The sequence below is a fragment of the Amblyomma americanum genome, chromosome 5, assembly GCF_052857255.1.
Source record: "Amblyomma americanum isolate KBUSLIRL-KWMA chromosome 5, ASM5285725v1, whole genome shotgun sequence".
In the NCBI taxonomy this organism is placed as follows: domain Eukaryota; kingdom Metazoa; phylum Arthropoda; class Arachnida; order Ixodida; family Ixodidae; genus Amblyomma; species Amblyomma americanum.
In genome coordinates this window covers 64,641,906-64,713,994 of record NC_135501.1, presented here as the reverse complement: position 1 = coordinate 64,713,994, position 72,089 = coordinate 64,641,906, and the positions used below count along the sequence as shown (strand labels likewise).

Below are 72,089 nucleotides of genomic sequence, written 5' to 3'. Positions count from 1 at the left end.
GTGCGAGGCAAGAGGTATCTTGTTGCACTGCCTATCATTGCACTTAAGATTCACATTTATGAGTAATACATTTGCAAGCGATATGTGATGCATTTGTACTTTGTTCAAGATGCAAAAAATTATTTATGAAATCACTTTTCTTATTCAAGGATGGTCTTTCACAAAGTCTGGCGTTGCCAGTACAACCAACGCAACAAAACAGGAACAAGGCGCAACACCAACTGCCCGGCCAAAGTGGACTTTAAGATCAAGAAAGTCAACAGGGACACAAAAAAATGATGAAATCTTGAGCAGGCCAGTCCCCCTGGCAGCTGTGGTTAAGCTTACCGGAAATCGCAATCACAGCATGGAATCTGCTGATGCCCTGCGCATGCTCCGTGCCACCCACGAGACAAAGGACACTTTTCTTCAATTCTTTGAAGCTGGCTTAGCACCTTCCGAAGCAATGCGGCATCATGAAGGGCTGCTCGCCGCTAATCCTGATGGTCCTGTACTACTCGCCAATGGCAGCATTAACCCAATCCAGGGTTGTGTATACCGCTGGAGCCAAGATTGGCGGGCTTCTAAGAACGGTCCATCAGGGAACCTCATATCGAAGCTGCAGGAGAAGGTAGCAGAGTATGCCGCCCAGGGTAAGTCCAGTCATTAAATATAAAGCTAAACACAGTGTCTCAGTATACTGCTGAGCAATACACCCCTATTCACGCAGAAATCTCGCTATGCATTCACCGCTAAGCACAGCTTACCTTAGCTGCCCGAAATAATAAGAATTTTTCATTTTCTAGAAAGCAGCCGCAGTAAAAACTAAAACAGAACTAAACCTCTGCCTAAAGATAGTGTTATAAGTGGAGATGTCTTCGCAAGAAAGGCGAGTAACAATTTGAGGTGGAAAAATTCTAGCGCATAAAGGTCGACAAACACAAGTAAGAGACGCAGGACAAGTGCTGACTTCATCTAACTTTATTTGCTGCCAAGCCAGCGAATATAAAGAAAATCCAAGGCATGCGCAGAAAACAGGGAACACAGGTGTAACTGGATATTGATTGAAGAAACAGGTCTTTGTTCAGAAATTGATGGTGATGGTAAGAACATAAAAGTGAAATTTAGATTTGATTTATTTCTAGCAGATAACAAATCTGTTCTGGGCAAAGTTTTGAATTAGTTACGTTTGAAGAAGTTACATTATATTTGCCATGACTACTGTCATAGAACCATAATCACAGGGCAGCTTGTGCCATTCTGGTCTCAGTGATACTCGGTACGCTATGTGGAAAGCATGCAGATGCGAAAGAAATGATGTGGTCACAGTTTTTAAAGCGCATTTATGAAAAGGTCCACAAATCAACAGATGTCCACAAGAGGTCAATCCTTGACATCTTGATGTGTACACAATAATAGCAGGCATAGAATCTCACTGTGCTAGAGTACTGGTTCACAGTAAAGTGTGTTGCTAGATACATGTTCACATGAAGAAAAATGATGGGTGCCATCTCCTGCTACATATGCAGGCTCCTATCGCATTCATGAGCGAAAATTCCAGATATGAAAAGGTTGCACTGCACGATGTTTGGCCTACCGCCCGCGAACTGCTCTGCCATTTCCACGTGATTCAAGCAGAATGGCGTTGGATAACATCGGCGCGCAACAAAATATCAAAAGACGACAGACGTCAACTAATGTCAGCATTCCAGAAGGTAGGGCGAATTTTAATTGTATTCAACAAAAATTGGCAGTGGCTTAGCTCGGTTATGCGAGGATATACGTAGCGAAAGCTAAGGGATAGGTTGGTTTGACTTGGTTAATCTTGATTGCAAGTCCAGGTTAGTCTGGTTGTCTGGCTAGTGGTAGTCATGTGGTTCATCACGCAGTTGGTCAGGTGGTGCGGTGCGACCACGGTGGGAATGCGAGTATGGCGAAACTGCGAGTTCTTGGACAATGTAGCTTTCGCTACAAAATCAATTTACAAGACAGGCACTGACTAGCTACAGTATTTCGTCTGATTCAAAGATGAGCTTCATAAGCCTAACATCACAAAAAATATCATTCAAGTATCGCTGCAGCGAGGTTACTTGTGTCATGTTGAGTTTATTTTTTCTTTCTCATCTCTAACCAGGTGTTACGCATGTGAAGGGTACTTCTTTGAACAAAAGTCTGTATGATGCACGAGTAGCAGCTAAAGCCAATAGCTGTGTTGTTATTTGGTGGCTTGAGACTGTACACACTTGTGGCAGTGAAAGTTGTACTTGCATGCTATAATGCGTGGTATCAAAATTAAGTGACCACTGGGAGACATGGTTTCTAACGTAACAAGTTTGCTTTTTGCATATTTTGAGGACTTTGATCAGAATAGAAACAAAGTTGAAAACATTACCTGCCATAATTATAAATAAATTGTCTCAGTTAAGCACAGTATGAGCAGTTCACAAATCATTGATACCATCACTAAGTTGCTGTGCAAACGTAATACATTTCGTAGTGGCACAGAAAAATTTCACTATACAGAAACGGAATGCAGTGCAAACAATGGGTATGAAGTACAGAGCATACCACTGGCAATGACATGAAAACAACAACCACAATTTAAGGACGGCTGTTTAGTGAGTAACATTCGATGGCAAGAGGTCACATGAATGAGACATTGCTACTGATTCTTTGAAAAAATAAAATAATTTGCTCTTAACAACTATGCTTACATGCTGTGTGTTGTGAAAATTTTTTCATGGTTACAATCTTTGGAGAATCCCGTCCTTTGTCCACAGAATTTCAAAGGCCTGAAATGATTTCAGGGCGCCTTTATTAAATAGGGGAAGTATACCCTTCTTCTGAATTGTTCAGATCCCACTTCACTGTGATGAGTACACTTCTCAGGCATTACCATGCATGTGTAGAGTTTTGAAATCTGTCTGGGGTTGAACAATGCCATTAGTTAGGCAAAGTTTAGCACAAGGAAACAAACTTACCAATAGAAAAAAGATGTACTGTACAATGACGCATGTGCCCTCTCCTGTATTTTTTGTGTTGCGTACATTTGCTGCACTTCAGTGGCATACACAGCTGAATTTGCAACAAGAAATTGCAGCAACAAGTCACGAACTCATAAAGCCTGAGAGCCGTAATTTTTGGTGAAGTAAATCTTCCTGACTTGATTCATCTCATTTATGGCTGCAACCGGTGTTTTCCTGGAAAATTATATTTGGGCAGTGAACACTTTCCTACATTTGTTTTTACCACAAGTGGCACAAAAGATAACGCTGTGTTCAAGTGCTAATATGTCCACATTACACAGACAGGGGTGGATTTAAGCGCAACTTTTGGAACACTACAGCTTCCACTCAGCCGCTGCCTGTGAGGCCCCTCTGTATATACCAAGTTGTGGACAACCATACCTACGTTCGTCACCTAGGTCGTGTCATCCTGTGACATTATCACAACCTGTCCACCATATTGTGAACAAACTGCTCACCGTAGGAGGTCGCAGTTAATGACCGGTTGCAAGAGGTTGCTCAGGAAGAGAAACCTGGGTCTCACAAGCCACATCATTGCCACTGCAGCACTGCGCCAGGAGCGATATGAGGACTTGCAGCGATCTATGAATGTAAAGTAGAGGATTACTATTTTTGCATTTATGGGCACTAACTCATTATTGCTATCACGTCATGCCCTTAACGCGGAGCTTAAGCATCCCCTCCACTTTTAGTGCGCTGGTACTAAGGGCCCCACTCACCGATTTCACCGATCTTTATCTGAAGCCTGCTTGACCTTGAAAGCCGAGCCATGAACCAAAACCAAACAGAAAACTGAAGTGCTAGCGCATCTAATTTGCATTTGGCTTAGCCACGCTAAATTGTTCATTATTTCTTTCTAGTCAGAGAAGGGGGCCAGCATGCTTTTAGGGTGCTTTCACAGCCATGTGCATTTACATATTGTATCGTTTGCCCTTGACTATAGTTTTAAGAATCGTATATACTCTGTGATGCAATAGATCCCCTCTTTCTAGGTATATCTATTTCTCAACAGTTTAGAGGAAAAAGTTATAAATTTTGCCTCCAGGTCAGGTAATGAAACAAGACAATCCCATCAAACCAAGAAAACACTTTAACAAAATAGGTCCCTTAGGGTTAATACTAATTTGTTACGATGGCTATGCCTTGTTACGATGGCGATGCCAATTAGACCAAAAATTTTGCAGTATGTCTGTGCTTACGAATGTTGCGTAAAACTAATAAACATGAACCACCATGGGAAATTCGCCTACACTCAGTACCCAACTTATAACTGAATTTATTCTTCTATGTTGTGTCGGTTTTAGCTTCAGGCATTGAAATATAGCTGCGACGTCACAATTGAGCACCAGGTCATGTGAGGCACGCAAAACTGCAATATTATAGCTCTTTGTTCACCTCCTGCCATTAAGGCTGCTGGAGCATTTTAGCATAAAAGTTTGAAATAATTAAAATGAGAAAACGATGGTTGCATTGTAGTTCTTCTATGTCTGACGTGATCTCACACTCACTTATGACGCCGCAAACATTGTCTGGCAACTGAGGCTGCAACTGAAGCTACAGTTGAAAGAAAAATTCAATGACAAATTATTTAATGAGCACTGATGGATTCCATGTTCTGGCTTATGTTTGCATGTTTGCTAGTGTTGTACGCATGATTCCAGAACAGAAACATATTGCGAAAAATTTGGTGTCCCCACTCCTTTAAGTGACAGGCATAGTGTTGGCTGTCTTACATAATGAATTTAAACACACTAATTAATTATGAAAGCTTCTAAACAGAACAGTACCAGTTATCTGTTAAAAACAGACACCTCTTTGAAAAGCAATGATGACTTCACTGCAACATCATCATACCTAATTTAACTGGTTATTACCACTCTCAACCATAATTAAGAAAAGAGGAATAGTAGGCATTTTGTTCTGACTGGATTGGATAAGTCACAAGTGTTAAATAAAATAAGAATATCATGTTACAGTTCACTCACCATAGAAGATAAACACAAAACATTTACTTTCACACGTATTAAGATTAAAAGAAACTAGGCATAAGCAAAATCAGATGCATGCCCTAAGAGACAAAGAGGGCAGTGTCATTAGCAATATGGACAAGATTGGTAATGTAGCCGTAAGTTTTCTACGCAGATCTATACAGTAGCTAATCAGAACATTAATGAGAGAGGCAGTAGCGCACAGCAATGGGACATCCCCGAGTAACGAAAGAGGAAGTAAAAAATGCCTCAGGAGCAATCCAAAGGGAGAAAGCAGCTTGTGAGGATCAGGTAAACGCAGATCTCTTGAAGGACGGAGGGGAGATTGTGCTAGAAAAACTAGCCACTCTATATACACAACGCCTTATGACATCGAGTGCACCAGAAGCTTGGAAGAACGCTAACATTATCTTAATCCGTAAGAAAGGGATTGTTAAGAAGTTGGAAAATTAGACCGATCAGTTTACTATCTGTTACCTACAAATTACTTACTAAGGTAATTGCTAATATAGCCGAAACGCCTTTACACTGCAATCAACCAAATGATCAGGCAGGCTTTGGTAAACGCTACTCAAAAATAGAAGACATTCGCACAATAAATCCACCGCGGCGGTGGCTGAGTGGTTATGGCGCTTGGCCACTGACGCGGGTTTGATCCCGGCCGCAGAGGTCGAATTTCAGTGTAGGTGAAATTCTAGAGGCCCGTGTACAGTGCGATGCACGTTAAATAACCCCAAGTGGTCGAAATTTCTGGAGCCCTTCACTACGTCGTCTCTCATAGCCTGAGTCGCTTTGGGACGTTAAACACCCATAAACCAAACCAAACACAATAAATCAGGTAATACAGAAATGGGCAGACTACAACCAACCCCTGTGTATAGCGGACATAGATTACAAGAAAGCATTTGAATCAGTAGAAGCCTCAGTAGTGATGCAGGCATTATGGAATCAGGGTGTAGAAGAGCCTCATGTGAAAGTACTGGAAGATATCTATAATGGCTCCATAGCCACCACTGTCCTCCATAATGTAAGCAGTAAACTTCTCATAAAGAAAGGTGTCAGACAGGGAGACAGGATCTCGTCAATGCTATTCACAGCTTGTTTACAGGAGGTATTCCGAGGCCTGAATTGGGAACAGTTGGGGATAAGAATTATGGAGAGCACCTAAGTAATCTGCGATTCGCTGACGACATTTCCTTGCTAAGTCAATTAGGATGTGAAGCGCAAATCATTATCAATGTGTCAGACAGACAGAGCAGAACGCTGGGTCTAAAAATTAACATGCAGAAAACCAAAGCAATGTTCAACACTCTGGCAAGAGAACAGCAATTCACAATTGGCAGCTAGGTGCTGGAAGTGGTAAAGGAACACGTCTACTTGGGGCAGGTAGTGACAGCTGATCCGGATCCTGAGATGGAAATAACTAGAAGGATAAGAATGTGGTGGAGCACCCATATGGCTGATTCTCTCAGATCCTGAATGGCAATATACCAATAACCCTCAAAAGAAAAGTATACAACAGTTGTATCTTACCGGTACTCACCTACGGGGCAGAAACGTGGAGGCTAACGAAAAGGCCTCAACTTAAATTAAGGGGAACATAGCGAACTATGGAAAGGAAAATGATGTGTAATGTTAGGAGACAGGAAGGGGGCAGAGTGGGTGAGAGAACAAACACGGGTTAATAACATCCCAGTCTAATTCAAGAGGAAAAAATGGGCTTGGGCAGGGCATGTAATGCGAAGGCAAGATAACGGCTGGTCCGGAAAGTAACGGAGTGGATTCCAAGAGAAGGAAAACATAGCAGGGGGTGGCAGAAGGTTAGGTGGGCGAATGATAATAATTAGCTTGCGGGAAAGGCTGGCTGCAGCTGGCCCAGGACACGGCGTAGTAAGGCTGCTGTTGTTCATGATGATGATATTAACATATTTTAAGTTCAGGCAAAGTGATTATTGTGGATTTTTATGGCGCAATGGCATCTATGGCCAAAGAGCGCCATGGCACACGATTTTTTCTTCTACTCACGGTGGGGTCAAAGACCCATTTCCCAAGCATTTCACCCTAAATAAGCCGACCACCAGACCAGGGGAAAGCTTGTACCCATTGTATCACCGGTGGGTGCCCGGCGGCACTGGGGATCGAACTCCGCTCCTCCCACACGCGAGGCGGATGCTGAACCGCTCGGTCACCGCTGCGGTCAAATTCATGCAAAGTGGAGATCATGATAAGATAATTATGGCGCCTACTATTAGCAACATGTAAACAAAGCATAGTAGTAAGCAGGCAAATCAAAATGCAGCATTCAGTTTGAGTTCAGGCTGTATGCAGAGTAATGCTGGCCCTAAATGCCATTTCTTTTATTCTTCTCGAACGGCACCCTTTAATAGTTTTATGTGATGTCATATCTGTGTATGCAGTATGGGAACCTGGAATATAAATACTATACCATAAAAAGTTGTTGAACAGTGACTGATACATGACCGCATATTTATGTGCCTGTTTCAAATCTTATATGCCAAAGAGGAGAACGAATTGGAGGTGGCTATAGTACGCATGCAGTCTGTTAATTATGCGAGCTATGTAAAAACAGTGGAAATGTTCTTGCAGCATAAAAAGGAGTGGGCACTCCTGTATCGTCAAGGTACCAGCACACGCGGAGAGAACACACTCGGAGGCGTCTGTCCGAATACTCAAAGATGTCATTCTTAGCCGCACAAAGGCATACAATCCTGGTGCACTAACAGAATTTATTATGGGAAATTGGGAAGATATTTTCAGACACGACTTCTGCGCCACGCACACAACAGAGAGCCCTCACATAGAATAAGTTTCGAGAATCTTCTGGAAAAAGCCCCATAGCATCAATCAGGGTTTATCACTATACTGGACGAAGCCACGTACAATGTGCCAAACACCAAAGGAACAGAGGTATACGAGGTACAGGCTCACATAGGTGTATGTAGCTGCTGGGCAGAAAGGCAAGGGGCGTTCTGAAAGCATCAGACCCTTGTGCAGGACTTTGGTGGTTCGTTTCCTAATAGCCCTGAACTAACACCCACTGACTGCTCCCAGTTAGGCTATTTGGCACTTGGGGACAGATGCCCGCCACGTGGGTTTTTCATGCCCATGACCGCAGTGGGTGAGGAACCCACTCATTCCAGTGGAGGGAACCTCCTTCCTCCCAGTGAAATGGTTACACAGCCAGAAAACTGCAGCTCCATTGCATCACAAGGACTGTCGTCAACCGACTGCCGTCGAAAAGAAAATGTATGATACTGTTTCATTCCCCTTCCAACAAAGTATCAAAAACAGATTCCAGGACAGCTAAGACAAATATAAGTCAAGAAAAGATGTGAGAGACTCTCATTTTATGTTACTTTGCAGCACGTTACCTGACTTGTCAGAGGCTGTCAGGTGCCGGCACATGCCACCTGCAACTGCAGAACTGGCAGATATTTAGGGGTTTGATTCTTTGGTTGTTATTTTCTTCTGATTTGGCAGACATTTTTGGTGTTTGCTTCAGAACAGCACTTGTGTTTCTTTTTGTTCACCTTCTTTTTTGGTGATATAAGTGCGGTTGCTGGCAGACAAAAGTCACATGTAGTCTATCTTGGATTGCTTGTGAGTGGAAGCAGTTCATGTAGTAATAAGCGCAAAAAAAAGGTTAGGTTTCATGGTGTCAATATTAAATGCTATCGTTGTAGAAAAAAATAACAGTGCCGGAGTTAAGTGATTAGGTCGGTTGGAAAAATCTACTTTGCACAAAAACTGGACAAATGAGAAAAAAAGCAAGAGTAACAGGTCAGCAACACACATATACCTCTCTCACTTAATTAGGCATGCAGAAGAAGGCCTCTCTTTCTAGTCGCCTTCATGCTGCAGTAACTTTACCTGGTTGTAAAAAATGCGAGTATATTTTATGCTTGCAACACAATGCAAGCATGGCACGAACTGTGGCATGAACTCTGACAGCAGCACACACTCCACAAGAGCTAGGCTAAGCTTCGGATTGGAAACAAGGAAAAAGCGACCACTGTAGAAATCCACAAGATGCCAGAAGGCCTCAGTTTACATAGTCTGCATGGTGACGGCAACGATGAAAGTGCTGCTAAACTGTCACAAACGGTAGACCATGACACCTTGTTCAAGACACTTGCATCTGGTTTTGTGATCACACTGTTTTACTATGGTTGCAAACATTGCCCGCACCCTTACAAGCGTTGAACGAACACCTCCTTAACAAACTGACGCCTATAATAAGGTGATAGGAGAAGGCGCTATACTATTAGACTAGGTTAGGCAAGGTGGTGAGGGCTCTAGGTCTGCACCAGACATTTTTAGAGCTGCGAAGAAAGCCTTAAAACATGTAAATGCTCTGCTTAATCTAATGATTTCATTGTTTCGCGTGGTTCCTAGCTTCGGTGCATGGTTAGTTCTCTCTTGTGACTGATTGCAACTGATGCTGAACAGCCAGCACGCTGTGGCACACATCTCAAAAGGATATTGTTCTTTTAATTTAAAACCAAATTTGAAAAAATGAATTCGGCTTCGGATTTATTTCGTTTAATCCAAAAATTCCAACCCTTATATAAATTGTGCTTGTGATTAAACCAAGTACGTCAGTAAACAAGTGACCAAGAAAGTAAACACACGGATAAATGTCTGATGATGGTCACTCATCATAAAAGTGTTGACGAATTCGCACATGATGTATTTGTGTGATGCCAATGAGAGAAGTGCGACAGAAATGCTTTTCCATACAAACTTTTCAGAATCTTGAAAAAACAAATAATGGCTTGATGCAGGAGTTCCAACGACTGGTTGATCTAGCTGATTAATATCCCAGCTACACAGACCTGCTGGATGCTGTGAAAGTACGGTTAAAGAAAGTGGACACAAGCAGTGGTGCACGTGCAATTCTAATGAGACTGAAGAGCTTTGCAGTTGGGAACAGGCACGCCAGAAAAATCAAATTGCAGCCGACAAAACGGCGTGCCGCGGTACATTACATACCATCTTGGCGCAGCTGCTCTGTGGAGGGCGTTTCGCTTGTGTTTTACAATTCGAATACCTGTGCGGCTGCGCTTTACCGCAAGTATTTTCTCTGGAAACTGCTACTTGCTTTAAAATTTTGCAGCTTTTGCACCGCCTTCCACACCTCGAACACTCTGGACCAGCCTGCTCACGTCTGTAAGTACATGAGGAAGGTCCGTTTACGACAAATGGAGCCAGGATAACGTAGACTGGGCCGTTTTGTCGAATTTTTCAACTTGAAGAATTTTAATATGTGTGTAAAGAATAGAGCATACAGACTTTCATTGTTACATAAACGAAAACACAAGAAATTTGGCACCAATAATTTGACCACTCTTTGCAATTCATACATCTTTGTGCTCGGACACATTGCAAACATCACTGCCAACAGTGAGAGCATTGAAATTCTTTTTTGTTGTGAGTCATTGTCCACCATCCTAAGCTTTCTGTTCACAGAACATTTCCCACGTCGCAGATCTATCGGCTGTGAGGCATCAGAAGGGTCACCTAACCGATAAAACTCTTCTTCCTCTGGGATACATTCATCGGCTGTTTCTCCAGTGGGTGCATCACTAGCTGATAGCATTTGATTAAACTGTCTAGAACAGTTACGACAAAGATGGTAATGACAACGGACTGGACCTGTGTCTGGTGGAAAAATATCAATATCAATATCAGTCAGTTCAATAACTTGAACTCGATAATTTCTTTGGAGCAGAAGGCTCACGTGTATCTTAGCATAGTATGTGCAGACAATTCTATCGCCACTACACTGCAAAGCAATGAAACCTATTTACCAGCTGCAGAAAGCTGAAAAAGAGCACTACAGCCACGCATAATGGCTTCACAAAAAACTTGTAGAGAAAGCGGGGCCTGCAGTTCTCACCGCCATCTGTGTCAAGACTGGTTGCGTGCGAATGGCTTAGATGATGTTTAAGCATAAAGCTCACGTCTGCAATGCGGAGATTCGAGTGTGCAGTCTATGACTGAAAAATGCCTAGACGCAACACGTTCCCTCTCTGCAGGCAAATTTTTTTAGGTTCATTTGCTACTGCAGTTGCAACATGGAAATTAGTTTTCTCAAATAGCGGCTGTGTGCACTCATTTATCACACATATCGTTGCTTAGACCAACACTGCGCTAACAAACATAAATAGCGCTCGCCAGAGTAGGCCAGTTATGAGCAGTTGTCGCACGCACGCAGTTGTAATTCCGACAGGGCCTGGACACTCCCGCGCAAACTTGTTCACCCTTTGTTGTATACTTTTGTAAATGTGAATAGTGTATAAACTCCACTCTCTCCTTTCTAGCTATCGCTCCCTCTGTTCTTCTTGCTATCCTATCCCTGCACATCTAATTTCCACTGCTGCTTGGGTGCTCAGCATATCAGGTAGCAATTACCATGACTGACATCTTTTCCTGTCTTTTTGTATTTTTGAAAAGAATAAACCACTGCTACTGCTATGTGGTACTGGGGTATCAGCAATGCCATAATATGCTATGGCGCACGTTTCATTTATTATCCCAATTAAACTGCTTTCCATTCCCACTGTAGGCTATGTAGCGTGCTAATGCGAGCTAATCTAGAGAATATGTCAGCACATCTGACTCCGTGAGAAGCTCCTCCAATTTGCAGCAACACCTAGCTTGTTGACCACCTAAGGCATTGTGCGGTTATGTCTGAAATTGTAATGCATGTTTATTGAGCCATCTTAAATTGAATTTGGCATATTTGTATTTTTTCTACATTAAACCAAAAAGTCTAACCCCTATGCATAAAATAACCAAGGAATTAAAAAAAGTTAAATATTTAGGCTGTTTGATGTATCATAGGATTACCTGACTTTATTTAGACCACAGAATGAAATGGTACAGCCAATGGAAAAAGTTATAACATGGAATCTGAGTGGTTGGGCCATGAGACAAAAGCAGAAAGGGAAGTTCATCCTTAAAAAACCTAGCAGTGCAAAAATCAAATAAGCAAAATGAAATACATTAAAAGCAACCGACTAACCATACCATGGGCATATACACTTTGCATGCTTAGGCAAGTGGAGCGAGTCCTTTCTGTCTAGTGGCCTTCGTGTCTGAATCACTTTATCTGGTTGTGATAAACTGATCCGTATTTTCTGCTTTCAACTTGCTGCTGCACTAACTTAAGCAGCTCTGAAAGCAGCAAGCGCTCCTTAAAAACAGCAAAATGTTACCTCAGCAGATGTCCAGGAGACAGAGGGCCGTACACCACATGGTCTACATCATGACCACAGCGGAAGCCAGTACACTTCTTAATAAGGCTTGATATGGTTGCAAACATTGCCACTGTTCTTACATGCAATTAAATACTGTCTCTGGCAAAGCAACAGCTGTTACAAACTATTCTATATTTGTAGACTAAGCTTGACAAGGAGGTGGAGCCCAAGTCTGCACCACGGTGTCTACAAGGTCATTGAGTATTGCCTAAACATGTACAACAGCACTGCTCAGTCTGACGATGCCACTGCTCTCCATGCTGCAGCACTTTGCTGAGTGAAGCTCGTGCGCAGTAGCCAGCAGGCTATGAAGTACAGCTCTAAAACGCTGAATTTTTTGCTTTAACTGAATTTCACAAAATGATTTTAGTATGCTATCATTGCTTCTATTCGAGGTTTAAATTGAGGAGTGCAACCTCTAAATGCTCAGAAGAGCCATACAGGAGCTACCATACGTTGTGGAAGCGTCTATCATAAAAAAACCTTTCTGCATGCATTCATTTCACATGCCTTGCATGGGACGGCTCTACACAGCAGTACACTACATCATAGCAGTAACCAAAACCCGCACTAAACAAGTTACATGCACCTACAGGGGCACCATGACCAAGTGATCTAATGCGGAAGGAATAAGATCGTGTTCACAAGAGCATTACCAAGAAAAAGGATTCAAGAAATAATCACTTGGCGTGAGACCACATAGACACCGGGAGCATGAGCTGCATCTGAAATGTGTGCTGGCGCTTTACCTTTCAGCATGCCACAGAGGCCAAGAGGAAATGGTAAAGCAATCATAATCAAGAATGCTAGTGTCTGGGCAACCTGTTTTATGGCCTCTTTGAAATATTTCAACATTGAAATTTTTATTGGATTGTTTAGCTTCTTTACCATCCATATAACTGAAAAAGCAAAACGATATCATGTCTATGTATGCGTGCTGAATAATCTTACCAAGTCCTGAAATAAGGATGTCAGGGCTGTGTGATCGCATAAACGTGAAATTTCCAGGCGATATTTTACGCATGCTACAAAAATGACGTCTTGACTGACCTGAGCATAACTGAAGCTTGTGGCAGCGGTTCTGGCAAATGAAAAGCCTCGAAGCAGTTTTTTTTTCTATTCCTCAAGCACATATCTGTATATCATTTTCAACGCATTTACATTGTCCCAGTAGAACAGCTTGCAGTGTTCTAATTGGGAGCAAATGCCAAGCAGTCGGTTGGGTTGTATTAAACATCATCAAGTACTGGTTACCCACAAAAACTTGTCTTTTCGTAGCCACTGTTCTAAACAAGGTTACATTGTGCTCCTGGCAGATAGTACTAACTGTTGGCAATTGTAATTGCCCACGACACTTGTATTGAATCTCAGCAAGCCGTTTTTGCAACTATTTCTTCGTCCCCCTTTATTCCTGCTTCTTGTTTTCTCTGTCTACATTATGTACTAATTCTGCGCATTCTCCAAATTCCACATACAGAAACCCACACCAGAACGGATGAAAATTGCAATTTTAATGCTGAAAATAGAAAGCAGCAACAATTTTATGAACGAATCTTTCATAGTTTCACTTGTGCAGTGCAGTAACCATTAAGCCCAAGACATTTTCATATAAGGACTTGGAAAGGATGTTGCAGTTTATTACTGTTTTCTGAGAAGTAAGATTTGTTAGGTTTTGCTCTTCAGTAAGGTTGAAAAAAGGTACAAAATATGAGCACACACAGAAAAGTAGCTAACAAATAAAATATGACAGAATACGCAATACCATAGCATCTGGGATTTGCGTTATGCACTATTTTCATTGTAGTTTTGAACGACAGCAAAAGCCGCAGCAAAAGTGTGAACAGTGGACCAGAAAGCAATGCGGGGGCCTTTCAGTCTCTATTTCACTATCTTTGTGACTTTTATCAATATAAGAATATACTTTGTTTTCCTACAAAGAAACATTACCTATGCTGTCGTGAGCACAGAAATATAAACAGTAAAGCAGTTCCAAAGTAACATTTTGAGCGTTCACGCCACGGAAAAACAGATGTGTGTCACACTTTCTCGAAAAACACTGTTCTCGCCAAATCAGTATACATGAATTATTTTGGCTGGAATTAGGAGCCTGTTATTCTGGCAGCAACACTTGTACTCCAATAGGACCACTGTGGGAGTACAAATAATAATTGGTGATTAAATTGCCAACTGTGATGAGGCCCAATAGAGTGCCTTTACAATCACATGTACTGCTTTCCAATGTGATTCCAATCCAGTGTACCATTTTGCACTGCTACATTCAAACACTTCAATGTAATGCTCCTCCAGTAGACGTTACATAATGTGTGTACATTAGGTTCTTTGCAATGAAATAATTAGCTGTGCACTTAAAATTTTCTAAATATTTTTTCTGATCATGTCATTACAAGTTCCTTTCGTAGTTTTAAAGTTCATATTACAAAAATAGAATTTTCTATTAAAGCCTATATCTATTTGAAATATATATTTTATAATTGTACATTTGTATAGATTTGTTTTAATGTTTTTTATATATTGTAATTTTTAGCTTGAACAATAACTTGAACTTGCCCAAAACTGAAGTTTTTTCCCTGGCGAGTGGCTTGAGAGCTAATGCTTCACGATCAACAGTTTTCTATGAAAAAAAGCAAAGCAGCAGAAACCTGGCTTCAGAAATAATTTGCTTTATGCATGGCAGTAGTGGAAGTGACATGCATAAAACAAAACGTGTATACTATCACACCGGCTACAATCAGAAACGATTTTTACAATGACTGCTGAATACAAACGTGGTTAACATGCAGGTACGATTTGATGTGCGCACCTTTCTTTCACATATGCAGTCACACACAGCCAGGTTATTGGTTAACTCCTGCCCATGCATGTGTGCCATGTGCATTGCACTTAGTCATGACTTTTGCGCCTCCCTTCGCCCCACACTTCAAAACAAAATTAGGGCCTGCAAAACGTTCTGCTGCTGTATATTGTCCCAAAAGGTTAAAAGTTTCAGAATTGGCCATTTTTTTCTTTTCAGAATCACTAGTGTGTGGTATGGAAAGTGAAGACTGTGTTGCAGGTGTGCTGGACACTAGTGAAGACTTAACCATGTGCTTGTGAGAGGGCAGAGTTCTATGCGTCAAAGCCAAGGCCTGTCGTCATTAGGGTTGTTATTTAGCAGCATTGAAGGCTCATCACAGACCTGACCTTGGTCTGTTTGCGCTGAATGGCAACTGGCCTAAACATAACATTGTGCATTGTTAGGGCATGGTAAAGTTTCAGCAAAAAGATCTGGTGGTAAAGTTTTATGTCAATTTCAGGTCGAATATCAGTGAATTTGGACGAGTGCCCCTCCTCCAGTGGGTATGCGGACTGCTCATGTTTGTGAAGTTCTATTCAGGTCCAAAAACATAACGCAGCTTTCCCTGCTTAGCCAGTTGCCCTATTTTGGTGTAGTTACTGATAGCAAACCCATGGTCCTTTGCCCACATTGCTTCACGTGCTTACTTCTGATTCAACCCCTAGTGCAAATTGTTCATTTTATCGCTTGAGGAGCACCGATATGGGAGGCCAGTTATGTTTTTTAGACTGCTGACCGTTAAGCGGCCTAGCTGGTAAGATTTCTGTCACGTAGCATGCAGTGTACAGCATGCCCAAATAGTTGACGATGACGATGCACAGTGCACCTGTCACGGCATCTATTCGCGGTCGGCTGGACATACTCTGCTAAAACACTCTGCAAGTAAAGATGTTTTGTTTTATACTGTGTTTTGACCAGTATTTGCTTGCACAGGTGAGAAATCATGAAAGTCCGCATTATATGCGGCACTGTCAGACCAAGAAAGATGGTTTCACAACAGCGACGTCTGAAGTGCTATCCCTTCTCCAAGAGGTTGGAGAGCGCATCTTGTTTTGCATGTCACGTTCATGTACTGTTGTCTCTCGTTTTTCGAACAACTGGCCCTGCCAGCAAAGCTGTCTGCATCGCTACATATGATGCAAACTTTCATTCTCATAAAATCAGGCAAGTACATGTCTTGAATGTAGCATACAACAAAAATTGTCGCCAAATGCCTCCTCTCTGCGAAATTTGAGCGTGAACAAAACAACAGTCTGGCCGAGAGAACTCTCCTTTGATTTTCTCTGAACAGTGTGATGCTTGATATTAGCTAAATCCACCTTTGGCCATCTGCTAGGTGTCACTCTGAAGCGGCACGCATAGGGAGCTTGACCTAAAGGCGCCATGATGCTTATGGTTATCTTTTCTCTGTCTCTTCTAGAAAAATGACAAGCTGCATACGACTTGCAAACAGGTGACCAGACATGTTGCACGACTGACACAACGCATGTTGGTGCACGTTGTTCTACATGCTCATCCATTCGAGGCCAGTCTTTCAGCTGAATCGATATTAACGTTCATGTGCAAGTTATTAATTTCAAGAACAATAATTCGATCATCTCGGTAAAGCTTTCCAAACGATGGAGAGTTTTAATCACAGGCATATACTCTTGTGAAACACAATTTTTTGTTTCGGATTGATGCTCAGAGGAAGTGGACTGACGCCATGATGGCTGGTAGTTCAGTGCCAAGCCACAGCATGTTGCAGGAACAAAAGAAGCATTGCTCTTGAGAGAGGGCTTGCAGTATATTTACAGAACCTAAATATCGCCCAAGGCAGCTACTACTCTTCCAGAGTAAAGATCACAGACATCAGAGCTCACATGTAGCGAGCCCTGTCTGCTCTATGTGAGGTAGCGCCAAGCTCAGCTGTTTACTCGCTGATTGGACCACAATTAGTGCCAAGCCTAGAACGCCCAGTGACTGTTATCCATATCTTAACTAGGCTCTCAGTAATTTTCCTTTTGAGACAGCATGCAATGAAATCTCTCCCGACACAAACTTTGCATGTTGGGTTATGTGTTCCAGTGTTTGGGTCGGTGACTTAAAAAGGCTCCATGGGAAATGGGGGAAGAAAAATACAGGAGAGGCAAACATGCATGCACTTGTGGTACAATGCTTCTGAACAGGCTCTTCCCAATGCAAACAGTTGTTGTTTTGTGAAACTTGATCAATTTTACAAAAACAACTACTGACGGCTGATCAAATACGTCGATGTGGTTCTATGTCTTCATGGGTTACAGGTGCATTATTTGGAGCCTGACTGTGAACACAGCAGGGATGGCGTCGGCAACTGTTTCCTTATTAGACATACTGCTACTGATGGATGAAGTGACAAACTTAGCCCGGTTTTAATGGGGAAGCATTACTAGTCTCATTACAAGAGAAGCTGGCGGCGGCTGTGTGTATACTCACAAATACTACAGGAAATACCAGCAATGACAAGAAAAATACACAAAAATAGGGTAACGTCATCAAATGGCCTTATGACGCACAGATCAAGGCGAGAACCGCCACTTCAGACAATCCTATACCTGCCATTCTTCTACATATACTCGCCACTTGCCGACCTTCATGCGGCACCAGTTTCCTCGATATTTATACCAAAATTGTCATGCAACCATTCGTCACACAGGATGGTGTGGTACGTGCCTGTGTGTGCGGCCTGTGTCATACTCCAAAGAAAAAAAGGGGAAAATGTCACCTGAAATAAACTCAGCTCCCAAAGCGGAAACCAAACGTATACATCTTGCGTCCACGACATGCTTTCGCATTCTCGCACATGAGCAGTCTTAAAGGGACACTGAGGAGAACCCTATAAAATTTTTTTGTTAGCAATATCTGATAGTTCGGCATTTCATGGCTTTGTTGACGCTTGTCCGGGAGCGAAGGATGCATTTATTTCAAAGAAATTTGGATGCGAAGTTGAAAAATTTTTTCCCGCCGCTCCGATTCAAACTCGAGAACTCTTGTGACGACACGGAGAACTCTTATGACGACACAGAACGAAGTGACGTGAAACGTGACGTAAACGGAGACTCCGTGATTTCTGGCGGCTAGCGGTGCGGTCTAGCAGCTGCCGAAATGAAAGCTACCGCCGCCGCACGTTGAAGGCATCTATCGGGGGTCGCCACCGTCGCTTCGTTTACATTTGCACCGGCGTCTTGCCAGCGTTACGATGGATCCCGTTCCCGAACCCGACGACGTAGTTCTCGCAAAAACTCTGGCCTGCATTTCAGCGGCCTCAGCCCCACAGAGCGTGCGATGCTTTTGAGGGGGCACGGTTAGGTTAGGCGCCGACGGGTAGTTTCTCCCTTCCTCAGAGAACAGCCGTTGCAAACTAAATATCCTAACCCCAGTGCGGGGAGTCGCGAGGGGTGCGTTGCGCCCATCGGAGGCTGGTCGGGGCTTTGGGGCCAACGGATTGTGATTCCTTGAACGGAGCGGTTGCACGGCGCAGCAGGCAGCGTCGAGGTCTCCCACGGTTGCAAGGGCCAAGTTATTTATTTGTTTTCTGCCACAAAAAACAAATGGGTGCTCGACGGTGGTCGCGTTTAAAGTCGGCGGCTTGAAACCAAAGCCGGCGCACGACGCTTCAACGGCTTCCGCTAGATCCAACGGGTCCACTGGATCTGGCTCTCTCGCCAACTTGCATGTACCTTCAGATATGTACTGTGAATGGATTAAAATAGCCGAGCTCGAAAAGAACAGCTCCGCCGAACTGCCGGCAGCTATTGAATATAACGCGCACCTCGCCGCGGAGCCAAATCAGTCTGGCCGGGCCGGCGGCGGCTGGCGCACTCGGCGCGAAATAGATACGTGCTCCAATCTCCCCGCCAATGCGGTCATAGTGCGCCGAAGCCGCCGAACGCGCCGGCGGTCAAACGCAGTTGGAGTATAGAGGGTCTCGCTTTGACCGAAGTAACTTCGCCGTGCATGGCGCGCGCGCGCGCGCCTCGCCGCAGCATAAACGCGTCTTAACTAGAGCCTGCGCTTAACCTCTAACCAACGTATTCAGCGGCGGCATCCATGGGAGCCACTGAAACCCCCCGCCCACTCACTGAATAAAAGAAAAGAAGTCCGGTGCCGAGGTTAGGAATCGAACCAGGGCCTTCGGCGTTTGAGGCGGATACGCTGCCGCTCCGCCACGACGGCTCAAGTTATATTACAGCCGTCAATAAAGGCGCATCTAGTGAATGCACTCTTCTGATGCAGAAATATCCGCGCTTTCGCTGCGTATATCCTGGCCTAACAGAGCTAGGCCATCAACAATTTTTCTGAACTGCCTTGTACCTTGTCTCCCGTCCCTAATAAACGATTTCCGTTAAGTAGTTTGAAGTTGACTGGCACAGCCGGGAATGTTCCGCCGGGCAAGCGTGCGAATACACAAGTGCTACCTTGTACGATCACCGACCATCGTGTCATCATAGCTTTTCATCGACCGTGGCGATCATCTGACAAGCCTTAACAGGCTCCTTCAAAGGTTAACTAGCACTTGAAGCGGGACTTGGAGTTCCTCTGCTGTTCGGCGCTTGTAAATCGAAGCGCGTCAAAAACAAAACCACGGGGCACGCAAAGCTCATCATAAACGCGAAGCGCCATAACAAATCGAAACTCTCCTGGCCGCTTGTGGCGCCGCCAAGCATCCGTTTTCTTTGCTTCCAACACTCAGGTTGTCTTTTGCCTACCTTCCTAGTGTGATAAAAGTGCACTATTGGTTTTAAAACAAAACTTACTTTAATATTGAACCGTGCAACCTACCTTTGTCAGCCTCAGAGATTCGCGAAACCAAGTAGGATGGAAAATTCCTCCAAGGTGGCGTCTCTCGTCCTATGGCGTCACCACGCTTGTACTTGCGAGTTTCGCCTGTGGTGGCGATACCTGTATTTTGGTTCTTGCTATTTTCTTCCTTACAAGAGCTTTGTTTTCAGTAAGAGCAGCGTTTTTGTGAGCAGGAGCTGGTATTCTATCGATACAAGCCAACTTCAATTTCTCCTCAGTGTCCCTTTAAGAGTCTCTGCCGAAGTTTGCAAATGGTCACCATTTTCTGGTCTGATGAGCATTCTTGTGGAAATGTGCTTCTGTGCAACAGCGCTGCTGCCTAATTGCATGAAATTAATTACAGAAATGCTAATTATGCCATTCACATTATTAACACTGTGGATGTCATTCTACTCTTTATATAATATTGTTAAAGTGGGATATCTAAACTAGTGATGTGATGCCAAATTCCTGCAACTTCCGCAATAGAACAGCGTAATAACCACAGTTCTCACACTGAATTTGTTGCATGTGTCCCTATTGGTGATGCCGTCATAGCAGTGTATGATTACTCCTAACCGAGGGCCTTGTAGTGTTGCTTCGGTGCCAACTGAGCCGAGAAAATGTGCAGAGTAGCCAGACACTGCAAACAACATTTAATTTGCGATGGTCTCTTACATGTGTACAATTAGGGCAATTAAATAGCATGTTCTTCAACAAAAAAATTCTGCTTCTGCTCTAATTTCATAGGGCAGATCGATAGGCTAAGATGACACTGCAATAGGAACAGACTTGACATGTATTTGTGATGTGTTATTCACCTTATGCCAAGCCATTGGTGTGCTGCATGCCTGCAACCTGCCGGAGTTGCTATGCCATTCGGCTGCTTATCCCAAGGTCACAGGTTCAGTTCCGGCCATGGTGGCCGAATTTTGATGGAGGTGAAAGATAAAAATGCTGGTTTGTTAAGTGTTGTCAGTTCACATTAAAAACCCCAGACAGACTGACTTATTCCACACTAGAACTGTTCCTCTCACTAGAATGCCCCTTACAGTTCGTTTTGCTTCAGGCTATTAAAACACACAAATTACAAATTACAAATGTGCCCGCTAGCAACACCATCTTTCTATTTCCAAAGTGCAGTGCTGTAAGCTGTGCTTGCAGCACCTATTTATTGCTGATGTTCACCAACTTTGCCAGTTACCTCTGCCATTACAACCGCCCCTAAAGAATTCTTTCACACAAACTTCCTGTTTGTTTCCATAGAGACCAATGCCCAATGTCCTCACAGTGTGATAAAGTAAAAAGCAGAATGTCATCTTTTCTTTCTATATCCTCAGATTGGTCTTGACCAGCAGTACACAAGATTTGCTTATATAAAGAAAAAGTTTGGAAAACCTCTTTTCTCATGTTATTTAAAACTTCTATTGCATTCCTTTTCTCTGACTGGTTTCTCTTGTACGGTCCCCAGTCTGTCTTAGTTTGATGTGCTCATTTCTCTGAAACGCATCGCACCCATGCCTTCCTTTTCTGCACTAATATTCTGCTGGGTACCATGGTACGTTGAGCACTGCAGCCTTTGTAGACGCTAGCTCGTGATGGTGGGAGTACAGCTTGTTGGGCTCTGCACGTAGTATGAGCAGGCAACAAACTGGGGTTGAGTCTGCAACAGCTAAGAGGTGCTGCAAGTTCAAGGTTCTAACAGACAAGCGCACAATGCCTCTGTAGACTTGATATGCAGCCCGGAATAATCTAATTTACCACCCTGCGTTCTCCACATGGCAACCTGTATGAGGTATGCACAATGACTGCAAACAGATCTTTAATATGTCAAGACCGTGTATAAAAAGCGATCATTCAACAAGGCTTATGCAATAATTACTGGGCTGCAGTTTAAACATAGTGATCAAATATGAAATCAATGAGTCACAATTACCAAAATAACAGCAAATCTAAATGAGCAATCCTTTTAAGAAGTGCTGCTATATGCATGATTTCCTTATCATTTATTTTGAAAAACATCGCTAAGGTACTTTTAGAGAAAGCATTGAGCTGAGTGCCTAACACTGCTTCATCAAATACAAAAAGGACGGAGTGCATCTATATAGGAGCTCATCATTATGAACCTAGCTGCACACCCAGCAGGAAAAAAGACTCCTCCCAGCAATCTAGAAATATCCCAGGCCTGTGCGGGCTACCTTTTCTTTGCCTAGCAATCCACTCCACTGCCAAAACAGACCATCGGTTATCTGCATTACGTGTTCCACATCTCTCAAACAATGCAGCATAGCTTCAGGTTCCTTCATATCAATTTTTAGCACAACCAATCTGCTGAGGACTTAGGCCCACAATCGCGCCCTGCAGTTTCACAGTGCACATCAGAGGTTATCTACAGGCTCCACTCAGCCGCGCGTCCTAATACAACGCTCTGAATACCTCTTTTGGTATGCAGTGAATAACAGACACTTGTCACATAACTTGTGGATTTTCGGAATTGAGAAGAGCCAAGGACAATCACTGCTAACTTACCTTTACGAAATGAGGGAGTCGGTAGCTGTGTGACACGCATGTCAATCGTTTCCCTGCTGGCCGCTGAAGAAAACGATGCCTTAGTAACGACGCCGTGGTTTCACATGTTTCATTTTTCTACGGTCTTGCGGTCGGTGGTTTTCTGCCGCGGCGCTGTTTGTCCAAGCTGCGTTGTGGCCCTCGCGACTTTTCCGTCTCCCTTCCTTTGCGGGCACTCGTGCCTGCTCGAGCGTCAACTCTCCGCCACTTTTCCATCTAACTAGTCAGGTGACCAAACTCAACGTATCAACCTAGGTTTATACATTTATTACATTTTTCTGTGCATGAAATTGTCTCTGAAGAAAGTTTCTTATAGCAAGCATTTACTTTAATGCCTACTTACAAAGTGCAGCGGAAGTGACGCATACATTACAGCGAGCCAATGAGCAGTGGCCTGGTTGGGTTTGCGCTGAAAAAGAAACACGCCATCGGGCGAGCGCAGTATGCCGAAAGCATTAATAGCATTAATCATCTACCAGTTTACTCTGCTTTGTTAATTTTTTTGCAGATATTTGCTTGTCCTTTCGACAGTTCCTCACTGAAACTGAGGGTCCTAAAAAGTGCATACATAAATAAAAAAATCAAGTCGATGCTTATATTGTGTTGTATTCACGGGTGACTAGGGGACACTCAGAAAAGGAGTAGTATTACTTTATGGTTCGACTTTCCGTACAGCCTGTACATATTTTACTAACCAGCAGCTGCCTTCTACCCATTCAGAAGTTGTTGCCTGTGGCCATTCCGTGAGTGTTAATTTAACACTTTTTTTCTTGTTGAAACGACTATAACATGCTGTTGCTGGCTGTACGCACTGGTAGAGTACTCTTAACGTCGGGCCTGGCGTTGTATATTTTTATTTGATTTGATCTTTATCCAACATCAGGTGATGTTGGGTGCACATGCAAAAAGCCAGAAAGGCTTGACTAGGCCAGTGCACCCAATATTTTACAGCAGGGGTGGCAAATACTACGTTACACACGATGACTACATACATCGATAAAAAATATAGAGTGAGGGCAAAGGAACTGCTTTCGTTTTTAAAACATAAAAAATGCTGAGTGGGCACTCTGGACAGATACGCCGTTACACACGATGACTACATACATCGATAAAAAATATAGAGTGAGGGCAAAGGAACTGCTTTCGTTTTTAAAACATAAAAAATGCTGTGTGGGCACTCTGGACAGATACGCCGATATATTAAAACCAACGTCAACAAGAACATAGCTGCTGCGCTTAGGTTCCTCCTTATAAGACTGGAGTGGTCATGACCGAGCACCTAACAACAGGCAGGCGACTCGATTGCTGAAAATATTTTTGTCAATAGTCGCGAATTTGGCGAAGAACACTCGGGTTCAACCGAGCTCATGGCCTAAAGGGTTAGCCGTTTCGGCGAAGCACACTGAACTATGGACCTCACGATCAACTGAGAGTAACTACTGCTTGCGTTCAACGCTTTTGGACAAACTAATCTCGCCACAGTATCCCCCCTCCCTCTCCCCGATATAGGTTTTCTATCAGGCTCTCGCCGAAGTTGTGCAGCAACAGCGTCCAATTTTTTCTTTCTCGAAAGTATTGACGCCGTCAGATCTAGCACCCGAAAGCTGAAAGCACTGGTCTGAAGCCTGGAGTATTGAAAAAAAAAATATTCTGAGAATTGTTTTTCTATATGAGGCACTTGACTCGTTACTAGAGGTATTCAGTTGCAGAAAAGCCTCGTATTCGAGATGTGTCCCCTCCAAGATGTTTAACTTGGCGTCCTGCTAAAGGAGCGGAATAAGGCATTAGTGGAACGTCACTGAAGCGCGAAAATTGTTATGAACATGGTAAATGAGGACTGTAGGGCTTGTAATTTTGCAGATAAACATGTTCTCTCTGCTTAACCGCGGCTGACACATTGCAATACCGCCGGACCCCATCCCGTGATCGCGTACGCTACTGAGCGCACGGCGACATACGGTGGGCCTTGCTTTGAGAAGGAATAAAGCAAGGACACCCTAGCTGACACAAACAGGCATTTATTGCTACAACAACTATACGCCAGCTAGCAACAAAATATGCTAAGGAATCGAGGTCGTCCGACTCATCAGCAAGGTTACAAGCGAAGGTTCGGCCTGCTAGGGCAGAGGAGATACTCCAACCGGGGCGGAATGAGAGGAGGGAGAATGCTCTGCCCCAGGAGGCTTCGCCCCACTGGCGCTGAGCGCACGGCCGTGACAGAACGTCACCGCCCGCCGTGTTCCCCCCGCCGAAGTGGGATTGGTGGTGGTGGTGGTTGGTGCTGTGAAGGCGAGGGAGAGGGTATACTGGTCCCGACATAGAGAGACTTGTCTCCTCTAACCCCCGAATGCAGAAATGTAACTTGGCTCGCGCTTCGACTCAACTTCGGCAAGTCGAGTCGAAGCACCAAGGCGGCTTCAGAACGGCCAAGTTGGGTTTAGTGTTTCATAGATGCTCAACCTGACTTGCTTCGTCAAGTTAAGCGCGTGCTTGAAAGCGAGGGCGCATTGCTCGTCTGGGGATGAGAGTATTGAACAATCTGTTATAATAACACCCATTTTGCTCCTATAAAACAACGCATCTCGTTCAGCAGTCATAAACAGGCACTAGGTGTGACTTCTGCGGAAAATTTCTGACTATAAAAACTACATTTCAACGATACTCGCTGCTTCCGCTTGATTGAAGCTTCAGTCTGGCAACATGCCCCACATTGAGCCAATTCTAGTTGAGCCATAGCCAGTTTTTTCGATGCTTTTTCTTTGTTGCTCACGTGTTGTACTGGCAAGTCTCTCCTGCACGCTGTGTTCACCTCACGGGCAGCAAAAAGTCGCTCCAATCATCGCAAGACGACTCCTGCTCCCAGCGGAGACTAGCGCCTCGCTTTACTTTCGAGGAAAAAGAACTCTTACTGGGTTTGGTGAAGACATACCAGCATGTGCTAGAGTGCAAAAAAACCGACGTGTCGTCGCTGGCAAAAAAGAAGGCCACCTGGAAGGAAATTGCCGGGCTCTTCAACAGCCATCACGGGGTAACCGGACGGGACCCCAATCAGCTCAAGAAATGCTGGGCTAATATGAAGCAGAAGTCGAAGGAGGAGGACGCGATGAAAAAGAGAGATCGCCACAAGACAGGTGAGCGCGGCTTGCAGGCCGTTTACAAATGCTTGTTCCTGCATGCTTTGTATGCCATGGTTAAGGGCATGATTATTCTACTTGGGTCGGCGTAAGCAGCATGTACTGGAATGCATAGTTTTTTTGGCAACAATGTGATAACATGGAAATGGGCACGTAATAACCTTTCGGTGTAGTGTACACTGCTTTATTTACAAACGCAGATAAGTGCAACCTGCGTTAATCGTGTAAATAATGCAAGAGCAGTATCCTGTACAGCCTCCTTAATTGTTAAAAACTACATAAAATGTTTACTACATTCAAGTCAGTACGAAGGCATGCGATTTCTGCTACATAGAAGACGACGATGAGCGGGCAGCGCAGTGGGACGGAGGGCTCGCGCCAGGCCAGCAGCGAACAGACAACGCACGATTTTGCTCGGGGTTGGTACCCTTCGCATACTGTCGCACCGCGAAGCGCAAATTGGGTGCACCGTAGTTCTGACGGTGTCCACACTAGCGATCTTCACGTTCATGAGGAAACTTGCCGCGCAATTTCGCTTGGTACTATCAAAAATCCGGAAGGCTGTACATACAGCTACCTACCTCGGCATAAAAACGGAGCGAAAACAACACGCAGTTGCATGCATTGGTATGCCTTTGGTTGCTTTTGTGCGGCACTTCATGAACAAAATATTTCAATGGCACATTGTCTATAAATTAAGGCTAGCGTCACTGTGTGCGATTGTTTTTTTCTTTTCAGGAGGAGGGCCAGCGAAATGCCACGTGAGCGCTCAGAGCGAGCAGGTGATGGCTGTTGCCAGCCACATCTCGACCAGGGCAGGCAACGCCACAGACTCGGATGGGGCATCGACCTGCCACCAGTGGCAAGTTTGCCTGTGATAAGGCTGCTGCAGCCAATGGTGGATGAGCCAGGCGATGCAGAATGCCATTACTCAGGTAAAGCACTTCGCATGTTGTTGGAAAACAGCACTCCTCTCTTTATATTCCTTTGATGACAGTGGCAGTGTCACGATTGACAGTGTTTCAATTTTTTATATTGCCTTGAACCTGCTGTGAGGAATGTAGGGTTCATCTACAACAAATTATACAAATCTCATTTATACAACACTGCGGAAAGCTGCTGTACATGTGGTTGGCTGAATGTTTGTGCAGATAAAGGCTGCATTGGTTGACAGTGCGAAAGGATGACCTGCTCCAAGCTGCATGCTGTTGGACAGCACTCCGAAGGCATTTTGTCTTGACGGCCTACATTCATGTGAGTGGTATGGTGTGTTTCTGTAGTGGAAGGAGGGTTAACCGTCGGACACTGAGGGAGCGGGCATTCAGTGCTGCAACCTGAACTGCATTCATTATGACATTCTCACCTGATGTTCTTGAGTCTTGTTTGGCATTCCTGCCTCACTTTAAACAAATACCAACTTTATTGCAGTTTCATTATACATGCACTCCTTCACATACATTTCCATATTTTTGTGTACTTGTACATGATGGTGCTCCAGGGATAAGGTAACAACATTTTTGTGAATAATGGTGCAGCTTGCCTATGTGTAATGCTCAAAGCCTTTTGGAATTGGGCTGCTAGTTTTAAGGAAATTGTTAGTTTTGCAATGCAGAGGTTTCACTCGAAGCGTGTTTTCTGTAGCCCTGAATTAGGTTGCCTACAAGCATGCTTATTAGTGCAGACTGAAAAGTAGCACTAGTGGCTGCAGTGTGCACACAATAAAACTGTGCAGTAATATTTATGCAGGTAGCGTCAACAGTAAAAACTTCTTGCATAACAAAAGACTCAATTGTCACTTGTGCACACTTTATTTTTACAGTGCACTGTATTACATAAACATAAAGGAGGTTGCAATACCAGCTATATGAATTGCACTGCCGATACAACACAACAACACTGAAACAGTATTCAGAGATTTTCTGATTCAGGACTACACGAGAAATAGCAGCTTTGTACTGTAGCTGCTATTTTGTACTGTAGCCGATAATGGACATGCGTCCATTATCGGCTGCGGCTCAGGCTGCAGTATTTGTCACTTTTCTTGTATGCCCCACCTTAGCATTGGTATCGCATATATGCGGCGAAGCAAGCAGGCAGGCATTACAAGAAAACCTTTGCAAAAAATTGAAAGTGGATTACCTCAGCTACTCCAGGATGTACAAAGTGAATGCTGTCGGCGTTCATTGGCATTGACAACATTCTAGACGCCGATGATTTTGAGGAAAGGAAGGGTGTATAACTGGCTCCCTGGGTCAGGGGACACACGCCAGTGCAAACTAGCAAATGTACTAAAACTGAAAAGAAACCCATTGAAAGAACAAAAAAGCTGCAGAGTTTGAGGATAACCACATGTGTAAAAACTCGTGGCCTGCGTGACTATCACTACAGTATCAGCAGAAAAAATAAAGTGAGGTCACCAGGCATACTTCAGAGTGAAAGCTGAGGAATATGGCAGATTAAAACAGAACAACTAAACTGGGGCCCCAAGAAACAAAGGCAGCTATTTGGCGCTGAGAAGGGCAACTGATGCCTTAGATAAGAACATTATAAAGCTTTCGTTATGTCTCTTCACCATTTGACCTAACAATCTGTGCTCTTGAGTCAGACAGCTAATGTATTGTTAGCTTAGGTTTGTCCAACTAATTTTTACCTTTTCTTTGTTACAGAAGACGAGTGGGAAACTCCATTCATGGATCAGCCGCAGTCATCAGTGGCTGCTCTTGGTAGGAGTGGGGCAACTCCAGAAGCAATTGAGCAAGAGAGCAATCTCTTTTTTCCTGCTGTGCAACCTGTTGCACAACCTGATGATGCTTCCAGCACAGCTGCAGCAGGCTGCATTAGTGCTACAGTTGCTTCTGGAGCTGCCGCTGGTTCCACTACTGCTGAAGCAGTGGCCACTGGTGAACCTGCCAGGGCTCCAAGAGGGCGGATGGCCCTTTTAGAAAAGTCGCTCGCTGATGAAAACGACTTTAGAGCGGCTCTACTGCGAGAAGAGCACGAACTGCGTCTTAAGCTGATGAGGGAAGAACACAAAAGCACTCTGGACGAACGGCACGAAAAAAGAATTCTCGACATCCAGAAAAAAAAATTAGAACTGGAAATATTGGAAATTGAGAAACAAATAAAACTCGAGCAGCTTTGTAGGCTGCGAGAGGCACCAGAGTAAACGGTGCCTACAACTAAAGAAACTGGAATGCTGTCTGAATGCTTGCACAATTATGTGGCAAATCCACATAACTGCACTTCATTTGCACATGTATGGTTTTAAGCACATGACTTGGGAACAAACATACAGCCCCATCACCGCTTTGCATGCAAGTCTGACAAGCTATCGCATAGCAGGAGGCAGGTAGGATGGTTGCGTGGTACTTCTCCTGCTGTTATGCCTATATGGCGCTTGTGGATCTTTGTATGCAAGCAGCAATTTATTCATGGAAATACGCGTTGCTGTATGCTACAAATCTGGCTGCTCTTGGAAGGAAAAACCTCCCCTGGCATGGCTGGCAAAACCAACCAGTAGGAAAAATTGTAGGCCACATTGTTAAAGTTTCCATGTATGAAAAGTCTCAACAATCTTGGCTCACGCAGCAGTCAACACTACATAAATGCACAAAGGCCAGCACTGCTCTCTACGCGTTCCATTATCTTTGCTGTCTCACCTAACCTAAACACTTGCAGCTAGTGCCTCCTACTCAAGAACCTCAAACCTTTGAATGCAGTTCCTCCGATGCCGTCTACAAAATGGGCCCATAGCTTGAGTCAATGAAATGCCACAGCCTGCCACTTTGCTGAAGTAATCTATTGCTTCAAAAATATGGCCAGCACATGCCTGTGACAACCCGCACTAGGCATGGAAAAAAAAAAGACTAAGGAAACATGCGTCCAAAAACACTTGCTGATGGCACCCACGTTCTGCTATTTCGAACCCCGCCAAACCATGTAACAATTTTAAAACATGCCAGTTCTCGATAAATGGAATCGGTACTGCTCCAAGAAGGCCAGTTAAATGCAAAGTTTAAGCTGCGACAGCCAACCAGTACCTGCAGGTACAAATCAAAAGAACTGCTAGTCTACGTGTTTGCATGTGAAAGATTTCACTACAGCACTTGCAAGCTAGAAGTAACTACCAAGTCATATCGCAAACCATTAATTGAACCACAAAACAAAATGTTGCAAAGACTACTGGGGTTATAAAAGTTATCTTTGAGTAGTCCACCATGACTGCAGCAGCAAGAACTTTCCAAACGTCAGCAGTGCCTGCACACAATGATCTTGACTAAAGTGTTGGCTCATGATGACTCACTTTATGACGTAGTGTTCAGCCATGCAAAGCAAGGCGCCTAACAAACACCAGGTGCATGTGGCTAGAGTACAATGAATATTGAGTGCAACTGCTCGCAGACAGATTGTACAGCCTTTAGCAACTGTTACAGGAGCTCTATGTACTACCATGACCAGGCGGCAGAGGCCCATAAAGGTAGATGCCCACACGATCAAACGGACGGGCAGGGCAAAGTAAGGGCTGCAATGGTCCGGAAAAGTGCTGCGGTGGTCACTTGCGGCGTTGGCAGTCAAGGCACAAGCGAATGTACTTTCATAGAAGGGTGTACAAAGGCATACAGAGGTATGGTCTAAATTTAGTTATTGCCCACAAGATGGCCACAAACATTCTTTTCCGGACACGGAGTAATTGATCTTGGCCTTAGACAGCGTGCGGTTGGCACAGGCGACAGCATATTCATGAAATCCAGGCTTCCGTTGTGCAAGCACAGCACCAATGCCGATGCCACTAGCATCCGTGTGAATCTCGGTTGGAGCGTTCTGGTCACATTTCGGTTGCAACGGTGCCGTTTCTCAGCTCCAGGAGGGGGTCAGAGCACACCTCCACCACTTGCAATGGGTTTTTCGGGCACAAAGCACGGCCCAAAGCACTGAACGGCGTTCACAGTCAACGGTTGCAGCAGCACCAACCGGAAGCACGCGCTCGCCGAGAGCAGTCCCGCTGCCATGTGGGCACTTCTTCGTCATTACAATTGTGACATAAAAACAAAAATATACTCAATACATAGAAAACATGCAAGAGCCGAAGCTTAAACTGCAAGCCGGGGGAAAGAAGAAAAGACGAAGTAGCAGAACTACCTGCTGTGAGGAACCATAATTCCATGCCGCTACCAAAGCAGCCACACAAATGTTCGCTCTGTGGAAAGGTGCACAAGCCCCGTGACTGCGCCACCTAAGGCCTGACTGTTGTACTTCACCAAATCTGGGAATTTTTCACATGTGTGTAAGCAAAGCCGCCAAGGCAGCAGCTCTTAAGACAAATGAACTGAGCGCCATTAAGGCCCTCAGCAGCAGGTTCAACAAGATCTTTTCTGGTATTCGCCTCCTACAAGATCAATGCAGCATTTTTGAAAAATAGCATTTGGAATAGAACACTATAGCAACAAATGCAGGACCTAGAAGTACAAGAGTAGCAGCTTGTTAGTGCAACAAGCTCACAACATAAAAGGTTCCAAAGCTGAGAAAAAATTCTGGTGTAAAGGGGTGTATCCGCAGTGCAGGTCTGTGGTCGTAGATCAAAGCGCGTCATGATGAGCACACTCTCAGGAGCCACTCAGGATCCACCGCTGCACTTCGCCAACCTCTTCATCCTGCCGCTCGAACTGCTGCCAGTCATTCCCATTACTCTAAAATTTTTTTACCTCCTGCAGAGAAGTTGGGATACGGGTAGCATGAGCAACTGCGGATTATAAACATACTTGATTCAAAATGCATGGGACAGTGTTGAGGACTGTGCATTTCTTACTTATATGAAGCTCTTCTGGATGAGCACCCGTCGTGCCCGCATTCCTGACAGGCTGTCGCTGACAGCATCAACAGGTGGAAGGTACTGTGGCCGCCTTGCTGCTGTCGTGCTGGTGCGAGTCGGTGGAGTGCCCTGATTGGGAGCGCTTTGAATAGGAGGCTGCGGCTCCTTCATTAAGCATGCAAAGTTCTGCAGGGCTGCATAAGCTGTTATGATAACTGCAGCTTGTTTCGGCTTGTGCTGGAGCCCCATATCCAGACAAGGGAAGCGGCGCTTCCAGACACCGAATGTCCTTTCGACCACATTCCGTGTCTTTATGTGGGCTTTCTGGTACCTGCATGCGTAAAAGAATATTGCATTGATTTAATGCCACAGCTCGAAAGTGTGGTCAAGCTTTGTCCACTTTGTCATGCACTGTCATTGGAAACATATTAACTAACCTTCCTTGCGGTGAATTTGCCGGGCCAGGGTCTGACAGCGGTGTCATCAGGAAAGGCTGGCATGCATAGCCAGCGTCTCCCAGCAGCACTCCAGGCACCCGACCCTCCTCGTAGAGCACCCGCAGGCGGGAATTGTCGAATATCCGACTGTCATGCACAGAGCCTGGCCAGTCGGCAACAATGTTAAAAAATTGTAATTCGGGTCCGCTAACAGCCTGCACCAAACAAACAAAAAGACCAATCAGCAAAGGCAGGGCGACATACGGCACCTTCTACTTCTTCAACTCGTAATGCAAATGTTGACACAATAGCCTATCTTTGAGAACGCGCAGTTCTTGAACAAGCGTGAAACCCGCTCTCGAGCGCAAGGGAGCAAAAAAAAAAAAGAGACACGACAGACAGTGATTGCGTGCTGCTATAGCGCCTAGAATGCAGTGGCATACTCTTCACGGAGCATGGAGAACGAAGCTACATTATAAAGCAGTACTGGCTTTAAATGAAATTTGTGGGCCTCGATCGCATATTCCAAAGAGACACATTTCGCTATCTGTCAGCGCTCGACGCAAGCATGCTTGTTTGGTTTTAGGTTTTAGGAGTTCCCAAAGTCAAGCTACGAAGGAGGCCGTAGTGAAGGGCTCCGGAAATTTCGACCACCTGGGGTTTTTCAGCGTGCACCGTAGTCGCACAGTACACGGGCCCCTAGCGTTTCGCCTCCATCGAAATGTGACCACCGCGGCCGGGATCGAGCCCGTCTTTCGGGCAAGTAATCTTGTGATTGTACGTTCGTAGCACCGCGGTGAAATAAATAAAATGACAATACGTCCACTACGCGAACGAATACGCATGAGCTGAACAGTCGTAACTGTTCAGAGAACTTCAATTTTCATTGCTCACCTGCACATTGATGGAGAAATAGCCTTTGCGGTTCCGGTAGACTTCCGCATCTGCACCACCCGGGCTGTTGATGCGGACATGCGTGCAATCTATGCAGCCGGTCACACCAGGGAATTCAGCGATGTCGTAAATGTCCCGCATCAGCTTTCCAAACTGCGAGGCGGCTGGAAACTGCACCAGCATCGGGCGCAGGTGCTTGGCAATCAGCAAAGTGACCTTGCCAACTGCGCGGCACACCGTGGGCTGCGAAATCCGCACCAGATCCCCGGTGACGGTTTGGAAAGTGCCGGCCCCGTAAAACCTCAAAGCCAGGAGCAGCTGCAGCATCGGAGGCACAGGCTGTCCCCTGTTGTCGGGACTTTCACGCAGGGGCAACATGGTCAGCAGCTCCCGCACGGCGTTCTTGGAGAACCGATAGCGGGCGAGGAACTGCTCGTCGTCGTAGAGTTCCATGGGGTTCCCCCGATCACGTAGCGCTGGCCGTGGAATCTTCGGCAACGAATGGGCCTCAGAAAATGCTACGTCCATGGCGTGGCAAGCGAACTCGAACGCAGCTACCCTCCGTGCGACGTCCGATCGGTAGGTGGCCATGTTGGAAAATACAACGAAGTCGGCTTCAAGCAAGCTCCTCAGCCGACTTGAAGTTGGACCGAACTAGGATCGAGCCAAGCCGGTTGCAAGTCGCACTTCAAGCCGAGTTCGGTTTATGAAACACGATGGAGCTCACTTGAGACCGATGGAAGTTAAGTTCGAGCCAAGTTACATTTCTGCATTCGGGGGTAAGTGACTGTAGCATAGAGTAAATACGACGCTGGCACCCTTCCTTATTAGTTAAGGTAAATAGGCAAGAAGCATCGCGGGGAAGCAAAGAAAAGGGGACGACGCGGGGCAAAGTCCCCAAAGGACTCACGAGTGGAGGCCGCAGCATTTTTTCATCAATGTACAAGATGATCAGAGAAGTTGCTGGTGAACATTTATAGGAACACTCACTTTCAATTGCAGTTCCCAGGTAACCCCAAGATTGGCCTTCAGATTGTTGACCCGTGTGGAAAACGGAGCAGGGTTGACAGATCGCTCCGACCACAGGCAGCCAAATTGGCCTCCGCAGCAGCCCAAATGTAGCCAAAAGCGAAATGTTGATTGCAACGCAGGTGCAACACTGAGCAATTTTGCTACACAGAAGCTGGTCTTTCACAAAATGGCTTGCACTGCTAGCACTGCTGCCATCACCTAACTATTCGGGTTATGGACGCAGATGATGGTGTTTGCCTGCACTCTCACTACTTTTTGGAGAATGGACGATACAGTTGAAAGTTTGGCGTACAACAGTTCTATTAAACTATATGCGAGGCAGTCAATGTCGCTGAGTCGCGCATCAATCGCCCCCTTACAGGCTAGCTGCAGGGAATGACACACAAGCTTCACAAGCTCGCATTTTCTGCCTTCATTTTTGTGCAACGGCGGCTCACTGGCACAAAGCCGAGAAAAGGTGTAACAAAGTCAATAAAAATATTCTATTTTCATTTTTTTGTTCGCATGCACAGGAAACACTGTAGCCCAAAAATACCGTCAAGAAGTTTTGACGCTAACTCAGACGAAATGTCGCGCAACTTGGCTATTATAGCCCAATCTGGCAACCCTGAAACCAATTTGCCAGAGGAACTCGTCCACTATGAATACATCTACACACTCGCAGTGCGAAACGAACGCGCCTTGAAGAAGCTTCAGCCGGAGGTGAAAACTTGCCGCTGTATTGTGTCACTGCTGTTGTCTTCGCTTCGTTGATTTAGAAAGTGTATGCTCGCGAAGGAGCCCTTATTTTCTAGAACTCATTTGAAGATCCCAAGTTCTGTTCGACCATTTTCGGAGTGTGGTGAGTTCAACACAGGCATGCAAACGCAACCAAGCTAACGAGGTCAACAAGCCTACAACTGCCGCCAACTGTGCAACGACCTGAAACCGCCAAATTAGGCTAAAAAAATAGTGCTCTTGCTTCGTCATCCCCTTTTGTGAAATCTGATGAATTTTTTCCGCCGACAGTCACCACTTTCAGCGATTGCTGCAAACAAAAAAAAATGTTATTTCCGAAAAAGGAATAAATTCTGAGAAACACCCACTGATTTTTCACAGAATTAAACACTGCAAAGTCCTCCACTTAGGTGTTGTAAACCGTGTAACAGCCAATACTGAGCCGGTATTAACACGGGAGTTCAGAGATTGCTTACAAGAAAGAAGTCAACGGTCCCTGATATCAAGCAAATGGACGGGAACATACTTGTGTCTTGGTCGGGAAAAGAGTGTAATTCAAGAATTTATCATTCTTGTAATAGAAAATAAATACCAAATATTCTACTATGTGATGCCGCATTAGATTCCGACACAGAAGAAAATAAAGAAGTGTTTACTTATGGCCTTGTTGGTTTATGATGTTGTTGCCTTCTTTGAAAATGATTCTCTGAAAACAAATACAAGAGGAATAGCTTTTTATTGGGCTATAATTAACACCCTCGAAGCAAACCAGGCTTGACGGTGGCGACAGGAACATGCGCAGTAGCCAGCAGACTGGCAACGCTGGTTTAACGACGACAGCGACCTCGGCAGAAGTGCCTCAGACACTGCAGCCTGTAATCATTACCGCTGGGAGCGCTCTGGTAGCTTTCCTGGGTTTCCTGTCGGGGTAAACAAAAACGTGTAAAAACTAACGCGACAAGAGTTTGCTACCGTGTTTATATGAAACTAGCACCAAAGATGAACACGAGAGGGCTTTTGTAATCAGTTAACGCATGCTTAGGCTCTACACTGCTGGCGCGCCCCAACCAGCTGCTCCTCCAAAAGCCGCAGCCGTAGTCCAAAAAGCGCCAGTCTACAGTTCGCCTCGCCGCTTTACAATGGCGCGATGCGTCATTGTTCGTAGCGATAGATATCAGTCACAGATTGCTCCGACACAGTGTCTGGCTGACAGGTAATTTCCGTTCAATTTTGTTTTTTTTGGTTAGCATTTCTATGTTGGCGGCCATTTTACGCTTCGTATGAGCTGACTGTCGATGACAGGGCATCCCCTGTCGAAAATCATCGTGAGTGGCAACAGAAGCGCTCGCCTCTGCCACACCAGCTTAGTATTCATCGGCGGAAAACATGTAGGCGTTGCACGTAAATATGACATTCCTGTATTATCGCAGTCGTTGCCGTCAATGGTGAAAGAAAAAGCGAAAACATAAGACAGAAGTTCGTTCAACCTTGTCAGGGAGCGCCATTTCATGGAATCGTTCAGGCGTAAATATTAAAACACAGTGAGTATTTAGATGAAGGAGCCAGGGAAATCGTATTACAATTTGAAGAGATTTCCGCACCTGTCTCGAGGCGTTGCTTTTACACTTTGAACATCCTGCTTGTAGCGATTTTTACACGGAATCAGGAAAAGAAGTAGGCGGTAGGATAGTTGCGCGGGATACCGGCAAGCTCTTTCAGGAGACGAATGATGCGATTAAAAAACTTGAAAGCATCAAAGTCTCTAACAAAACATGCAGAATTGAACTGGCCGAGATATGGAAGTTAATCAATAAGCGTAAGGTAGCCGACATAAGGAAGTTTAGTATGGAGAGAATCGAGCATGCGCTAAGGAACGGTGGAAGCCTAAAACCTGTCAATAGGAAATTAGGCTTAGGCAAAGTCTTCAAATTAAGTTTTTGGCGTCGAGGATTGTAAAGTTATGTCACCAGACAAGAGTTCAGTACCACCCCGAGTCAGCCGCCAACTTTTTTGTTATACTGCGGAAATTGCTACATTGCTCAAGATAGAACGAAACGCGAATACTACGAGTTGTACAGTTAAATAGGCAACCTACAATGAAATGTGCAACCTCTAGTGACGGGCGCCACCACTCGGTCGCGCAGCCGCTCGCACCCATCTGCTGTGAGCTGCAAACTTTAAGAAAATGCCGAACGTGCAGGACATAACATTAGCAAAAATATCTGACTCTTTGGATGCTCAACCGTCTTCTTTTCCTCGTCTGTTTCTTGTCTCGATAAGCGTCCCCTGGGACAAAAGTGTTGTGTCTCTCTACGTCCCTGCCTCCCAAAGTTCACGCTGGCCCCCAGATGTTCTGTGGGGGGTATGCGGTCGTCGAAAAAGAAGACCTCGACTTCATGCGCTACAGTCAGCTCGGCCCCTCTGAACAAAAACAACAGTCCAGGTGGCCTCTAAACCCGATCCGTGAGTTCTCTGCACAACCCTCAGACTAAGTGGAATAGCCTTTTTCCTCCGTCCTCATCATCCTGGTACTTCCATGGTCTTGGCCTCACGAATTCTGTCGGTGTTGATTTGAGCTCAGGTGAGCAGAATGTCTTGCACCACACCTTGGGGTTACAAATCCGCTTCGAAGAGTGAAATAATGACTTCACGAGGATTTGCTTCCCCGCCCACACTGTCTTTTTTTGTCCTTTGAAATGCGGACGAGTCTCTGAAATATGTGGACATGGCCGCATGTTGGTGGCATGATGCAAATTATGTGCGTATTGAAAGCGAGTCAACGAGCTCATAAAGGTCCTTCTCCATCCACATGAACTAGGCGAGTGTTTCGGTCACTACATAATGTCAGTGCTGGCCGCGGTGGTTATAAGACGCTGAGACGTTGCGACATAGAGTACAATGTCCCGCGTTCGAACTTGACTCCAGCTGCAGTCTCACTGGAGTCAATATGAAAATGTGCTCGCATACTGAGATTTGCGTTCACGTTGAAGAAAGTTAGGTTGCGAAAAGTTATTCAGCTCCCACCATGTCTGAGCCCATAGCGAACCTTGTGCGCGTAAGAGGCAACTATTAAGAATAGAGGAGCTGACTAATGCATTCGCCAAGGATGCATAGGTGAAGTACTTCACCCTGAGCTAAAGTACGTATTTTTTCAATTCCTTTGTCTTCCTGGGCGATCGTTTTTTTAACCGCTCACAACTCGCACGCAAATCACGCGTATTTTGCGGCAGGAAATGGACAACACCATGCTAATCCTTCGCGAAGCATTGCCGAATGGGTCGCCAGTTGAAGGTAATCGTGGAAAAGGGTAGCTTCGCCCCGAAGAAATGGACCTTCTTTGTCAAAAGTAAATATAAAATTTGCACTTACGTCTGTGCCGACGACATTGCGTTGTTTAGCGGCTACGCCGGATATAAATTTCCTCTATGATCCGTTGACATCATATTTGAGTACTCTTGAGCAGTGGTTCAGCAGCTTACACATGACGTTAAATGTTCTTAAGAGCGGCGTCCTTGTTTTTGCTGTACAGGATCCCATAGTGGTCTCTCTTACGTGTCAGTTACAACCGATACCTCAGGCTCAATTCCTGACATATCTAGAGGTAAGTTATGACAAGCAACTCACCTGGCTGCCACACATTGACCATATCACGGTGAAATTGGTTTGTGCCGTGGGCTTGTTACGTAGGTTGTGCAGTAACCGGTGCGGTATGCGCCGAGATGCGCTATTAATGATTTACAGAATGTTTATCAGGCCCATTTTGGAATTCGAACCTGTGTTGTTTTCTGGCTCGGCTACATACAAACTTCGCCCTCTCGTCCTTCAGGAGAGGGAAGCGATTCGGGTATGCCTTGGCCTCCCAAGTTTGTGGCTACAAATGTGCTGTACCTTGAAGCCCGCATTCACCCTCTTTTATATCGACCACTTTCTAACTGGGCAGACTTAGCTCAGAATTTATGAATCCCATTTCCAGCGTTTACAAAGCATTTTCTGTTGCCAGCCAAACTCCTTTTTTGGCGCCCATTGGTCTCGTATTCATACCCCACAGGCTGTGTTTGTGCAAATTTTACTTGAGCCTTTAGACGTGAAAATTCATAAAATCCGTCCTGCGCTATGCAGTGGGTCCTCTGTTCAAATTGTTTTCGACGACATTTTCTCCCAAAATGCAAACCTTTTACCACCCCATATTCTTAATGGTCTATTAAAAGATCATTTAATTACCCTACCTACAAATATTGCAGTAGCAACCGACGCCTCGAAGTGCAACGAAAAGGCAGGTGTGGGAATATTCTGTAACCGTTTGGACTGGTCCTTTTCTCCGCACCTTCCGGATTTCAGCCTATTTTTCTAGCAGAGTTTCTGGCTGAAGTACTTGATGTACGCAAGCTAGACCTCTGTATTACCGCCGTGGCATTCATTACCGATTCTTTTCCTTTGTGTTCGTCCCTCGCATCGCACGTTGACGGTCCCACTTTAAACGCGTTGTTATCCCTGCTTCCTTCGCATTTGGGCCCCGCGTCACACCCGGTCGCACCAGTGTGAGAGCCAATGAGATATCTGATAACCTCGCAAAGGCTTCCCTAAGCGGCCCCGCGTTGCCTATCCTGCCTGCTACAGAGTATATCACAGCATTTAGGTTACGGTGGCGTGGGTTACTAAGCGCGCAATAGACAATGCTTTTAACATCAGCGGATTATCAGCACCTCGAATGTTCTTGGAGCCAGCAAGTTTGTCTACCTCGGACAGCTTGAAATATCTCTGACGAGGCTGCACTGCCGTATCCCTCCTCTAAATCTCTATATGCACAGGTTTGGTTTGGCGCTGTCTCCCTCTGAGCATTTTGCCGTGAGCCTGAATCTATCGATCATTTTTGGCTCTATTGTCGCCGATTCACCTCTTTGCGAAAAAGGTTGCTGGAGGAGCCCTTGCAGCATCTTGGCCTTAGTCTGAGCAGCGCGCTCTTGCTATCATTTGGCGCCACCATTCTTTGGTTGAGCCACAAATATGTTAGTACCGCTGTTCGAAATTTCTTGTTAGAATCTCATCGACTGCCTTGGTAAATGTAACGTTTTTTTCTATGCATTATTACATTTTGACCTAATTATAACATTTTATTCCTCTCTCTTTTTCCATCCAAACTCTTATCCCTTTTCAGTCCATGCCCTTATTGAGGTAGAATTCACCGGTGTTACTCTGCCGCATGCTTTCTTTTCCCTTTATTGTTTACAGGTGAATAGCAACCTCTGCCTTCCGATTCTTGGCCGATCCACAGTGTAGGTACGTGCCATCTTTTGAGAGGCTGACAACAACAACAAAAACTACAACAGGGGACAGCAGCAACAACATCAACACATTCGGGAGCCATCCTGGCCAGCAACGTCGAAAGACCGCTCCGCCGACTCACCAGCCGGGCTTACCAGGCCCCCTTCAATAAATGGGGATAAACTTCCACGCACCCTCCTAACAAATTGAAAGAATGGGACTGGGAATGTGTTAAACGGGCTTGTATATAAAGGAGCATCTGGGCAATTTTCCAGTGCAGTTTTCTTAGACGCCTCCCAGGAAAATGGAAAGGCAGTTATTGACATTTATTCTGAGGCTCTTGATAGGAGTTATTCTTTTCGGGCCGATGATTTTACGTCTATATTCGTTACCGAAATTTTAGACATTGGGTTGGCCTTGCTGAAGATTTCTTGCAATGTTTCTCACTTACTGAGAGCCTTGACAGCTCTCAAAGGCTCGAGCGACGCTCTTTTGAGCCGTTCCCGTCGTATTTTTAATTCCGGCAAGTGTTAAGATGCGTTTGCAGTTGGCACCTGCAGCCCAAGCAAAAAATCGAGCTCGGCAGGCGACTGGCCCACCATCAGCTGCCAAGCAGTAAATGACTGGCCCAACCTTGACCGCCTTTTTCGGATCGTGCTTGGTTTCTGTTCGTTGCCGTTCATTTGCTGATGATCGTTAGCTGCCTGGCAAGGGACATAGGGCCATCGTCCTGGCCGTGCCTGGACGGTCCATGGAATATCGCCGGGGTGGGGATGGCTCGCACCCGAGCGCGTGGTTTGTACCTGCATTGAGTACTCTAGATATACGATAACTGATTGTAATTTGATTTGGGAATAACTAGAGTATAGGAAGTTTTATTCAGCAAGATGGAAAAATTAATTTAAATTATATTGCCAACGCCACCTGAGTAATTCCACTCAAGTTTAGGAACAGTTGAAATCACAGCGAGATTCATTTATTTTGAGTTTTATTTGCAAATGTATGAACAGATCTGGGCACAATACGCCGTAAAACTTTGTAAGAGCTGTGAAACTCTTAGAATACAACCACTTGCGCTTCCAATAACTAACACAACCACACTAGTCACATAAACCAGCAAGAGTTGAAACATACTTGATGACTAGAATATATGTGGTAACCATGCACTGCACTTTAAAATGCAATTAAGTGATATTGGCATCAAGTAGTGAACATAATAGTGAGCACTGGTTGGTTGGAATGCACGCTCCAGCTGCAGTAGATGCAGCATTTGTTATTCGTTGGTCCTAACTGTATGCTAATAGACGATATGCGAAATTGCTTGTTCGTCTGGAAATACAGCACCCGCAGCTGCAAGTTTCTATCTTGGTTCGATCGAGCTCGTCGGGATAGTGCGTCGTTTGCTATATGCGTGCTTTCCTGCTACCGCTAAGGCTGTCATGAATCTCACGAGTGGAATATCAAAATCCAAGCTTCAGCCGCTGCGCTGCTTGCACTTCTCGTCTTTTACCAATTGTGGATCACTTTAGTCCGCGCCAGATTGCTTCGCTTGAAGTTTGGCGCAGATGATATGATAATAGACTCTTGGAAGTGTGTCAGAAAGTCGAAATGTGTGCCGTTGTCGTTTTAGTCAGCGCATTATCATCGCGATTTCAGTTTCAAGTGGGCAAAAATTCATCTGGTAGGATATACGGAGCGGTTATTTTGCGCTGAGCACACAGATGTGTTTACCTTGACTGCATCAACTTCTGCTGCAATGCAAACTATAGTGCGCACCGACGTCGGCAACTGCGTGCATTACAGTATAACCACACAAGGCCCTCGACGATCAGCGTGATGCCATTCCTTCAACTGCAATGCGCGATGCACAGCCCGCGGTTTTCAACGTCCCTGTTAGAGAGCCCGACGCCGTTGCCACACTTGATTTTCGCTGTCTTTTCTTCTAGCGCCACATTGAAATCGCGGAGCAAGGTTGCTCAGTTGATAATAAAATCACATGACCTGAAGCGTTTTCAGCACAATATCGGGCTTTGTAACGCATGCCTCCTTGACGATGAAATATCTACTTATACATTTTTTGAACAGACTTTCTTCGCTGCGGATATTAAGTTACTTATTGTACCCTAGGGGTCAGAGGCATTGCAGAGAGGAGGGGGTTACACAGGATAAAACAAAACAATGAATAAAATAGAGTGAATATTGTTGGAACAGTAATTAAACATTGTCCTGAATATACAAAGTTAGCGTTAATGCATCACGAAAACGTAAGCTATCTTCAATGGCTTCAATATAGGGGGGGGGGGGGGGGGGGTGGGGGCGGTTCCACTCTATGGAAGTTTGGGGGAGGTGAGACTGAAAACAGGCTCATATTGCAATGCCGACCTTGTGACGATGATCAATGCGAGGGGAAATGTATCCGGGTGTTGAAATGAAGTCTTCACGTAGCGTGACGTGGTGATATAGCTTGTGAAAAAGAGTTAAGTGACTGGTTTTCCGGCGAGATTGTAAGGATGGGAGGGAAAGGTGGGCTTGTGATACTTGCGGTACTGTTATAATTCGAAAGGATGAAGCGAACGCAATTAGATTGAATAAGTTCGAGAAAAACTATGAGGTTTGTAGGCGCATTACGTCACAAGGACGCATCAACGCGTACAAGATATGCGGGCGCGATCGCACCGCATTAGAGGGAACTGCCGTAAGTGGCACCTTGCAACAACCCCACGGTCAAAGAAGCTCTCTGGCCCCCCTAAAAATAATTTAACGCAGGAGAAACTGAACTGTACACGTACAAAAACTAACAAGCAATCGGAGCATGGTTCTCTTCTGAGTGCACTTACTTCGCCACGCCACGAGCGATCGACGTCTGTAAATAAACCGCACCGAGTGCTCATGGCCGCGATTAGCCGGTAAGCTAATGAAAATGCTTCTTCCCGACTGGACTGCATGCTTAAATAACACAGGTGTAGGCGGGCTAAAAAGAATTTGCCTCTTTTATTTCATTGTTCAAATACATGTCGAAATGTTCGAGTCCGACCGACTGTGCGCTATCGGAGAGTTAAGTGCGTGAAATAGGCCCCTAGTTTTGATCGCACACAAAACAGACCCTGAACAATGTCCTAATTTATGTGCAAATCGCCTGTGTTTTGTGAAAATCTGCGCTGAAATCGAAAGCTGTGCACTGTCGGCGTCCGGGCACGTGATACCTCTCGTGAAACTTGATACTATTTGGTTTATGGTTTGGTTTATGGGGGTTTAACGTCCCAAAGCGACTTAGGCTATGAGAGACGCCGTAGTGAAGGGCTCCGGAAATTTCGCCCACCTGGGGTTCTTTAACGTGCACTGACATCGCACAGTACACGGGCCTCTAGAATTTCGCCTCCATCGAAATTCGACCGCCGCGGCCGGGATTGAGCCCGCCCGTTTAGGGCCAGCAGCCGAGCGCCGTAACCACTCAGCTACCGCGACGGCTCTATGATGCTATTTAAACGTTGGCATGGAGGAAAAAGATAAAATTCGATAAGCTGAAACGTACCTGGTTCACGCACGCATTGTAATATCCTCGCAGAGTGCAGAGCATAGCGGAGCAGTGAATGAGGGATTTCACTTCTCAAACAAAGCGCAGCACCTGCCATTCCAGGGCAGTGGCTTATCGCTTAACCGCTGCACAACTGTGCCAGGAGGGGTATGAGGAATACTAGGGATCTAGAATGTAAAGTAGAGAATGACCTATTTCGCATATTTGGGACTTAACCATTTAAAGCTATCGGAACATACGGAGCTTAAGTGTCCCATCCCATTTTTGAAAGCCCCATCACGTATAAAGATCATGCTACACATAATGCTGACTGGATTAAGATTAATATTAAGAGACCCAAACAATAAGAATTCATTTGAAATGGTGGAAAATAACTCTACTCGTCTAAATTTTTTTTATTCGAACTGCAGTTTAGAGGTCTAAGAAAGATCTTCCCGGCCTTTCGTGACCCATATCCACACGCAATGTTTCGGTTTTGACTGTTTCATAATCGATGTTGTCTTAAAACAATGCATGACGAACGGACTCTTGAGACTTATGTTTCCACAGTGATGGCCCGCACAGTTGGCATTGTTGTTGCCTTAAAAACGATGGCACATACCCACAATGGGGATTGGTCAGGGTTTGGTGCAGATGCAAACAGGAGAAAACTCATCCAGGTTTATCCCAAGCGGCTGATAAATACAAAAAGAGGAATCTGTGAAAAAAAAAAGATGCCGAATTTTGAGAGATCCAGAGGAAATCGGAATGAAGATCGAGGAAACAAAGCGGTGAGCTTTGAATAATAAATACTGATTATTAAAGCAATAATCAGTTGGCATTTATAAGCATACTATAAAGCACGTTCCTTAAATTGTTACTTTCTTCTCTACTTATTGCGGAAATACAGGCAATATCAGGGAGATGTGCATAATAGTTTATTCGCCCCCAAAATAAAAAAGTAAAATTGATTCACATCAGCACATAAAGATTTCTCTTTTAAATGACTTAAAGAAAAAAAAAGAAGCATATGTCCTACTCAAGAACCAAAAATCTTTGTTTAGTAATTTTTGAGGCACATGCACGAAATTTCACAAAAGTTATAGTTTTAGTAAAGTAGTTCAGTAAAAAAAAATGACTTGCTCGAGCCAAGAGCTACTCCACAGTGCAGCGCACAGGTTGCTGAACAGGATCGGAGCCTGACGATGACGACACGTGTGACGTCAGGCTCACCGTGATCTCTCTGCGTCGACAGGTTTCGTGGATTGTTTAAAAGGACTCTCTTACATGGCTGAAGAAAAAAACGAACCTGACACTCAGGAACAGCTCTTCTGCGATGTACTCAATGTCATTACTTGTCCAGAAGCTGTCCGGATCGTGCAGAATGGCCCCTTTCGCTCACCGTTCAAATGGAACGATTTGGATCGGTTCGGTAAAGAAAGAGTTCAACCACGTACACTGCATTGTAGTCATCTGTGAATAACGCCCGATTTGAACATTATTCAAGTAAAGCTGTATAGCCACGGGCGTATATACGTGTTCTCTGTATTTTTCTTACCCAACAATTCTGGACTAAACCATTTTTCTAAGGAAAACCGTTTATGAACGCAATTTTTTACCTATAATGTAAGATTCCACTACAACAGTCCATATATCCGGAGATAAGTCGACGGCAGTAGTGCATTTTTTTAAATTAACGTTTTTCTTATCGTCCAAAGCCTTCCCCATTTGTTTTCCAAGGCAGTCTTAACTGATCGGTAGGACTGATGGAAACACTTTAAAGTTAGATTTTGCTGCATATCAGAATAATGAACGATTACCTTCGATGTTTTCTTAACAGTGTCTTACACTTCTCTAATTTTCAAAATTTTGCCCTAGAAAGATGGACATGTAAACGTGACCAACTTTTTTCCGTTTTGCTCTTTCCCCCAATAACTCCGCGTAATCCGTGAGCTGGGAACAAGCACGCGAAAAACAAGCGAGAAGAAAGTATTCTCCCGCTTTGGCTCCACTAATGCTGTGGCTACACAGTGGTTGTATTAATGTTGGAGCAATAACTCACAGGCATCAACCCAAGCGCAGCCATACGACAACAAAGGAAAGCTCTACAGCTTTCGCAGAAAATTACCTGTTGAAGAAAATTCTGTCCTAGTACGGGGTTCAGGCCCAGGGCCACCGCATCGCCACAGCAGCCACTCACCAACAGAGCTAACCGGGACGTCAAGGTTATGGTGTTGATTGTCTTTCCCTCAAACTACTTCAGCACACTACCTTTTCTGTTCGCTCCACATGTCAGGATTCGCCTCCTTCTCACTCTCGTCCTCGCTCCTGATTTCCTGAACACAGGGAGATTCGTCGCTAATTCGAGCTGCGCGAATTGGCCGTTTACGGGATACTGCATTTAAACAGGATAGAGCCCGCGGTGAACCGCAGGTATCTCGGCATAAGCGGTTGCGTTCACCAGAGCGCAATGGACCTCCACTTGCAGATTTTCTGGAGTCGATCGACGTACTGTCATCACTCGGCACCCGTTGACTGGTGAACGTTCATGGCAACAAGCGAGGGTCTCGCGGTTTATGGCCCGCCCGGAGAAAACCAAGTAAATGAACACAAAGTGGGCTCGTGATATTATCAAGTTATTTTCCCTAGTTTGCCGTGAACATGAGAACCGGGAACTACTGTGCCGCTCCCACGATAGCGCGGCTCTGGTTACTGATAGTTCTCCAAAGGAGTGAGTCTGGCATTTCACTTCCTCCTTGATTCCCTGGCAAGTTTCACTCTCTTACGCAAGGAGGGCCCCATAAAAGGACCCCCCTAACCACCGCCACTCAACGACCGTCCTCGTCGGAGCTCGTCTGTGCAGGTATGCATTTCACGCTGTTCCTGCTTTGCACCGCATTTTCGGAACGAGCGTTTTGAGCTGACTGCCTTGCTACTGTCGCACGCTTGCGTTGCTTTTGCCTCTTTAACGGCCTTTTTTTCCTTTTGGCCTGAAACAGCACAGATCTCGCTGATTACTCTGCCACACAATACTGAAACCCAGGAATTCATTCTAGCTTATTCCAGTACGACGTTCTGTTCGAAGCTTAGTACTGGGACCAAAAGTATTCCTTCATCACAAGGTTGACGTCCAGAACTCAAGGAGACACCATGGCAGATTCAACGGAACATTTGCTGAGCTGTTCAGAGATATCGTGTTACCTTTTTTTTTGAGGCACCAGGAACCCGCTGTCTCCTTGTTAGTTCGATTCGCTGTGAAAGATCAGGAGGGATACTATGGGGGATAGCTGGTATTTTATCCTAAAGGTTTGGAGAGTACTAACTGGCACGGATATGACAAATACACACACACGCACTACGAATCGTTTATGACAGCTGTTTATTTTTTGGAAGAGATATGAGTATAAAAACGCACCACAGCGTCAAACCATGCACAACAAGATGTGCAGTAGGACTAGATTCGCGCCTTCACGCAAAGAAACAAAAAGAAAGAAGCAAACACGGAAAGTCATTGGCAGCCCGCAGGTGAATATTACAACAGCTTACGATAGCGGTTCTTTAGGTAGTAAAATTCGGTTTTTAATGGAATGGCCGAAGGCGCTCTGACACATTCGTTATCTGGTGCAATGGTCATGACAGATGCTTGAATGACTTCTCGTTATTTCCAGATCTTAGCTATGTCTATAACCTGTGTCTTTTTCTGTAGTGGAATGCATTCGCATTGTGCGCAGTGAGGTGCCTCAACTCCAGAATTTCAAACTTGCTCACAGGCGGTCTAGTGCTCTCCTAGTTTCTTGTTTAGGCATCTCCCCGTCTGCCCAACGTATACTCGCTTACAGCTAAGCGGAATATTGTAAATGACGTTTGTGGAGCACTGAACGTAGGTTGTATCGTGTCTGAGGCCACACCCGGGTTTCATTTTCTGTTGTTCGTGCTGGCACATGGTTTTGCACATTTGCCATCAGCTTTTGAGGGGCCTTAAAAACTACCTTCACGCCCTACATGCCGGTTGTTTCCTTTAATCTGTGAGAACACAAACCATATAACATTATGAGGAGAAGTTTAGAAAGAAATTTAGAACAATCGCAGAACCACCATTGGTGTGGGTATCACTGAAAATACCGGCCATAATTACCGCAAGGATAGTCTTTTGGGATAGCCAACAGGTTAGTGGCACTGGTTGTCACCCAAGAGACGCGGGTTAGAATTGCCCTGAAACTTCTACCTTACAGCGGGCGAGGATTAGCGCACAAGGAGAGATGAAACTGTAGCCGTGAAATGCACTCATGCATTAAAAATGAGCCCCTTCTTCAGTTAGGTGGCCTCTAAATGAAGGTAACATTTTCTTCATTTCGAAGCCTTCATTTGACCGTTTTCCGTAAAAATGACATAGCCAACTAAATGAAGGCGCCAGAAGCTCCGCTCTTCTATATCTTGGTGCGTCGTACCAGCACATTTCGATATAGCCTCTTAAATTCTTGGTTACTACTGATGCCGGTAGTTCACTCATAAAAGGTATCGCGTAAACATCGTGTTGAAAAGGTTTTTCGGGATTATTGATTTCAGCCGGCTTTGTAGGGGAACTATCTTACGATTACAAGGGTTCGCTGCCACTGTGCAGTGTGTCCCAGCTAACTTTAGCCAGGGTTTAAATACACGCCGAAGCATTCCAAGACGATGCCACCAAATACATGCTGCTGGCTATTGTATGAGCAAGTCGCACTATTTTTGCATTGTGCTTAATTGCATAATTAGTCGAGATGAATTAACCAATTTCGCAAGCAACGGAGACAGGCGAAATAGGTCAATCAGAAAGTTGTAGAACGGTCCGCGAAACATCCGTTTAAAAACTTCTTAACCCTCCATCTATTCCGTATCAGTTTTTTTTTCGCCGACTGCAAATGGCCGCGAAATACAAAAAAATTACCCCGTGACATGCTCGCTTATGCGCCGCAATTGCAGTGCTCTCAACCGTTTCGTATAGGAACTAACAGATCTTTTAGCCCGGTGTGTTGCTCCTTAAAAGGTGACAGGGCAGCGACGCACCATGTGGCTGCGCGATTTACGCCCGCGGTATGCTTCCCTTGCGGCGCTTGGGGACAGCGACAAGCAGACACAGTACTTATCACTTGCGCTCCCGTAATCGCCGTCAGCGCGTGTGTTGCAGCCCTGTGGCCTTTTAAGCAGCAGCACGCGCGGCTAAGTGAGCTGTTTGTTGTGCGGAACGTTTGAGAGCACTGCAATCGCGGATCGCAAGCGCACATCTCGCGTGGTATTTTTGCAGCGAAAAAGCCGATACGTAATAGAGTAAAAGTTAGAAACTGCTCAGTTGGATATTTCGTGTACCATTCTATCAGTTTCTCATTGAACGTTTTCGCCTGTCTTCGTTGCTTGTGAAGCTGGTTAATTAATCTAGACCAATTATGCAACTAAGCCCAATACAAAAATATATGTGTTGCTCCATACAAGAGCGAGCAACATGCATTTGGTCCCGTCGTCTTAGAGTGCCGCGGCTCGTTTTTAAACACTGGCTAGAGTTAGCTGGGACACCCTGTATAAAAGAATTAGAATCGCCCTATTTTTCATACGCAGTAGTTTTCTTTGATCTGATCTCATGTCTTTAAGCACTAGAGATTAATGAAAGGAAATGTCCTGTTAAGTTGATATTTGAGCTCATTACTTTCTTTTCAGGTCGACAACATGAAAGCGTGCGTTCTCATCGCTGTCCTGTTTGCTGCCAACGTGTGCCGTAAGTGGAGCTTATGCCAGCACCTTGTGCTTTTAAACTGGGGAATGATATGTGGCAGGAAATGTCGAGCCCGTAAGGAATGCCAGTGTTAGAGAGAGAAAAGAAGAAAGCGAAAGGAAGATTGATATTTACCAGACTATGTTGGTCATTGTCTTAATAGAGAACATTTGGGGCACTAACAACGGGAAACACGATATTTGAACGACTTCAGGGCCAGAATAACAGCGATGCTTTGAGTGGTACGGAATACAGTGATTTACAGATGTGAACTTATAAGGGAACCGAAGCATGTGCTTCAGGCGGTGCGTGGCACCTGCGCATAATTAATCCTGTACGCACCGTAAGAAACGAGGGTTCATTGCGTAAAGTGTGCAGCAACTTACAGCACGTGGATACAGACTCTGAGAGAAAGGCAGAAAGAGAGAGAGGCATAACGTTTACTGACTGCTCCTGGAGAATTGGGAGTTTTCATGGGTAGAGCCCCTAGTCCAGTACACCTGCGGCTGCTGCCGCAGCTTGTGCCCGTTCGACTTGTGAAAGCTTATCTCCGGGTTCCCAGCTGGAAAGGTCGACCTCCCACTGTAGTCGAGGGTTTGACGGCATACCGTCTGGTCAGGAATTATGGTGATGCAGATTGCTAGTCACTGGCCAAATTCAAAAGATGAAAAGACGTTTCGGGAGCACTACGGCTTCCTTGTTCACTATGAAGCAATCGGCGCACGGATCCGTTCTTTTGTAGCACCCAGTAGCGTTTTTAATGATTTAGCATAGATAGGATGCAGAGTTGCGTCGTTCCTGTTTAATGTGTTCGACGATGTCTATATGATAAAGGACTGAAGATTCTGCCGTGCTGGTGTGTTCTTTTCTGTTGTCAATATCTTTACTTGATGCCAGTTAATCTCGTGGCCGGATTCTTGCACATGCTCGGCGATGGTGTTATATGCTGCTTTCTGGTTTCGGACGTCGTTCTGGTGCTCTCTCAGGCGTCTCCTGAAGTCCTTTGTTCCACCGATATATGTTGATGAGCAATCGGTGCAGTCAATCTCATACACAACACCTGGAAATCTTTCACGAGGGAGCTTGTCCTTCAGATTCACTAGTTCTGTTCGCACCTTGCCAGCGGGGACGTGCACGATGTTGACGCCATGCTTGCGGAAAAAACGTGCGAGCGCTTCGCTAATTCCCGCTACGTATGGCACAGCAGCTCGTTCTTCTTTTGGTTTTTCTGTGCTCTCGCGTTCTTCAAAGGCAGGCTGACTCGCTGGCATTCTTCTTTCGGTGTTCCTGATGAAGGAAAGAGGGTAGCCATTTCTTCGAAGATCAGACTCTTTTCTTTTCATTTCGCTCTTTAGATTGGCATCTTGACTGCAGACCTGTCTGGTATGGTTGATCAGGGAGACAACCACAGACCATTTGTGAGCGACTGGGTGCACAGAACTGAAATGTAAATATCTTCCAGTGTGCGTAGGTTTTCGGTAAACATTAAATACAAGGCCAGTCGGAGTACGTGTTGCCGTGGTGTCCAGGAATGGGAGGCAACCGTCGGTTTCTTCCTCAAAAGTGAACTTGATTGAGGGTTCGATGGAGTTCATACGATCCAGAAAAAGGGCCATGTGCTTGCGCTCTAGGACACAGAAACAGTCGTCCACATACCTTAGAAATATTTTGGTCGCGGCTGGAAAGTGGTAAGGGTTTGTTTTCAATGACCTCCATCGAGATGTTCGCCGTTGTCACCGAGATTGCTGCTCGCATTGCTGTGCCGAAGGTCTGTTGGTAAAAGGTGCCACTATAAGTAAAATAGGTGTTAGCGAGACACAAGCGCAAAAGCTCGCAAAGCTCTGCTGCGTCGAAAGGGGTCCGATCTTGCCATGAGCCCTCATCTTCGAGACGTTGCCTGCAAGCTTCAACGGCCAGATGACAGGTACGCTGGTGAAGAGTGAGCAGATGTCGAAAGACACGAGCATGTCGTTGTCTTCAGGGACAATGGCTTTTACCTTGTCGATGAAATCGGACGAGTTCTTGACGTTCGTTTCCGTCTTTCCAACGAGTGGAGCCAAAACATCGTCATCGTACTGCGACAGAGAGTGCACAGGAGACCTCCTGAAGTCTACTATTGGGCGTAGAGGGGTGCCTTCTTTATGAACCTTTGGAAGCCCGTATACAGCAGGTGCCGAGCCGTTCGTACAAAGCAGCTGATATTAGAGGCGTTTCATGGATGGTGGAAGGCCCTCGAATATTTTTGCAAGCATTTTCTGAAGAGACCTCTGCACCTTTGACGGGGGGTCTTTTGGTAGTCGGCGATAGGTATTTTCGTCCTGCAGCAAGGCTCCAATTTTTTCTTGGTACGAAGAGCGGTGAAGAATTACCGTGACATTGCCTTTATCCGCAGGAAAGATTACAATTTCATCGTTAGCCTGCAGGCTACGAATTGCCTTGCGTTCGTCTTGAGGCAGGGAGTAGTCTGGTGACGTCTTCTTCTTACGAGACAGCACACCTATCGCCTTCGACCTTACTTCGCCTTGAACGTCTCGGTCCAGGAGTCGCACCGCTCCTTCGACGGCACAAGCAACCTTTCGTGGGTTCGGTACTTTCCCTTGGTTGAAGTTCAAACCTCGGCTGAGTAGCTTGGCCTCAACAGGTTTCAGACTGTAGGATGACAGGTTCTTTGTTTCGAAGATCGTTGTTGACCTAGTGCCTTTTTCTTTTTCAGCAAGTAACGCTTGCATCTTCTGTTATTGTGATTTCGAGTGCTTCTCCACTCTTCTGCGCATGTCCTGGTTGGCGACTAATTGAATGCTGGCGAGAATTTCCGGAGCGATAAACTCCAGCTGACGTTTTGCAAACAAGTCCGTCTCCAGGCGTTTCTTTGTTAGCTTGCATTCTTCTATTCGTGCTTGAAGCAGTTGACGTTCGGCCTTTGCGACGACCTGGAGACCGAAGCGGGTTTTGACGGGTTTCTTCAGACGGAATGATTTCGGTATAACTTGAGAAGACTTGCAATTGAGGTTGAACTGCAAATGCGTGCGAAATTCAGCGAGGCTGCCGGAGATGCATACAAAACGACGAATTCCGGTGATGGCCGGTTGTCCAAACTGATGGCGCAGATTGTTGTAGTCGAGGGTTTGACGGCATACCGTCTGGTCAGGAATCATGGTGATGCAGATTGCTGGTCACTGGCCAATGTCACGGCAATCCTTGACCGCTCTTCTTACCAAGAAAAAATGGAAGCCTTGTTGCAGGACGAGAATACCTGTCGCCGACTACCAAAAGACCCCACATCAAAGGTGTAGACGTATCTTCAGAAAATGCTTGCAAAAATCTTCGAGGGCCTTCCACCATCCATGAAACGCCTCTAATATCAGCTGCTTTGTACGAACGGCTCGGCACCTGCTGTATACGGGCTTCCAAAGGTTCATAAAGAAGGCACCCCTCTACGCCCAATAGTAGACTTCAGGAGGTCTCCTGTGCACTCTCTGTCGCAGTACGATGACGATGTTTTGGCTCCACTCGTTGGAAAGACGGAAACGAACGTCAAGAACTCGTCCGATTTCATCGACAAGGTAAAAGCCATTGTCCCTGATGACAACGACATGCTCGTGTCTTTCGACGTCTGCTCACTGTTCACCAGCGTACCTGTCAATCTGGCCGTTGAAGCTTGCAGGCAACGTCTCGAAGATAAGGACTCATGGCAAGATCGGACCCCTTTCGACGCAGCAGAGCTTTGCGAGCTATTGCGCTTGTGTCTCGCTAACACCGATTTTACTTATAGTGGCACCTTTTACCAACAGACCTTCGGCACAGCAATGCGAGCAGCAATCTCGGTGACAACGGCGAACATCTCGATGGAGGTCATTGAAAACAAACCCTTACCACTTTCCAGCCGCGACCAAAATATTTCTAAGGTATGTGGACGACTGTTTCTGTGTCCTAGAGCGCAAGCACATGGCCCTTTTTCTGGATCATATGAACTCCATCGAACCCTCAATCAAGTTCACTTTTGAGGAAGAAACCGACGGTTGCCTCCCATTCCTGGACACCACGGTAACACGTACTCCGACTGGCATTGTATTTAATGGTTACCGCAAACCTACGCACACTGGAAGATATTTACATTTCAGTTCTGTGCACCCAGTCGCTCACAAACGGTCTGTGGTTGTCTCCCTGATCAACCATGCCAGACAGGTCTGCAGTCAAGATGCCAATCTAAAGAGCGAAATTAAAAGAAAAGAGTCTGATCTTCGAAGAAGCGGCTACCCTCTTTCCTTCATCAGGAACACCGAAAGAACAATGCCAGCGAATCAGCCTGCCTCCGAAGAACGCGAGAGCACAAAAAAACCAAAAGAAGAACGAGCTGCTGTCCCATACGTAGCGGGAATTAGGGAAGCGCTCGCACGTTTTTTCCGCAAGCATGTCGTCAACATCGTGCACGTCCCCGCTGGCAAGGTGCGAACAGAACTAGTGAATCTGAAGGGCAAGCTCCCTCGTGAAAGATTTCCAGGTGTTGTGTATGAGATTGACTGCGTCGATTGCTCATCAACATATATCGGTGGAACAAAGGACTTCAGGAGACGCCTGAGAGAGCACCAGAACGACGTCCGAAACCGGAAAGCAGCATCTAACGCCATCGCCGAGCATGTGCAAGAATCCGGCCACGAGATTAACTGGGATCAAGTAAAGATATTGACAACAGAAAAGAACACATCAGCACGGCAGAACCTTGAGTCCTTTATCATACAGACATCGTCGAACACATTAAACAGGAACGACGCAACTCTGCATCCTATATATGTTAAATCATTAAAAACGCTACTGGGTGCTACAAAAGAACGGATCCGTGCGCCGATTGCTTCATAGTGAACAAGGAAGCCGTAGCGCTCCCGAAACGTCTTTTCTTTTTTTTTTTACTTTCGCCAGTGACCAGCAATCTGCTCTACCTCCCACTGCACCCCTGAACAAATAGCGGTGGTTGGTGCTCAAATATGATCGGCCCAAAGTGGCCTGCGCATGCTGCTGTTTACTTACAGCTCTGCCTGACGGGGACCATCCGATAAAAAAAAGCTGTGATGGTTGACTACGCTTTACTAACAACAGAACCTTGTTTCCAGGAAGAACAGAACGAATCATATCTTTGCTATCAGCAGTTTAGGAAAAGGCAGTTGAAAGCAGCGTTTATCAACAGATTATGAAGTTCATAACTTCGCGAACTCTGTAGCTGCGTGTTAAAGACCCGAAGTTTATAGCAGGGAGTTAATCTCTTCAAATGTTCTGTCCCTATTAGAGGAGAAAGCAATAGTAAGCAGGGCTAATGAAGGAAAACGATTTCGAGGAATGTGTAATTTCGCACACTGCGCTTACAGCACTGCAACTATTGGCAATCACGGTGAAAATCTAAATGCCAGAAATGCTGCCCCGAATAAGACATTTATGGCAACGGCAGCAAATGCATGGCCTGAAATAAGAGCAGCGTGCAGTACAACGCGCAGATGGCAGCATTTCTATTCAAGCGTCTCGGTTGAGCACTTCCCACAGGGATTTTTGAAGACGGATATCCGGTGAAAGCATTAAATTAAGCAATTATGATCTATAACATAAAGCTAACTATACGATTAAAATTACACCGAAATAAAAGCTGAGGCAAATTAACCACACTTCGCAGCAGTTAACTTGTACAAAAACAAATGTCGACTCTATGCGGACGGAAACAGGCCTTGCATATGCTATGTGCTAAGCGAAGGCTGAACTCCCTCGCATGAGTTTTATGCAAGCATGAGTTTTATGACAGAAAGAACTCCAACAGCTCTGCTCAACTGATTATAATTTTGGAGGCGGGCTCCCAAGTAGTCACGCAATTCATTATGAAAAAAACCTGGCGCTATCAAACGACGACACAGAGGGGACACAGCGCTACTCGCAACTACTTGTAGTTGCGAGTAGCGCTGTGTCCCCTCTGTGTCGTCGCTTGATAGCGCCAGGCTTTTTTCATAATGAACGTGTACCAACTAGCTCAACTTTCTGCCCCGAGTCACGCAAGGATCGAACCACTTTGCTGCACTCAGCACACGCCCAGTGCTTAAGTTCGTACCGAGGCGGCTGAGTTTTCTGGAACGCATCAAAATGGGGTAGAGACTGCAGATGTAAGTGAATCGTTTTTTCGATAACACTGACAGTTCTATTAACCACGCTTTAACTGCCAGTTTTCATGCGACACCTAGGCCAAGTCAATTTATTACGTGAACTGATGCACGTCACTATGAAGATTTGCAGTGCGGAATAGTATTTTATGCTTGGTTCTATCTGTGTTCATTTGCTACGGCTTTCACATGTCTGACATGCAAGTCAGATATAAAAAGGTATCAACTGTGCAACAGTTTGTTATAACCACATTATGTAATTAGACATTTATGTGACATAATGACGTCTTTCAGTATTACTGACTGCAGTTGTGCGGTTGCGAGCATCTGCGTTTGGAAAGCTTGGTACGCGCATTTGTCAGTAGTATGAACCATTCTCGCCGTTTTTAATGACTTGCAATACATAGGCATGCGTGCATACTGAACATTTCTGCACATTAACAGTGTTAAGACTAATGTTTTATGCTCTTTGTTACATGCACATAAATTTTTCTTTATTTATTTTCCAGATGGCTCTACACTGCCACGCGAACTTGATCCGTGAGTTGAAAACTTTACTTGAGCGATTTTTAGAAAGGAGTATAGAGCATCGAAAGGCTGTGCAAAAAAAAAAAGAGGTTAACACGAAAAGAAAGCTCCAGAAAACACTACGGAAGCTTACTGCCACTGAATGTCTTATACGATCAAATTGCGATATAGTTCAAAACCGCACACAAGAAAGCAAGCTATTCAGGGCAGTATAGTTGAGGTCAGCGACAATGGAAGGCTGTTTTCTCTACTAGGACGAGATTCGGCGCGTTACCATGTTTATCGTCAGGTTCTGTGACGTCAAAAGACTCCTGGCTTCCGCTTTACCACTTTGCATCGTGCCTCTGTGGGGAACTGCGTTTTGGCTATTCCTGGCATAAAGAAAGAGTGCATGAGCACACGCGACTACTCTGTATAATGGGTCGAAAAGCCAGCTTGCCGGCCACTACAGGAAACGCGGGTGTCACCTTCATCTAGAGGAAACAAAATTCACCCGAGAGGCATAAGGCAGGCGAAGAATTGAAATTTAAGAGCGCCTTTCACATCAGAAAGCAAATTGAAAAAAGTGACAACGCTTCTTCTGTCGGGCTACCTGGAAAAGAAATGGTTTGCTTGGACGCGAAGCGCGACTGTTACATTGCTTTGACATTTGCTCATGTATTTCTGTGAACTAGATAAGGCAAGGTCATCTCGAAACAAAATTTTAGTTCATAGTAAGCGCCCGCGAGTTTGTTTGTGTTTCTTTCTTGTCCGCTAGACTTATTGCAATGCCTTTTAATTTTTCGTGCCTATGCTTTCATGCACGCAAAAACACGGGGTCTTTAGTACTGCCTCGAAATACGATTGCCATTTAATTTTGCTCTATCCCTGACATAAAATTCTTTATTATGCCGAAAAAAATAATCTCTATTTTGGAAAATTTTTCTATGCACCATTTTAGAAATTGCCTGCATTTTTCCTTGAGTGGTATTGAAATACTTTTACTCAATCACTGCAGTTCTTCGAAGTTGTTAATGAAGGCAAAAGTGGAGGATTTCGCAAAACACTACTCGTTTTCCGTGTTTTCATTTTCTTTTCGGCGCTCCATCTCGTGTTTGAAGCTGGAGTCACCTGTTGGCTAACAGAAAAGTTGGATAACATCGCCGCCGCAAAATATGTGCTTAAAGAAAATAACTAAAAATTCGTTTTCAAGCTTTATTCAATCAGAATCTATTTCCAAATAACGCAAAGGAACGCAGCACGCAAATGGCTTGCAGGAATTCACATCTCGTGCATGAATTTTACAACTCGCGTGAATGCCAGCTCAATATTTTCAGCCTATTTACTCTCGAAATTGTCAATCCGTCCGATTGTTCGACGCCCTTTCCTCGGGAAATGAAAAAAACAAAATTAAACGTGCAATGGACTTCAGCACAGGTCCTCCGGCGAATGCCCTGAGCCCCCAAAGTAGTACGATTAAGACGCTTGGAGGAGCGCATCGCATATCGCTCATGCGGCTGCGCTGAGAGAAACAGGCCTCCTGACACAACGCTACATTTGCTCTCAGGGCTAAGACGACAGTAAAAAGGAGATATGCAGAAAAAGGTGAGTGAATGCGTCAAATGAAACTGAAGTAGAGGTGAATGTAGGACTAGCAATGTGGCACAATTAGATGTGTATGGGGTGCCGCCCCCGTCTTCTATGGCCTCGGAGAGGAAGACGAGGTGGCAGGCTCGTGTCGCGACGAGCCAAGCCGGCGGTACAAGCAGAAACCACTACCTGCCCAATCTATTACAGTTCGATTGGCAACGCAAATGTGCGAAGCTTCAACGCTGTCGTAATGGAACGTTAGTAATTTGTTTAGCGAGAAGTCAGCACGGAGAGGCTCAGTGCTCATTGCCGTGCTAGCCATAGGTCGGGACCTTTTCCGCGGCTCCCTTGGAGTGAGTGTCACGCGATGCCTTTGACAGCTTGTAGTGGTAGCAGATGGTGCACTTGAGAAGACTCAGAGTTAGCAATGGTTGCCAGCACTCGCACCGATTGTAGCGTAGATATTGAAGCTGGGCTCTCATTATCCCAAGCCGTGGTAGCTCGTAATTATCATCGTCGTCCGCCTAACTACGCGCATTGCTAAACAAAAACCTATTCCATGTCTCTTCAATCAACCCATCCACTCCACCAGCCAAGGTCATGTTATCCCCGCAAACTTTCTAGTCTCATCCACCCATCTAACTTTCTACCGCCCCCTGCTACGCTTCCCTTCTCTTGGAATCCACTCCGGTAGTCTTAAGGACCATCGGTTATCTTGCCTTCGCATTACATGCCTTGTCCAAGCCCATTTCTTCATATTGATTTCTACTGGGATGTCCTTAACACGCGTTTATTCCCTCACCCACTCTGCCCGCTTCAACCACTTGTAATTTTTCTTGCCATAGCTCGCTGCGTTGTCCTTAACTTATGCTAAACACTTTTCGTTAGCCTTCACATTTTTGCCCCTTAGGGGAGTACCAGTAAGATACAGCTGTTATATACATTTCTCATCAGGGACATTGATAAACTGCCATTGATCTGAGAGAACATGCCAATTGCGCTCCCAGCCCATTCTTATTCTTCTAGTTATTTCACTCTCGTGATCCGGATTTGCTGTCAGTACCTGCCCTAAATAGACCTATTCCGTTACTACTTCCAGCGCCTCGCCCCTAATTGTAAACTGCTGTCCCCTTCCCAGACTGTTGAACATTAGTTTTCTGCATGCTAATTTTTAGACCAAACGATCTGCTCTGCGTGTCTAGGTCATTGATCATGCTTTGCAGTTAATCTTCTGAATTACTTACCAAGGCAATGCCATTAGTAGATTGTAGAGTATTAAGGTATTCTCCATTAACCGTTCACCCCAGCTGTTCAAAATCCATGTCTCTAAATACCTCCTGGAAACAGGAGGCGACTAAAACTGTAGAGGGCATGTCTCTCTTCCTGACACCCTTCCATATTGGAATTTTATTTCTGTCTTAATGGACGACGCCGGTGGCTGTGCAGATGTTATGGGCATATATATTCCAGCACTTTTACTTAAGGCTCTTTTACACCCTTATTCCACCAAGACAAGCCAACAATACTTGCATGCGAAAATTCCTCTAATTTTGTAGCTACTTCTTGTAATCACTAAAAACTGTTAAGGATTTTTTTTCTTTCTACGCCCAATTCTGGACAAAAAAATCTCTGAAAATGGCAAATTGCACGAGTTGAATATACCAGCGGCTGTTGTGGCGACACAGGTAATCACTTTGAACTTCAGTTGCCAATAATGGAAATCAATCTTGGCAGAAGACATTTCCGACCCGCGGTGAACGGCGGGAGAGGGCTCTTCTGGCTTGTGGCATAAGCAATAGCGTCGGCAACCAAATGACAGCCCTTCCCTCTCGCCTCCCGTACACGGCACGGCGCTTCCACTGGCGCAGTTAAAGCTAGCATCAAAAGGACCGCAGGAAAGCACCTTACGGAAAAGGCAAAATTTGAATGTTGAGTTCTTGGTTTCTCCGCACTTTTGAGCAAAAACTTTACCATGCCGAGACAACTCGCAAGAAACTCCTTTGTTTCCAAGGTATCTGCTGTGACCGACAAAAGCGTGTTCCAGCGCCAAAGTATGGTCTACGCGAAGGGAAAGGCAGGCACACTGAAAGGGCGCTTACAGTGTCTCCCACAAAGAGGTTGTTTTAAGCGTAGAAACACCCATATTCATTGCGACGAAAAGAACCTCTCGTAAATGCGAAGAGCACATGCACATAGTGTGAGTTTTCTGAGCCTCATCTTTTTGAGAATTTTTTTCACGACAGGAGAGCAGTCGGACTTCTATAAAGTCACACTCTGAACGGTGCGATTTCTTCGCGGTAGAAATATGCTGTTGTCGTGCATGAACCGAATGATTCGAAGGTTTGAAAAATATGAATGCGTGCTGCTGAAGCGAGCTTGGCGTTCGGGTCATTTATCGCATTGGAAAGCATGCGTTGTTACTTATTAGGCGCCTGGATTTAGTTGCCACTGGTAGTGGAATGACTCATTCATCCAAACAATACGTTATAGAATCACGCATAAACTTGCTTGGCGTGGCCGAAAGTGTTCCGCGTGAGTGGCACCTGTCTTTACTGGTTTACTCACAGACTATGTGCTTTGTCATGCTTAGACTCATTCTTAAAGGGGCTCTGAAAGGGGCTATAGTAAATTGCGGTATGCCTATGATGTTAAAGTACGCAGCTTCACGAGTATTGTCCAGTAAGAATCTTTGAATGCGCTCTGTGGAAGGTGAGTTACCTGCAGTTAAAAATTTGAATTTCAGCGTGTTCGCGCCTTTTCCTCTCATCTCGTCGCTTTTTGAACGCTGTAAGGTTGCGAATTTTCGGGCGTTTTTGTGGGTGCTCTGTTGTATGTTGAAGTGGATTAATTGGCTCAGGTTTTCTTGACAACACCACGTAGTGATTGAACCAGTTGATCTGTTTTCCTCGGAAGGTGCTTCAGAGCCCCTTTGAGTGCAATTAGAGGTTTCGTGTGGGTCAGTCAGGTGCTGATCGCGAAATATGAAGCCCCACCAAGAATACTAGGGCTACGAAGAAATACAGAAACGCCCAGACCAGCACTGAATCTTGTTCTGTAATAATGATATATAGGTGTCCGCTAACTTGAGGACAACACAAGAATAAACCACGAGAAACCACCTTTGCCGTTATGAACAACCAACTGGCCCCCTTTAGAGCATTGCTATGCTTAGACCTTGGTGGCGCTGGGTCTGCGATTTCTGCGTTCCTCTGTCGTGCCTGTAATTCTTGGTCTATTTTAAATTCGAGCTAACTCTAAGTTAGCAACCGGTTAAATGAGGCACGTGTCGATAATTCGGAAGTAATTCGTGCTCGGGATATTTTTTTTTTCAGGTTTCGTGCACCTTTCGGTGACGGGTCATCTGACCGCTACACTGAACGATTGTTGCGAGGTAATGACAAAGTTTTCTTCTTTCAAAACAGGGCATTATGGGCCCCTGTTTTGCGTCGCACAAACGGTATCCCTCCTCATAACCATGCACTTAACAGCCCCAACGAAAGTGATGTCGCGTTCTATGCCCCACGTGCGAACAGTTTCACTGAATGTCGCAAGGATTGAGAAAGAGCATTACATTTTTAAAATGCACCTTGCAGACAGCATTGGAATAGTGCGCGGTGCTGAAAAGTGCACGAATGCAGGGCCAGGCAGTGGTTGATATTTGCTGTACGCTTTTCTCACCGAGAGAAATGTTTGCTTCGAAACAGAGAAAAATAATCGGAGACGGAAACGCTAAACGTGTTTTGTAACTGCTGCAGAAATGCGTTTCCACCGACTCCCCATTGAAGCCCCGCTTCTATCGAGGGTACCTCTTTTCTCGTCCACTACTTCCCCCTCTTCTTCCTATTTCGATTCTGCCAAGTTATCCAAGATAATTGCTCTCCAAATCCGCCTTCTGTATAAATATGTTTAGATAGCACTGGCAACCTATTCTCCTACGTATGGGCGGCCACGTGTGCTGTGCAGCTGGCGAGGTAAAGAACGTAAGACTTTTAGGTATCGTCGGCCTTTATTGTTATCGAGGTGAAAACTCGCACCCGACGCAAGAGTATATATAACGGAATGTGTGGATAAGTTATAACTGCAGTTCACTACCTCCGTATTGCTCACAAAAGAAAAGGGGATGTTAAAGGTTTTACAGGCGTCAATAGCGCTGAACAGTAAAAAGCGTGGCCGCCACAATTCGGCCTGATGTGGACATTTCGAAACAGCTATGCATTGTGCCCGGCGACATCGGCTTACCTTGCAAGCTGGAAGCCCACACATCGCTTTCATGTCCTGTGCAGTTATGTAAACATATTGCAGGCGTCCAATTTACTCTCTTTTGACCCACAATACCGATTTTCGCTTCTTGAAATCATAGTCATGTTAAATACTTTCATTAGCAGTTTATCAGTTATGATGTCACGGGGGCTGTTATGACGAAAGGAAAGGCGCGGAAAATGTCTCACTAGTGTTGGACATGTGAACTCATTGAGAGAAGGGATGAACGAGGCGGACGAACGAGGGAGAGGAAAAGAGTCGCAGTAGCCGGCAGATTAATTTTTACCCCCTGGGATTTTTAATGAGCACTGACAGCGTGCAGCACACAGGCGCCTCATTGTTTAGCTTGCGTCTATATACGGCCGCCGCTGCCAGGATTCAGTCTCGCAACGCAATCCTCTGCAGCTGAACACCACAGGCACCGAGTCACCACGGCTAATCAGCCGAACTGCACAGTTCATTTCGCTTCGCACGAATAAAACGTGCTGTTTCGACACAGGGCGTTAAGCCTCTGAATGACAGGCACCTTTTCTCGCATTTTTAATTAAGCTCATCGAGGAAAAAATTATTGCCATTTGAAGCTGAATTCACTCATTGGCTGGAGGGAAGAGTTGTCTTCAGACCGGCGAGTTTCCACTGGCTGGACGGAAGTGACGTTACCAGACCAGAAAATGCCCATTGGTAGGAGGGAAGTGACGTCAGCAGACCGGAAGCTGCGTAAATTCTAATGCTATCGAGTGGCAAGAAACAGTAGAATTAAGTGATCTTATGAATATTTAGCAACAAAAAACAAACATGACAATTGATTCTTTTTTGGTTCCCTGTAGAAATAAACAATCCCTCTGGCTTCAGCAGCAACACGCCCCTAGGAAACGACCAGCTGAACACTCCCCCAAGCCCCAGCGGAGGCCTCCCTGGGGAATTAAGGCCTCTGAACTCGTACCTCAAGAAATATGCGATGTCTTACCCCTTGGAACGGGTGGTGACGCATCCTGAGCAGCATCCTCTGGTGCGTAGAGGAGGGCAGCTACTGGTAAACAGCATGCGCAGTCCATGGTTTACTGTGGCGAAGGCCCTGCTGTACCCAAATCCAGCGTATTAGTGTTCCATGGCCTAGGAACAGCGGTTCATCTGTACTAAGTCTGGAGGAAATAAAAAAAATGACGAAACACGATTTCACGTTTGTCATTCAATGCTCCGTCTTGAGGCGCCGAGTTTTTCTTGAAAATACTGGAGATACATCTCGGAAGTTGCCTGTTAGTCCCGAACGCCGTACCTGACATTGTATAGCTATATGCTATTTCTCTTGTTCTTTTTTCAGTTAGTTTGATTTTGAACATGATCATCTGCATCACTTAAGCGTGATAGTGCTTTCATGTGGCACAGCATGCCCTTGAAGCACCGCTGTAAAAGAACATATACTTTGCCAGGAACACCTTACACATATGGAGGACATGCAGACAAAACAATAAATTGGCTTGCAGTTAACATCAGATCATATGAAGGAGAAAGATAGAACACTTTATTATTTCAAAAGAATTCGGGGCTCGCCCATGGGTTCCCGCGCAGCCGCACTGCAGTCAAGTGTTTATGTTCCTAAGGTCCGAAACAATGGCAGCTCGGGCGGTTGCGATGGTCTGCACAGCCGGGTCCTCCGAGCGCAACAGGGTTTCTCATCTTCCCAGGTCTTGAGGTTATCTAGGCCTCGTGGGGGAGGGTCCGCTGGGGAGAAGAGAGAATGTGGAGGGAAGGGGCGGAAAGTTCGGTGGGTAGGGCGCAGGTAGTGGTGTGGAAGGAGCGATGATAGTGGGATAAGTTAAGGGGTGAGGGTGTGTGTGTGTCTGTAGTCTCCACCAGTGTGTTGCGCGTTTATTATCTTGGGACTTGGGAGGAGTGGGGTAGGGGTAGAGCTGACGCGAGGCTCTGTAAGCCTGCGTCAGCTCTCTCATTGAGTGCGTGCGCTCCTTCGCGAATCCCCGATCCGAGGCCACCTGAACCGGTTTTATAAAACCTCGGACTAAAAGGTTGCCGGCCTCGTTTCCGGGATTCCCGGAGTGCGCAGACATCCATATAAGCTCAACTTGGCGGGGTGTGGGTGCATTGGGCGAGCGCATTATGCCGAAACCAGGAATCATCCACACGTTTACTCTGCTTTGATAATTTTTCACAGATACTTGCTTGTCCTTTCGGTAATTGCTTACTGGAGCGGAGGGTACTGAAGAGTGCATACATAAATAAAAAAAATCAGTTTGATGCTTACATTGCGTTGTATTCACGGGTGAATAGGGGGCATTCAGAAATGGCTTAGTATTACTTTATGGTCCTACTTTCCGCACAGCCTGTAGACATTTCACTAAGCAGCAGCTGTCTTGTATGCATTGAGAAGTTGTTGCCTGTGGCCATTCGATGTGTGCTAATTTGACACTTCTTTTCTTCTTGAAACGGACTATATACTATTTCTCTACGTACTGATACATGACCCTCAACGTCGGGCCTGGCGTTGTATTGAGAGCGTATTCGTTGTGTAGGCGTGCTGTAATTTACTTGATGATTTTAAGCCAAGTATGTAAATAAACATTCATTGGTACGAAAAATTATGGAATCGGTTGAAACTTAAAACCACTGGTTTCTGGGCGTGTTGAGAATAACGGACGACTGTTCTCGCGAATAAACTTTTTTTTATTCCTTTCGTTTTTAAGACAAAAACGCTGAGGGGGCACTCGGAGCGGATGCGCCAAGAATGTAAAACCAACGTCCACAAGAATATAGCCGCAGTGCTTCGGTTCCTCCTTATTAGACTGCAGTGGCCATGACTGAGCACCTAAAACAGGCAAGCGACTCGATTGCTGGAAATATTTTTGTTATTAGTAGCGAATTTGGCGAAGAACACTCGGATTCAACCGAGCTAATGGCCTAAAGGGTTAGCCGTTTCGGCGGAGCATACTGGACTATGGACCTCACGATCAACTGAGAGTAACTACTGCTTGCGTTCAACGCTTTTGGACAAACTAATCTCGCCACAGTATCCCCCCTCCCTCTCCCCGATATAGGTTTTCTATCAGGCTCTCGCAGAAGTTGTGCAGGAACAGCGCCCAATTTTTTCTTTCTCGAAAGCATTGATGCCGTCAGATAGAGCACCCAAAAGCTGAAAGCACTGGTCTGAACTCTGAAGTATTGAAAAAAAATCTTCGGAGAATTGTTTTTCTATATGATGCAGTTGACTCGTTACCAAAGGTATTCAGTTGCAGAAAAGCCTCGTATTCGAGATGTGTCCTCTCCAAGATGTTAAACTTGGCCTCCTGCCAAAGAAGCGGAATTAGGCATTAGTTGAACGTCACTGAAGTGCAGAAATTGTTATGAACATGGTAAATGAGGACTGTAGGGTTTGTAATTATGGAGATAAACATGTTCGCCCTGCTTAACCGCGGCTGACACATTACAAAAACTCCGGACCACACCCCGTGATCGCGTACGCTACCGAGAGCACCGCCGACCGCGGCTGGCCTTGCTCTGACAGGAAGCAAAGGAAGGACACACTGGCTCACCCAAACAAGGCACTTATTTCTACAACCACAATAATGCCAGCTAGCAACAAAACACGCTCAGGAATCGAGGTCGTCCGACTGGCTAGCAAGCTTACGAGCGAATGTTAGCCCATGCTAGGGCAGGGTGGGGGCGGGGCAGGGGAAACGAGGCTTCGCCCCGCTGGCGCAGAGCGGAGGGCCACGCCAGTGTGCCATCCCCCGCGGAGTTCCCCAAAAGTGAAACATATGGACTAGTGCAAACACAGACAGAGACCAAGCTCTTACTTTGGTCCCTGTCTGTGTTTGCGCTAGTAAATATGTTTCACTGCTACAACGAACTAGCCCAAATGAACGCCTTAGCATTCCCCAAAAAAGGAGAGTCGTTTTCCTAGCAGCATTGGTGCGCACGCGTTAGTTGAAGGTGCACTAAAGAGGAATCTGAACTTGTCTTTTTACCGCAGGAACTATATCTACACGTTCCAGACATTCTTAGAAACTTCCAACTATTGACCTGTGCGGCCGATTGCCCTAATTAAATCGGATTAAACGTCCCGGCTCCCGCTCTTTTTTTGAACTCAACGCGCTAGGTAGGAGAAGTCAAACAACGCGGCAGCCAGTCGCGTGACAGCTTGCCGCTCTGCTATCGGCGGAGTGATACGTAAATCAAAGAGTCCACGTTGATTTTTATTTCTGTGGGCATAATTTGCGACAATACTGTTGAGATGACCCCCATAATGCGCAGGTCCACACGGGACGGAGAGGCAAAGAGACACCGTATGGCTCAGTTTAAACAAACAGATATATTCAATAATTACACATAATTAAGATTATACATCAGAGGCTGGGGCGTCCGAGCTTACGTGCCGACGACTTCATGGGGGCGATGGAGTGGCTCCGGAGTTGGGCTCGAGCGGTTGCTGGCAGAAGCTGCACGCCGTCGGGCTTCGGCGCTGAAGGCCCTCTTTGCGAACGATGTCGTCCTGAGCGTGCTTCTTCCGTACTGCTTGTCGATTTTTATATCCTCTTCTCCACACTCCCTATGGTGAGGACGCCCACGCCGGAGGGGAAGGAGGGGGGGGGGGGCTAGGGCTTTCACTTGGGCGCACAAACATACCACCGCACTTATAGTCTCGCCCCCTTCACGTGTTGAGTCCGAGGGAAAGAAGGTTGTCTTCGAGGTAGCGCATAGCGTCGGCTGTGGTAAGGCGCGCTCTGGCCCGCTGACAGTTCCCGCGGGTCACCGGCCTCCATTCTCCATCCATCAACTGACACTCGCTCCTCAAGGTAAGGCGCGCTCTGGCCCGCTGACAGTTCCCTTGTCCTGGAATGTGCTCGGGAGGGCCGCCCCTGGAACCGCCACGCCAATTGGGGAGGATAAAGCCCGTTTCCCCGCGGCGGCGGCGGCGGGTCCGGTTGGGTCCGGTTGGGCTTAAACCCCTTCGTTCTGGTCGTCACTCAAAGAGCATGGCTGGGTAATTGATGATGCCGCTGTCATCTGGGTCTCCGTCTACGCCGTGCCGTCGAACGCGGAACCTCGTAGCACACACAAGGAATGTCACACTCGCTCACCCTCCAGAAGAATGTTCTCCGAACATTTGAGTCCACTCAGCTCCCCTTGTCTTTCTGAATCGCCTCGCACAGTGCGTCCGACAAAACACTTTTCGCTGCACTCAACACCACTGCACAACACCATATGCCTCCGCTGTCATAACTGGCGTCTCCAGGGGCAGCACTGATCTTCTTTTACAGATAAACATGAAACTCAGCACCCAAGCCTCTCCTTTCTAGTCCAAACTGGACGAAATAAATTTACCACAGTTACAAAGGAGCTCCCACTTCTAGCACGATCACGGCACAGACAAAAATATAGATAACGAAAGGAAGTAGGGCAGGTTCTGCATGCGCTCCGCATGCTCTCCTGTGAAGGTGTTACTTAATGACAGAAAGGTTTAACTACCAACTCCGATAACTTAACACATAAGCACATAGCAATGTTATGAGCTGCGGCATTACACAATTCTAACCAGTTCACAACTCCGCTCTGTTTACGCCATTAGTCCGACTTAGCTTTCCGATTTCGCAGCGGATATCGGCCTTCATGAGTCATACTAAGTAAGTCTGTGCCCCTTTGTCTGCTTTGGGACTCGCGAGGGCTCGTGGCAGGAGCCTCTCCTGGCGTTATCTGCGCGGCAACCTCGCGCGCTTCTTCTTCTAGCAATGCATGAAGTAAATCCGGTGGCATTCCGGCCGTCACCTCGGGCGCCTGCCGAACAAATGCAGGAGAGGGCGTTTCTTGCGAACTATCTGCGCGCTCCGCTTCACTTCTGTCCCCATCAAAATCCGCGCTTTCCCTTTCCTCATTTCGTGAATACTGAACCGGTGCCGACTTGAGGCGATTTGCGTGTATCCTTATCAAGCGCCGGTTCACCTCTCGGACTCTGAAGTTTACCGGAGAAAGCTTCTCGACAACCTCGCACGGTCCTCTCCACTTCGTCTGGAACTTACGAGCTAGCCCAATGTGCCTTTGGCAGTTTTCAATGTACACGCTGTCCCCCACATCAAACGGCGCGTCTCTAGCACTGCGATCGTGCACCTCCTTCCTGCGCTTCGCCGCTTTCTTTAAGGCCTCCTTTGCGACGTCCCTCGCCCCTTGCAAGCGCGATTCTAGCTCAACCTTATAGTCGTCCAGTGAAGCGTATGGGACACGACGGGGGCCCTCTGGCACTTCACTAGGCTGGTCCGGGTCTCGGCCGTAGAGAAGAAAAAATGGCGATTCGCCCGTGCTCTCGTGTGCTGCGGAATTGTAGGCAAACATTGCATACGGGAGCCACAAGTCCCAGTCCCGCTGGTCGCGCGAAACAAAATGCGACAGGAACCCGGCCACGGTTTGGTTCAGTCGCTCCACCGCGCCGTTGCAAGCCGGATGGTACGGTGTTGTCTGCTTCTTAGCGATCTTAAGCAGCTCGCAAACTCTCCTCATTAGCTGCGACACGAAGTTCGTTCCCCGATCTGTCAAGAGTTGCCTCGGGGGTCCATGTCGGAGCACGATCTGTTCGACAAATGCTCTTGCAACCGTGTCTGCCTTCTGATCTGGGAGTGCTACCGCTTCCGCGTATTTTGAAAGGTGATCGACAAATACTAAAATGTACTTGTTTCCGGAAGTGGTCGTGGGCAATGGGCCCATTATGTCCATACCTGTCCGCTCGAAGGGAGCCGAAACCTCAGGGAACGGCTGAATTGGAGCTGGTCTTCGTCCCTTGGGTGTTTTTCTTTCGAGACAGGGATGACACTTCGCACAGTAGTCTCTAACATCCTGTCGCATGCCACTCCAAAAGTACAAACGCTCCACACGCCTGCGTGTCTTCGCTACGCCAAAATGACCGGCGCATGGCGCATCGTGAAACGCGCGAAGAACCCTTTCTGTCCACGACCGAGGTATGACGACTCTCTCCCAAGCGGTTTTCTCTGGTCTCCCTTTCCTGGTTGGCCTCGTGCGCCGACACAGGGTGCCGTCTTTGCCAATGAAATAACCTAGCTGTTCGGGGTGAGACGGTGCGCCCTCTAAGCTTTCGATTATTCGCTTCAGGTCAGGATCTTTGCACTGCTCTGTGCGTAATTCGGCGGGGTCGACTACGGGGACAAACTCATCTATAGCTGCCACGGCAGCTGTGCGGCTGAGTGCATCAGCATTCAGATGTGTCTTTCCTGACTTGTGCTCAACTTTAAAGCAGTATTCCTGCAGGTGTAGATTCCATCTAACGAGTCGCGAGCTAGGGTCCCTGACACTCATCACCCATTTCAGAGGATAGCAGTCTGTGACTAGCTTGAATTTGCGGCCGTAAAGGTAGCATCTGAAGTGCTTTACTGCCCAGACAACGGCGAGGCACTCCCTTTCCGTAGCTCCGTACTTTTGCTCTGTGGGGCTCAGCTGTCGGCTAGCAAAAGCAATGGGATGTTCTTTGCCCTCGATAACCTGAGATAGCACGGCACCAACTGCGAACTTTGACGCATCTGTGGCCATAACGAAGGGCAAATTAAAATCCGGGTGGCGCAACAGTGGTGCACTCATTAGCTTCCTTTTCAGTGCCCCAAAAGCATCCTCCGCGTTTTCGTCCCAGCGAAAGGCGACATTTTTGGCTGTTAAGGCGGTGAGCGGCTTAGCGAGCTTGGCGAACTCCTCTATGTGCCTTCGGTAGTAACCGATCAGGCCGAGAAACTGCCGGACCTGGCGGACGCTAGTCGGGGATGGAAAATCCGAGACACACCTTAGTTTCTCAGGGTCCGGTCGCACGCCGTCAGCTGAAACAACGTGCCCGAGGTATTTCACCTCGTTTTTGAGGAATTGGCATTTAGAGGGCTTCAGCTTGAGACCCGCTCCTCTTAGTCGCACCAAAACCTGCTCAATATCGCGCAAATGGTTCTCAAAACTGGCACTGTATATGATAATGTCATCCATATACACGAAGCACAGCCTCCCCAGAAGACCTGCCAGGATAACATCAGCGGTTCTCTGCCAGACAGCAGGGCTGTTGGCCAGACCCATCGGCATTCTTTTCCATTCATAGTGCCCTGAGGGCGTGTTGAATGCCGTTTTCTCGGCATCTGCCGGATCCATTGCTATCTGCCAGAATCCCGCCGCCATGTCCACTACCGTGAAGTACCTGGCAGAGCCCAGCTGAGAAAGCGTCTCCTGTATATTGGGGATGGGGTATGGATCGATGCGAGTTACGGCATTTAGTTTGCGGTAGTCCACTACCAATCGATACGAGCCATCTTACACCTCGCCATTCCCAGCATTTGAGCATCGGACCATCCTCCCATTTTCCCAATCTCTTCTAGCATGGAAAAGAAATCGCAGATTGGAACCCCTGTCTTATCTCCCGTAAACGTCGGAATGACGCTTCCTAATGCCAGCATGCTTGCTCCGAGCGACGGCTGTGGAGTGGGAGCTCCCTCAGATACAGACATTTTTTTTTCTCAAGCCCTCCAGTGCCTCAAGCCTCTCAAATGGGGGTAAAAGTCCCACAATCAGTCCCGTGATTCCCTTTTGATTACAATTTTGAAGTCATGAATGTCACAGCATTCAGAGGACATTTGCTTTTGAGACCCCACTTCTGACACCAGTGTGATGACCCCCATAATGCGCAGGTCCACACGGGACGGAGAGGCAAAGAGACACCGTATGGCTCAGTTTAAACAAACAGATATATTCAATAATTACACATGATTAAGATTATACATCAGAGGCTGGGGCGTCCGAGCTTACGTGCCGACGACTTCATGGGGGCGATGGAGTGGCTCCGGAGTTGGGCTCGAGCGGTTGCTGGCAGAAGCTGCACGCCGTCGGGCTTCGGCGCTGAAGGCCCTCTTGGCGAACGATGTCGTCCTGAGCGTGCTTCTTCCGTGCTGCTTGTCGATTTTTATATCCTCTTCTCCACACTCCCTAGGGTGAGGACGCCCACGCCGGAGGCCCCCCCCCCCCCCCCTTCACGTGTTGAGTCCGAGGGAAAGAAGGTTGTCTTCGAGGTAGCGCACAGCGTCGGCTGTGGTAAGGCGCGCTCTGGCCCGCTGACAGTTCCCGCGGGTCACCGGCCTCCATTCTCCATCCATCAACTGACACTCGCTCCTCAAGGTAAGGCGCGCTCTGGCCCGCTGACAGTTCCCCTGTCCTGGAATGTGCTCGGGAGGGCCGCCCCTGGAACCGCCACGCCAATTGGGGAGGATAAAGCCCGTTTCCCCGCGGCGGCGGCGGCGGGTCCGGTTGGGTCCGGTTGGGCTTAAACCCCTTCGTTCTGGTCGTCACTCAAAGAGCATGGCTGGGTAATTGATGATGCCGCTGTCATCTGGGTCTCCGTATACGCCGTGCCGTCGAACGCGGAACCTCGTAGCACACACAAGGAATGTCACACTGTCTGTGACTGAAGATGTTTATTCACAGAAACCTAAAACACAAAATTAAAGCGCAAGCGAAGCCGCCACGGTTCTTTCTGACGCGTTGGTTGACTCCGCCTACCTACCGCGTCGAGTTCAAAAAAGGGCCGCAGCCGGGACTTTTAATCCGATTTCATTAGGATAATCAGCCGCACAGGGTAATTGTTCGAAGTTTTCTAAGAATTCCCGGAACGTGTAGATTGAGTTCCCGCGGTAAAAAGACGAGTTCAGATTCCTCTTTAGTGCACCTTTAAGGTAACTAGGGACGAGAGGACGACGCGGGGCAAAGTCTTCCACAAGACTTACCAGTGTAGCTCGCAGCATTTTTGCATCGTTGTACACAATGATCAGAAAAGTTTCTTGTGAACATTTAGAGGAACACCCACTTTAGTTGCAGTTGCCAGGTGACCCCAAGATTGGCCTTCAGATTGCTCACCCGTGTGCAAAACGGAGCGAGACTGCGAGATCGCTCCGACCACACGTAGCCAGATTGGCCTCCGCAGTAGCCCAAAGGTAGCCAAAAGCGAAATTTTTAAATAGCCCATAATAACCAGAAGTCTTTATTTTTTGTGAAGTAACTCCTTAGGTGTATTAATTTAATTTTGTGCGAGGATATCTACATGGTACTTTTTTCCACACATGACTTCTGGGATGGCGGCTATGGCATAGTTTTTTCGCCCTTGAGCACCATCACTGAGATTGTGCGCCACGGAAAGCATATGTTGCACCAATGCAAGGTGGGGAGTGACGTAGGCATGCAAGCTAATTCATGACAAGGCAAATGCGGGTCTTCTTGAAAAATGGGGCTTATTTTCTCAAAGCAAAAAAAAAAAAAAAATCACGAAAATAACGAAGCGCAAATAGCGCCCCACAGTAAACTCACTGAGAAATGGTATGTATACAGCCAAACAGTAGAGTTCAAGGTCACGACGATTTTCCCGAACACAGCACAAAAAATGAAAACATACAATTAATTGCAAGACAAAGTTTAGCGCAACAGATGGCCGTTTGTACAAAATCTAGCGTGATAGAAAGCAGAGAGTGAGCTCAAGAGGAATCTCGAGCATCATGAGTTGATTGGGAAGCTGAACTGCTTGATC

At 46.0% G+C, this 72,089-nt stretch overlaps 1 protein-coding gene across 1 annotated transcript; it reads left to right on the top strand.

The window, feature by feature from the left end:
* The first annotated feature begins 46,085 nt into the window (after positions 1-46,085).
* Positions 46,086-62,706, top strand: LOC144132490 (uncharacterized). The gene is made up of 5 exons (XM_077664940.1): positions 46,086-46,160; positions 48,989-49,046; positions 55,687-55,717; positions 60,607-60,665; positions 62,362-62,706. Exons 2-5 carry the CDS (start codon positions 48,998-49,000, stop codon positions 62,634-62,636), a joined length of 414 nt encoding a protein of 137 aa, XP_077521066.1. The 5' UTR covers positions 46,086-46,160; positions 48,989-48,997; the 3' UTR covers positions 62,637-62,706.
* Positions 62,707-72,089: the final 9,383 nt, after the last annotated feature.

Coding starts and splice junctions, on each gene's coding strand:
- LOC144132490 (XM_077664940.1), top strand. CDS start 48,998: ATGAAAGCGTGCGTTCTCATCGCTGTCCTGTTTGCTGCCAACGTGTGC. Junction 49,047..55,686: donor GTTTGCTGCCAACGTGTGCC/GTAAGTGGAGCT, acceptor TTTATTTTCCAG/ATGGCTCTACACTGCCACGC. Junction 55,718..60,606: donor CTGCCACGCGAACTTGATCC/GTGAGTTGAAAA, acceptor TTTTTTTTTCAG/GTTTCGTGCACCTTTCGGTG.